This window comes from Eucalyptus grandis, chromosome 3 (genome assembly GCF_016545825.1).
Source record: "Eucalyptus grandis isolate ANBG69807.140 chromosome 3, ASM1654582v1, whole genome shotgun sequence".
Lineage (NCBI taxonomy): Eukaryota > Viridiplantae > Streptophyta > Magnoliopsida > Myrtales > Myrtaceae > Eucalyptus > Eucalyptus grandis.
Window position 1 is genome coordinate 31,370,806 of NC_052614.1, and position 72,089 is coordinate 31,442,894.

General features: G+C 39.7%; 2 protein-coding genes and 1 long non-coding RNA gene across 4 annotated transcripts; all 3 read left to right on the top strand.

Moving 5' to 3' along the window:
- Positions 1-6,525: 6,525 nt before the first annotated feature.
- LOC120291812 (glutamate receptor 2.7-like) lies at positions 6,526-12,143 on the top strand. Its single transcript, XM_039309554.1, has 5 exons — positions 6,526-6,838; positions 9,066-10,405; positions 10,496-10,808; positions 10,902-11,305; positions 11,444-12,143. The coding sequence occupies exons 1-5, from the start codon at positions 6,526-6,528 to the stop codon at positions 11,852-11,854; spliced, it is 2,781 nt and encodes a 926-aa protein (XP_039165488.1). The 3' UTR covers positions 11,855-12,143.
- A 2,265-nt stretch (positions 12,144-14,408) lies between these two features.
- Positions 14,409-15,350, top strand: LOC120291121. Of its 2 annotated transcripts, XR_005548964.1 has the most exons (4): positions 14,409-14,516; positions 14,623-14,762; positions 14,860-15,138; positions 15,222-15,350. It is a non-coding gene; the product is annotated as an uncharacterized LOC120291121 (long non-coding RNA). The 2 variants fall into 2 exon arrangements; XR_005548963.1 differs by having other exon boundaries at positions 14,473-14,762.
- Positions 15,351-31,508: 16,158 nt separating this feature from the next.
- Positions 31,509-38,291, top strand: LOC104439415 (glutamate receptor 2.1). Its single transcript, XM_039308854.1, has 5 exons — positions 31,509-31,882; positions 35,174-36,513; positions 36,625-36,937; positions 37,031-37,434; positions 37,545-38,291. The coding sequence occupies exons 1-5, from the start codon at positions 31,570-31,572 to the stop codon at positions 38,094-38,096; spliced, it is 2,922 nt and encodes a 973-aa protein (XP_039164788.1). The 5' UTR covers positions 31,509-31,569; the 3' UTR covers positions 38,097-38,291.
- The last annotated feature ends 33,798 nt before the right edge of the window (positions 38,292-72,089 follow it).

Consider the following 72,089-nt stretch of genomic DNA (forward strand, 5'->3'; position numbering starts at 1 on the left):
AGATAATGTCTTATATTGTATGGCCATCCTGGAGCATAGAAAGGTGAAGCTAGTGAAGTGTAAATTCTGAGTCACAGTATTATGCTGATGGGAAAGATTTGAAGGAGAATCGACAGAGCTAGAGAAGGCAATGTGACATGGTCAAAAATGCAATTATTATTAAAGCGGTTTGGTCCGGAGAGTTCATTATCAAGTTCGAAACTGTGCATTTGAACGAATGAAAAGAGATGAACGACAAGCCATCTCAGAGTATTCCTCATGTCAATCATCGAGATTTTGCTCGTGAGCCTCACAGATAGGGTAGCCAATAAATTGATTAAAAAGCTGAAACTTACGAATTTCCTTTTTAAAATCTGGAGGATTTTGGACTTGACAAAGAATTTCTCGAGAAAAATGCTTTCAATTTTTCTGCTGATGGAGTTGATAAATTCGATCATAAAGTATTATAAAGATGCAGGGTGAATAGTGTTAAGGACTACGATTTTTTTTATTGCCTCATCTTAATTTATTTTAGATGTTGTGTTAGGATATTAGGTGATTTGTTTCCATTTTATTAGTTTTCATTAGTAGGTTAGATTTTTGTTATTAGTTATTTGTTTCCTATCTAAAAGTTAGCATTTCATTTGGGTTTTGTTAGATATAAATAGAGATTATGGTCTCTTGTAATTTTGTTTTCCTCTTTTTATTAACTGATTAAGTGAGATAATCTATTCTGTTATTGCGCAAGTTTTTGTGTTTGTGAGTCACAACTCGTGTTTGTGAATTTAGTATTTTTCTAGATTCGCGTTATCAACCAGTTTTGTTGCTTTAGTATAGGATGCAAACTCGGTTCAAATACATATTTATTAATGAAACAAACTTAATGTATTGAGAAATTCTATAACGATCTCATAAGCAATTTTTCACTTACCAATCTCATATGACTGGCTAAAATGGTTATTTATTTTTGGCTGGAGACGACTAATCAAAGAAAAGGAAGAAAAGACGACAAATAGGACAATAAGAAGCCTCCAATGTGCCACTATCTCCTTGACTTGTCTTATTGAAATGAACACTGGAAAGACATTTAGTATCAATCTTCCCATGTGGTCGAACTTGCGAGTTGGAGAGAATATTGTATTTATCAATCAAAAGTGTCATTTTCTAATCTCGTGACTAGCAATACATATCGACTTTTCTTTATGATCGTGCTCTTTCCTAGAATTTGCGTATAAAGGAGAGAGAGAACAAGCTCTAATTCCTATTTGATATGACCCTCTAGGTAAATGCAAGCATTAAAAGCCCATGGCATTTGGATATATAGTAAAAATAATTCCAACTGAAATTTTCATTGCTTGTAATTAGTATATTCAACTATTCTTGGAAATTTCCCGGTAATCTCTAGCAGGCATGCACTGCCAATATGACATTGCTTGACTTGTATATGCTTCTAGACTTGGAAAGATTCAACTCGCTGTAGATATTGGCAGCTGATCAAGATCAGGACCGCCATTCTGTAGAATTCCAATGCTTTTAATAGGGCAGTGCCTGTCAATTCCACGGTCAATTTTTTTTCGGTCAATTCCACGATCAATTGAGGACTGAGAACATTCATCTTGTATATACTCCAATGAAGAAAAATCAAACCATAACTTATTTCTTTGATCCATTATTTTGTCTTTTTTTGGGTCTAAGAGGTCAATTCAACTAACTAGCATGAAAAGCTGTGCAGAAAATCGAGAGTAAATTTTTCAAACTTTTTTCTTCATAGACAACGATGATTTAGAGTTTCAAAAGCATGTAATTAGCATATAAGCATATTCAGTTTGATTTTGGGAGAATTTCACGAAGTTTGGAAGTCCTGTTGAGAGCATAATTTGTTCAAAAAGTCAAGTTATCCTTTATCCTTAACAAAAGACTTTATAGATGATCATAATATAAAATTGACATAGAAGATACCTAGTATATAGTCCAAAGATGTAGATAGATCAATCCACAATGTCTTTCTCTAATTCGGTATTTTTATCCTGACAATTTCTCTCCCCATCAATTTTAAATATGCTATGCGTGACATGTGATGTTTGAATAATACATATGCTTATCATATGTAGTAATTGAATATAACAAGTGCGTATGACATGTATAAATGACACATGGGATAACCGAATACGACATGTGTGACATCCCGATTTTTCCAATCCTATTTTCAATAAATTGAGACGGGCATTTCGTTGGCACGCATATAGTTCTTTTCCTTGAGTTGGCCACTCATTAGGAAACTAGTCTATCGGGTGAAGCTGTTAAGAGTTTCTAATGCATCAGACTCGAGAATTTGATCAGGAAGCGATCTTTCGACCGAGCTAGTCTGCAAGGGTCATTACGGCACAATTAAAATCGATTAGAGATCGAAAATAGGCCGACTCGACAGAGGCATGTGATCAGGTGTGGGTGATTCCACCAGATCGCACAATTCTTGTCGATCGATACTGGACCGACTTTTCTATCGATTGGGTACCCTGTGTTCGTATTTGAAACCTTGAGATTACCCCCGACAACCGAAAGTCGCCAATGTTTCAAAGATGTACATTGTGGCTTGAGATGATCAACCACAGGTCAAATGCGTGAATTTCTAAAGGCTACCCGGTAGGTTGGGCCATGCTGGTATCGTGCCAAAGTGAAATTAACCGTGGAATTGAGATTGAATTCAGAAATTGGAGGTTTGGGTGTGTCACCAATCACTTTAGGATTATTAACTCATCTTTGGAAGATTTTTCATGCAATCAGAGTTTTTGGCAAATTAAATCCGAGAATGGCTATTTTAGCTCGAGAAATTAGTAGGCCGCATTTGGTCGCGCTTTTGGGACTTAAGTTGGTTCTATGGACAAGTGAAGATGTGAATTAAAGTGTGGTGACATTAGATTAATTTATGGACTTTAGTTTGAACTCAATTGGAAGAGAATTGATGGAAATTGAAGCAATTGGATGTGCAAGGATTTGGACCCCGGCGGAAAATGAAATTGAACCTATTGGACTAAAGTTGTGGAAGGTTTAGAGTTAGTGGATGATGACATCACCTATGATGTCATGGATGAGGCAAGATGGAATAGGGTGGTGACAAGTGGAAGGTGGGGATGAGGTCTTGGAAAGGTGGGATGTCACTTCCCCCTTGTCCCCATCATCTTCAACCTTTTGAACTTGGAGGAGAGAGAGAGAGGGAGGGAGAAAAACCAGCGGAAGCCCCCCCCATTTCCGTCCGCTCCTTCGCCGCTCGACCGTCGCCGCCGCCTCGCCCGCCGTTCGCCGGAGCTCGCGTCGCCGTCGCCGCTCGCCCGCGCGCGACCGCACGCCCTCCCGCGCCGAACCTCTCGCCTCCGTCTCCGCCGCGAGTCCTACTTCGTCGTCGCCCCAACCAGCCGCTGTTCGTCGTCGCCGAAGCCACCGTCGCCGCCGCCCGTCGCCGTGAGCTCCCATCCCGAGCCTAGCCGCCTCCGCCGGTCTTTCTCCGCCGTTCCTCCGCCCGATCCGCCGCCGTGCAGCCCTCCATCGGCCTCAACCAGCAGTTGCAGAAAATGGGTATGGCAGCGGGCGTTTGGCCCGTTTTGGCCGCCTTCCCGAGCCCGGATGCTCGGCCCGCTTTGAGGAAAGTCGTTCTCCTCGGCGTCCCCGTCGTTTTGGTCCGCTTGGTTCGCTAATCCGGTGAGTTTAGCTCACTAAACCTCGCTTAGAGGGTTAATTATGCTTTAGGTGTGCCTAGCTTAAGTTGATTAAGCTTAGGTGGTTAATTTAGTTGATTTAATTATGATTTAGATTAAGATGTTTGGTTAATCTAAAGTATGTTTAATTAAATGCTAAGAGAGTTTATTTAAAGTTAAGCATTGATGTGACAAAATGATTTTAGTTTTGAATTATTTAAGTGCTCCGAAATTCTGGAAAATATTATATTATATTATAATCCGAAATTATTAATATATTATTATTTTAAAAAAATCAGAAAAATTATTTTTGACCCCGGTTGCTCAGAATTTCGTGCCGGTCGCTACGGTACATTCGGATTTTGAAATTGATGATTGGATATTATAAATTGAGTTTGGATTTCGAAAACTATGGATATTATTATTTAATCATTTTCGGAATAAATTTAATTATTTATTAAATTCTGAAAATTTTCATTGGGACCTTATTTGCTCAGAATTTCGTGCCGATCGTTGCTGTGCATTTAGAATTTGAGATTGATGATTGGTTGTGATGAATTGAGTGTGATTGTGATTTATAGGGATTCTTTATGAAATCCTAAGTGTAGAAACTAATGGGAGATTGGCTGTGAAATACCACCTATTAGAGGTCGTGCCCAGAGAGGCCATGATAAACCACCTTGGAAAGGTCGTGCCCGATGAGGCCGTGAAAAACCACCTACAAGAGGTTGTGCCCGATGAGGCCGTGAAATACCACCTATTAGAGGTCGTGCCCAGAGAGGCCGTGATAAACCACCTGTGAAAGGTCGTGCCCAGAGAGGCCGTGATAAACCACCTGTGAAAGGTCGTGCCCAGAGAGGCCGTAATAAACCACCTGTGAAAGGTCGTGCCCAGAGAGGCGGTGATAAACCACCTTGGAAAGGTCGTGCCCGATGAGGCCGTGAAAAACCACCTACAAGAGGTCGTGCCCAGTGGGGCCGTGAATTGCCACCTGTTAAAGGTCACGCCGAGTGGGGCCGTGATGCCACTGATTTAAATTTGCCGAGTAGGGCCGTAGTTGTGAGCAATGATTGATTTGCTAGAATGACCTGTAATCGGCCGAGTCGATTGATCGCTGAGACGATCCAAGTGGTTGAATTGTTTTGATAATGTGATTGAGCCATGGTTGTTTGGTTATCATAATTGTACGTGGTTGAATTATATAAATTGTGCTAACCTGCAGATGAAGGCTGAGGCGAGGTAAGTCTTCTGTGTGATGTGGCTATGCCACCCGGGGCGTATTTTCTTTCTAATAGGGGTTTAGGGGGTTGAACTTGCTGAGACGTTGTCTCAGTGGTTATTGAATAACCATTTCAGGTCCCCGTGGACGGAGCGGCCGGATAGCTTTGGTTGGCCTTGAGGAGTTGCAGAGGTGAAGTCATAAGATTGGAGAACGTGTCCGACCTGTAGGTCGTAGGACAATTCCTTTTTTTTAAGAGCCGATCTTTTGTAGACTTTTGGCCGTAGACCTCTGTTTGTAATTCTGTTGAATTATGGAAGTGTTATGTTGTGGTTTTGCTTCCTGCTTTTCTATCCCGTATTTTATTGTCAGGGGATTTGTTTCGCTTCCGCATGCGTAATAAAATAAATGGGTCGGCGACATATCCTGGGATGTCGCATTTTTGATCGACCGTAGTGGGATGTGCGCGCGCTCGAGGTTCGGGGCGTGACAACATGTACTATGATGTGGAACCCAACCGGCATCTAGGGTAACATGAAGATTGAATAAGAAAGTATGAATGACTGTGGAAGGGTGAGAGATTCTGATGTGACACGTGCGAAGGACATGTGCAATGACATAGAATTTGAATAGAACATGAGCAAATGACGTGTGAATGATGTACAAATCAAATATGGCTTGAGAGAATCCATGCATAATGACATTTAAATCTAATTATTACATGTGCTAATGACATGCATTATGACACGAAAAATTGAACTATGACATTTTCAAGTGACGTGCATGATCACATGGAATTCAAATGCAAACTTGAGTGAATGACTTGAGTAATGACGTGAAACTTAACTAGGATATGCGCAACCGACATGTGTCCATTGCTTTATGGTTGATTGGAACAAAATCCTACTTATGATATAATTCCATTTAAGCACTAGGGTTTGTCTTAGTGGTCACCTTTTCCATATGAGAGAAGAGATGTAGATAGTTTGAATCCTCACTTTCTTAGGAGGGTTGAGGTGGGGACAATTTAATATCAGGTGTGGGTTTTAACTCTCATATCTTGCAAGGAGATAGGATAAAAATTTGAAAATGAGAGTTAGAGTAGGAGTAGAGTAGAATTGACAAAAAAGGAAAATATAACTCTAGTTACTTTATTATTGTTTAGTATGCCGGATGGGCGAGCCAATGTGGTGAAAAAAACTTCGAATGGAAGGTTGGTGGTCGTTGGTATAGGTGAGATAGAAAAAGTATTAAGAAAAATGAGACTAGAAAATCAATAATACGGAGGAAACAAATTATCCTAATTTTAGCATGATAACCAACTATGGAAACCTTTCAAACAGAGCTATCTGGACTTCTCCGTATAATAGAGGAAGGAGATAGATGTTTGGGCTTACTGAAGAATAGACAAGGCTATATGAACTTTCTACGAAAGACTATAGGAGTATGAAAGAAGTTAGAAAAAACCATGAACTATTAGTACTGCTGGAGGTCACGTGCATGCCCAGCAATCCTTGAATAGAAGCTTTCCATGCTTTGTCTTACTTTTTCAAAGCTCTTTTCGAAGCTCTTCTAAATACATCGTAGTCATTATAATATCGTCCAACCACCCACGCCCCACCACGCCCCATTTCAATGATTCCTCCAAGAATCTCGTTCGATGCTGAAAAGCTCCTATTTTTGGCTCTCTCCCTTTTCCCGATTGTCGTCACCTTGAGCAATGGCACTCACCCAGCAGTGGCGCAGGGAAGCAACAACAGCAATCCAACAACGATCGCGGTGAACGTTGGGGTGATCCTTGATCTGGAGACGCAGGTGGGTCAGATGGGATTGACCCGCATTAACATGTCTCTCTCTGATTTTTATAGTTCCAACCCTTCCTACAAGACTAGGCTCGTCCTCAACGTTAGAGACTCCAAACGAGATGAGGTTGCCACCGCTGCTGCAGGTTCTCTCTCTCTCTCTCTCTCTCTCTCTCTCTCTCTCTCTCTAACATACTGATTGGTCGCGATGCTTGACTAGAAATATACAATGGCACCAGCTTTTGGGTTAGCATTTTTGTACTTCTGTTGATCGTGTTGAAGATTGTTTTGGTTAGTCTTTTTTTTGTACCGAATTTTATGGGGCTAAATCTCTGCTCGAACTTCGAAGGGGTTGGTCTTGTGTTAATACACATATTGCGGAAGAGCATAAACTATTATATGCATCTGTTTGTGTGATGCAAGAAGAAACCAATTATTGTTCTCAACGACATATTTGGAAATCAAATGGAAATTTCAGCTTCTATATATTTGAAAAGTGAAAAGAATCCCCAGCTAAGTTTTCAAAGACACAACGACATTTGAGTGTTCCATTCAAAGCAATATGCATTCTCGTAGCAGTGATTGTTCAAGCAACAATTTCCAAAGCTCCATGAAGGAACGACCAAGCTTAAGTTTACCAAAAAAGAAAGAGACCAAGATTTTTCCTCATCCTCACGAACTCTTTGTCACCAATCTGTACTCACTCTCTTAGCTGCCTTGTTTATGATTTTCTTTCCCCCTTTCAAATTTAATGACTGCAATATATTAGAAGGGCTTTTTATTATCGTGAAAATGAAGTCCTTATCATCTTATGAGAGGATCAAAGATGACATGAAGTTGAACTTAAAGATTCAACAGAGAAAAGTCCACCTTCTCTATCATCTCATATTGCCCCAAAATAAACAGATGTACATAAATTTGTGGATACAAAGTTTCATCTTGATAAAGTCGTGCGAACAGGATTCTTGTTTATAATCTTGGATGGGGAAATATTGGACTACTATTGCTTGCTCTATTCTTGAAGAGTATAAAACTCTCCTGTGACTCTCGCCCGCGTAAGTGTAGTAAAAATTTATAAAATTATGTCTACATGTATATGATAAGTGAACCCTATTAGAAATCATCTCACTAAAGACACATGCTATATAGCTACAGTTTCGGAAAAAGAGCCTAACATTATTGTGCTTTTCGGGTTAGAAATATAATTGTTTTTGCGGAGATGGTTGATAAAGAAAATTAAAAATTTATCTTTGGGAAAAAATGTACATAGAACATATCTCTACATAATTATACTATTTTTTTCCAGTTGAGCCATGCATAACGATTTGGTATCGAGTTGAATCAGCGATTAATTATTTCCGGGAAATGGTGTTTTGATGGTCAAATAAAACAACTCAGGTTTGAAGTTCAACCAAATAATTGTCAATAAATGAAAGGAGTTTAATATGGATGTTGAGAGGCTTGACATATATCATATACATCACAAAGGTCTGTCCTCATAAAATTCATAGACTTGGGGCTTGGATTCCAGAGTGGAATTTTCAAATGGCATGAGATAAAGAGGTCAACTTAACGATGAAAAAGAATCAGCTCGATCGTCCTGGGCCATTTTATCCTCCTGTTTTGTTCTTGACATTACTTCTTTCGAAAGAATTAGTTTATGCTTGGTTTGCAATATCATATGCCAAACGACATCTAAGGCGGCAACCGAATGCCTGCACTATGCTTAATAAATTAAATCTTTCAACAACCTCATGAGGTGGTTTCAGTTGGTAAAAAATGGAGGCGCGGCCTTGATTCCCTCCACGTAGTACAATTAATTTCATGAATCTGCAGTTTGCTTAATTAAAGTGCACTTTCTTGACATTAATAACTTTTGCATTTTCACACAACTGTTCATCATGTCTGAAATTACGTTAGATCCAAATGGGAAGGTTCGACTATGTTTCATGAGTATAATTTCATATATACTTGAAAATAAGAGGTTTCACTTACCCGTGTTGGAGCAATTTACATTGTATCATCTCAAGGACATGTTGAATTAGGAGTCTAGTCATAATGAAAAAAACTCCAGTGATACATTCAACTTCATAAACATTTTATTAACACGGGTCAATATCACTATAATGAACGGAGAAAATGGAGAGGTTTTAATTATTAGTATATACATACTGTTTAAATAATATCAAGTACGAGTTCTTTCCCAACTTCAACTTCCTATGTTTCCTTTTTCTTAAACATTTCTATTTTTTATGATATTGCATCAAGTTTTAGTTGAGTTCTGATCAATACTATGCCTTTTCCACTAAGAATTTATATTATTATCTGACTTATTATTATTGTTTCACCGTATTTTCTGGTTCACCCGTGCAGCACTTGATCTGATAAAGAATAAGCAAGTCCAAGCTATAATAGGCCCTCAAGGTTCAGCGCAAGCAGACTTCCTCATTCACCTCGGAGACAAATCTCATGTGCCCGTCGTCTCTTTTTCTGCCACTACTCCTCCCCGTAGTTCTCTTCGGAGTCCATACTTCCTTCGAGCCGCGCAAATTGACTCGTCCCAAGTGAATGCCATAAGCGCAGTCATTCAAGCTTTTGGCTGGAAAGAAGCGGTCCTCATATACGTGGACAACGAGTTCGGAGCAGGTATTATACCCTCTCTTACCGAAGCTTTGGAAGAAGTCAACACGCGAGTGCCCTATAGGAGCCCCATTTCTCCTTCAGCGACGGACGATCAAATTCTGCGGGAACTCTACAAATTAATGACGATGCAAACAAGGGTCTTCATTATGCACGTGTTACCTAGCTTTGGTTCTCGGCTATTTGCCAAAGCAAAAGAGGTGGGAATGATGAACGAAGGTTATGTGTGGATCTTGACTAGGGGAATTACTGACCTATTGAGTTCTGTGGATTCATCTGTTGTCGCAAGTTCGATGCAAGGAGTATTGGGCATTACGACTTATGTCCCGGACACGCCAAACCTGGACAACTTCATGGCCCGATGGAAGACGAAATTCCCACAAGACCATCAATCTGTCCTTAATCCTACATTGAACATTTTCGGATACTGGGCTTATGACGCTACTTGGGCTCTGGCAATGGCTATCGAGGAAATGGGTACGACAAATTTTGCCTTCCAGATATTGAATGCTTCAACAGATGGAACAGATCTCGGCACTATTGGGGTCTCTCAAAATGGTCAGGGACTTCTCCAAGAACTAGCCAATTCAAAATTCATGGGCCTCGCCGGAAATTTTAGCCTCGTCGATGGGCAATTAGAGTTGTCGGTGTTCCAGATTGTTAATATCAATGGCAATGCAGCAAGAGGGATTGGGTTTTGGACGCTAGAAAATGGGCTGCTGAGAGATTTGAATTCATTGAATACAAGCAAATATTCCACTTCTAAGAGTAATCTCAAAGCGGTAATGTGGTCAGGAAATTCAACCTCTATTCCTAAGGGTTGGGAGATTCCCATGAAAGGGAAGAGGTTGAAAATCTTAGTTCCCGTGAAGAACGGTTTCAATCAATTCGTGATGGTGACTCGAGATCCTATCACGAATACATTCCAAGTCACTGGATTCTGTATTGACGTCTTTCAAGCCGTGATAGAAAAATTGCCTTATGCTGTGGCTTACGACCTTATTCCGTTTGCCTTGCCTAACGGAAGTAGCGCTGGCAATTACAATGACATGATCGATCAAGTTTTTTACCAGGTGAGATAACTTATTGCATTAGATGTTGAAACTTAGTGTGCTATAAAGGGGTTGACAAAGAAAACGTTTCCCTTTCTTTTATTGGAACAGAATTATGATGCAGTGGTGGGTGATACGACGATAATTGCGAATAGATCATTATATGTGGACTTCACCTTACCATACTCCGAATCGGGGGGTGTGATGGTCGTGCCGTACAAGGACAACAAGCGCAAGAATGCTTGGGTTTTCTTGAAGCCACTTACTTGGGACCTTTGGCTAACCACCATATGCTTCTTTGTATTTATAGCATTGGTCGTGTGGATTCTCGAACATCGGATTAACGAAGATTTCAGGGGTCCGGCCAAGCATCAAGTTGGAACGAGCTTCTGGTTTTCCTTTTCAACTATGATCTTCGCACAAAGTACTTGTCCTCACTTTTATAGATCAATTGAATATTACAATTTACATATCATTGTCGGAGAATTTACAGGCTTACCCTTAATTTGGATTGTAGGGGAGAGAGTACTTAGCAACCTAGCGAGATTTGTTGTGATCGTGTGGGTTTTCGTGGTACTTACACTAACGCAAAGTTATACGGCAAGTTTGAGCTCTCTTTTGGTGGTGAAAAATCTTCAACCAACTGTGACTGATATAGATCAACTCCTAAAGAGTGGAGAAAATGTGGGATACAAACAAGGCTCTTTTGTTTTAGGAATGCTAAAGCAAATGAAGTTCGATGATTCCAGACTTATATCGTATCGCTCTCCTGAAGAATGCAATGCGCTTCTTTCCAATGGAAGTACAAAGGGCGGGATCGCAGCAGCATTCGACCAAGTCCCCTACATGAAACTGGTTCTTTCTCAATATTGCAACAAATATAAAATGATCCCAGCATTTAAAACTGCTGGATTTGGCTTCGTAAGTTTTTTTCCTATATTTTAGCCAAAAAATAAAACCCTCAAAACTTTTTTATTTTTGGTCGAAGCCCCTCAAACTTTTCAATTACTTAGATTAATCGTTATTTCTTTGATTAAAAATGCTTCTTTTGGTTTATAGGTTTTCCCCAAAGGGTCTCCACTAGTACCGGATATTTCACAAGCAATCCTCAATTTAACTGAAGGGCGTAAAATGACGGAAATCGAAAACATGTGGCTTACACCAAAAACCAACTGCCCGAATTCAATTTCCTCGGCTTCTTCCAACAGCTTAGGTCTTGACAGTTTCTGGGGCCTATTCTTGACCGTTGGAGTTGCTGCAGTTTTAGCTCTCCTCATTTTCATGGTCATGTTCATCAAAAGGAATTGGCATGAAGTAACAAGTTCTTCAGGTTCATTTTGGGGTAAAATTGTTGTACTGGGAAGAAGATTTTACCAAAGAGACCTCAATTCCCATACTTTTAGGAAAGACACATTTAGAGATAGCAGTATGGATGATGGTAGCATTGAGGTTGCAGCAGTTGAAACTTGAAAAAAAAATTCCTTCCCCCAAAAGTCCATCCAGCGACTCCAATTAAATCAACAAAGTTTTAACCAATGAGCAGGGCACACTATCTGCAGAACAAGGACTTTCTGATTGTGTAGACAAAGGATGGCCAGAGATAGTGATAAACGTCGAGATCTGCCAAGGTCAATTGAGAGAGATACATACCTCTAGAACCTTAGATACTAAATTTATAATCCTTGAGTAGTTGAAGTTTGTACATTAAGATGACAATATATTCCCCCTCATTCCCTTCTCACGTAAGGTCTGCCATTAATACTGCTTATTGTCTAATCAAAGAATATAAACCCAGGGTGGATACGAAGGTATTAGCTTCTCTTGTAATGTAATCGGTTATGATAGTGTTTATTGTTATTTTGATTATGTTCCGCAAAGTATCTGAACTTAGTAATAAAACATGATTTCTCAAACTAATATCTATCTGTATAGTATGAGCCTAGTAGAATAGGTTTGAATGGTCATTAGTCAATGGTCCGGCTTTCTTGAAAATCCGAACTGATAGGTGCGAATCCGAATCCGAATCCAAGCCTAACCCGACCCGAACTGAAAACCTGATTCGGTTCAGTTCATTTGGTTTTCCTGTTTTTGCCTTGCCCTTGTCAAACCGGGTCGCTATAAGGCCTTCCCCCTATTTGGTGTATAGTTTGGTTCATTTCTGGTCCCTTTGCCATCCTAGAAGTTTCTTAGGAGCCACTCCTTGTTCAAGCTCTCTAACTCCAACGACCAATCTCTGCCCTCGTCGGACCGGGTCATTCCAGTCCATACCGCAACCACAGCGAAAAGGACCAAAATAGATATGGCAAACCAAACTATCACGAACAAATATGTAGATTGACATCCAGACCAACGATTTACCACCATCACCTTGAACTTCTCTCGCTGGTAATTACCATTGACAGTCACAAGAACACGTCAAAAAAAGAGCAATAATAAAGAACAATAAGGACGTGGGTTTAGATTTAGTCTCGGTAACAAAGAAATCTGACTGAAATCAAACTCGACACATGATGGAATTTCTCTAGCGTAACCCAAATTTATACTCAGAGCAACAAAAAAACCGAAGACACGGATGCACGAACTTGGTTTGGGATTTTCGTCAAACATATAGTGAGAATAGATGGAAGGTGCTGACCACTTTTTAGGCCTTGAACCCAGACCTAGACCCAAACAAGGAAATGCTCGACATCAAATAAATCAACTTAGTTGGACACAAAACACTCGAGAACCAAAGAAAGTGAGCTCGGCTCATCCGTAAAACAGAATGGAGCAGAGCAAAAGGATCCGCAGGGGTGAGCGTGTAATCTCGGAGGTCCCTACCTGGCTCGAAGATGGTGGCTAGAGGGCGAGTTCGAGACAAATCAAACTATTGCTAGCCGCTTCGCAAGGTGTCCGAGCCGAGATCCTTAGGTAGAGAGGCTCGAGCCAAACAACCAACGAGACTCACTGGAAATGCCGGGAAGCAGGAGAGAGAAAATTGTGAAGAGGGAGGATACCGGCAGGAGGTCATTAAGGCGCCGACAGGAAAACCAAGACGTGTTTTCTCTTCTTCTTCTTTTCCCCTTTGCGCGAGAGAGCTCTTCTTTGTGAACGCCCAGACCTCTCTTTTTTATATTAAATAAGAAAAAGCTCTCTTTTGTCCTCTTATAGCCGCCAGCCCCGGTCTCCAAATATGGCAAAAGGTTAAGTCATTTCTTCCCTAAGATTTTGCGATACGGTGACGTTTGGGCGAATGAGGAGGTGCCATGTGGCATAAGAATTTCAGGTGTAAAGAGAGATAGGGGTGAGCGTAGTTCCCGGATAGAACCGAGAACCGGAGAACCGAACCGCAGGTTTCGGTTCCGGTTCCCGGAACCGGCAGAACCAGAACCAGTCAAAGTTATTAAAAAAAATAATAATCCTATAACACATTATTTCTCTTTTTCCCCCACGTGATTCCCCCCTCTTCCCCTTTCTTTTTCTCTCTCTCTTTCTTTTCTCCACTTTTTCCTCTCACGTCACTTCCTGGCCCCCCCCAACTTTTTTTCTTTTCTTCTCTCTCCTCTTTCCCCCTCTCTCGGCCGAAACCCCCCCCTTCTTCTCTTCTTCTTCTTCTTCTTCTTCTTCTTCCTTTCCTCTTGCTCGCTGTTGCTTCACCCACCACCACATTGCCGCCTCACGCTCTACTCACCACCACCACCTCTTGGCCACCGAACCACCACCACCACCCCGCCGCCCCACGCTCGTCCGACAAGCCGTCTCGCCGTTGAGCCCAACGAGTTGTCGCGCCGTTCGCGCCGCCCCTCACCGCCGTGAGCCACCGCCGCTGTACCCAAGCCACTGTCACCATCTCTTGCCACCGCTCTCTCGGCCGTCCAGGCCGTCATTGCTCAGAACCGCCACCGCCTCCGCCAAAACCGATCTCTTCCCCCCTTGGCCGTGGGTTGAGCCGCGACCGCTGCCGTCTTCGTCGCGCCGTCCGTGCCGCCGTTGGTGCCATGAGACTCGTGTCTTCTTCGCCGTCGCGCCGCCGCGTGCTCACGCCGCCCAACCTCCCTCGACACCCTCGAAGTTCTTGGGGTTCATGTGGAATCCCCCGTCCCGGGTCATGGAGCTTGCTGCTATCATGGCCATTGCACTTACGAATGGAGGGGTTGGTGAATTTTTCTTCTACTGTTCTGTCTCTCTTTCTGTTTTAGGGTAAAATTTGAGTTTTTGTGAAAGATGGTATCCATTTGTTTCTGATTCTTCCTTTGCAGGGCAAGCCTCCAGATTGGCAAGATTTCATAGGCATAGTCACTGTTTATAAACTCCACTATTAGCTTTATCGAGGAGAACAATGCCGGTAATGCTACGGTTTGAAGAGCTCGCTAAATCGATTCTAACCACTGAAGTCGAGGTTATCTAATGAACTCAGAGCATGTGCATTGCTTTTTTGGCTTCGATAGTTAGTTTTAAAATGGCTTATTTTGCTTTATGTTGCGTTCTTTTTATAGGAAACAAAGTGATAATCATAATATAGAAGAAGCCAAGAAATTGACCCATTAACCTTATGCTTCAGTTTCTGGGCATCCCTTAACCGAGTCGTTACTATACTTTGGATCAATTGGCTAGTGCTGTGCTGGCGCACTTCATCTTGAAGGAGAAACTACACAAGCTAGGGATGTTGGGCTGTGTGATGTGCATTGTCGGTTTTGTCATAATTGTCATCCACGCACCGCAAGAAAGTCCCATTACTTCTGTTCAAGAAATATGGATTATGGCGACTCAAACAGGTCAGTCTTCAGGCCTGGTTTATGTGTTCTTTATACGATCGCTGATTTGCTGATAACTGACTGCATTTACATATCTTTTTCAGCTTTTCTGCTTTACGTCGACTTGGTAATCATGTTGGTGTTCATCCTGGTTTCCATTTTTCACCTAGATGTGGGCACACGGATGTGCTAGTTTACACCGGCATCCGCTCATTAATGGGCTCTCTCTCGGTAAATCAACTGCTTCTGCATCTTTTGGGATTTTTCTTCCTTCCAACCTACTTTAGTGTATTTACGCCAACCAAATTGTTGGAAGCTCCACTTAAACACAAGAGTTGACCTTGCATCGTTAGCTTTAGGTAGATCATTGATTCGGGGTGCGGGAGGCTCATCACCAGGGGACAAATTGTATTCTTTTCTGATTCATTTTGTCCTGTCAAAACAAAGTTAATGAGTTACAATAATTGTTGTGGGGACATGTCTAAATTACTTCTGCATATGGGTATTTTTTCTTTCTCGTTTTCATAAGTTGTATGATCTATCTGCAGGTGATGAGTGTGAAAGCCCATGGGACTTCTTTGAAGTTGACTTTTGAGGGGAAGAATCAGTTGATCTATTCCGGAGACTTGGTTCTTTATGTTGGTGGTGGCTACATTTGTAGTTACCCAAATGAATTATCTCAACAAGGTCCGTCCCAAGATGTTATCCAACTTTAATTAGCTAACTTGCTTAATGCTGAATTTGTAAATTTCATTTGTCATTGCCTCACAACAATCGATAATATTGAATGACACCAAATTTCCTCTTTTACAATAACTTTTACTTTTCCCATATGTTGAGATTACATAATATTGGGAGAAAAGGAAGTCATTGAATATATGCATCTTTCTTAACTAGATTTTCACCTGTAAACTTGAAAATCTATGTTCCTGTGGCCTTTTGGCAAGGTTACTGCCCTCCTTCTTCATTGCTGGATGTGATCTGTCCTTTTCATTTACCTATGTGGTAATTCTTTATGTTGGGATTGGAGAGTCAAATCTCTTGCTTCAGAAACTATTTACAGTTGTTTTTTTTATTGCAAAAGGTTTCTTTGGGTTCTGTTTACTTGTGGATGATATAGTGCTTGATGAGAGCTTATCTTAAGAGCTTTTCTTAGTCTACTTGGTTTCTCTTTGGTTTGTCTATTTCCTTTTTGTTATAGTTCAAATCTGAAAATGAAAAAAAAAAGAAAAAAAGAACACATTGGAACTGGAACCGACCACGGAACCCGTGACAGGGTAGGTTCCAGTTCTTGGTTCTCGACGGGTAGGTTCCGAGGTTCCAAAAATGAGGAACCTGTGCCCGAGGGTAGGTTCCAGGTTCCGGTTGGAACTGTAAGGAACCGGGAACCGCTCACCCCTAGAGAGAGATGCACAGTCTAGAGTCGAATTGGGCTGAGCTCTATTTGGCCAAGCAAATCCCAATCAAATAGGATCTCCTCGAATCTTTGCGATCTTTCACAATTAATCTTTCACAATTAATGAAATTTCCAGAGATATCATCGGGAAAATTAAGATATTGACAATGCTTGTGTGATATATTTTGTAAGTTTTTTGAAGAAAAGAATCTGTTTTTCTTATTTCTCATAGAGTGATTACAATGAGTATAAATACATGAACAGAGAATCTAAATTAGGTAAGAAACCTATTTAGGTAACGATCCTAAGTTGCCTCTAATCTCTATCAATATCTAAAAACAAATCACATAATATTACGTAATATATTCACGTAATATAATCAGGGAGAAATTCTAGAAGATTTCCTAATACATTCCAACACTCCCCCTCAAGCTGGCTTGAAGATGTCTTCCATAGACAGCTTGTTCACTAGATGAATGAATTGCCTTCTATGTAATCCCTTGGTCAGAATGTCAGCAACCTGATCATCACTTGAAATATACGGCATACAAATTAGTCCGCTATCAAGTTTTTCTTTGATGAAGTGTTTATCAACTTCCACATGCTTTGTCCGTTCATGTAACACGGGATTATGAGCAATTGCAATTGCTGCCTTATTGTCGCAATATACTTTCATTGGTATGGAACTTGGAATTTGTAGTTCATCTACCATACCTTTAATCCACATAACTTCGCATACACCATGTGCTACTGACCGAAATTCAGCTTCAGCACTGCTTCTTGCCACCACACTCTGTTTTTTACTCTTCCAGGTGACTAAATTACCACCAACAAATGTGCAGTAGCCTGAAGTAGATCTCCTATCCATATTGCTTCCAGCCCAATCTGCATCTGTGAACACCTCAATTTCCAGATGTCCATGTTTTTCAAACATTAGACCCTTACCAGGACTTCTCTTCAAGTAGTGTAGAATTCTATATACTGCTTCAAAATGCCTTGGCCCTGGTGAGTGCATGAACTGGCTCACCATACTTACAGCAAACGATATATCAGGTCGAGTATGAGATAAGTAAATAAGTCGACCAACAAGCCTTTGATACCTTTCTCGGTCTATTACTTCTTCAGCCTTGGCAAGTTCAAGCTTCATATTTGGTTCCACGGGGTCTCGCCGCTTTACATCCTAATAGACCTGTCTCTTTGAGCAGATCAAGAACATATTTGCGTTGATTTATAAAAATGCCCTTTTTTGATCTCGCAAATTCTATTCCAAGAAAATATTTCAAGACACCCAAATCCTTAACTTCAAATTCCTCGGCCAACTTACCTCGCAAGCTTTCTAACTCAACTTTGTCATCACCAGTCAATATTATATCATCAACATAGACGATTAGAATTGCACGCTTACCTTCCTTTGAGTGTTTATAGAATAGAGTGTGATCTCCTTGACTTTGGTGATAGCCAAACCTTTTAACCACCTTCCCGAATCGTTCAAACCACGCTCTTGGAGATTGTTTAAGTCCATACAGCGACTTTTTTAATCTACAAACTTTGCCTTCACTTTCTGCAAAACCTGGTGGTAAACTCATAAATACTTCTTCCTCCAAGTCACCATTCAAGAATGCATTCTTCACGTCTAACTGATGTAAGGGCCAATCAAATGCAGCGGCCAAAGATAGTAAAATTCGAATAGAATTTATCTTGGCAACTGGGGCAAAAGTCTCCTGATAGTCCACTCCATAAGTTTGAGTGAACCCCTTTGCCACCAGCCTTGCTTTATATCGCTCAACACTCCCATCGGGTTTACATTTTACAGTAAATACCCATTTACAGCCAACAATCTTTTTTCCTTCTGGTGCATCAACCAACTTCCATGTGCCATTCTTCTTAAGTGCAAGCATTTCATCCTCAACAGCCATCTTCCACTTTGGATCCTTCAAAGCTTCATGGATATTTCTAGGAATAGATATGTGAGACAGATTTGACACAAATGCTCTATGATGATGAGACAACTTTTGGAATGACACATGTTTTGATATAGGATGCTGAGTACATGATCTAACTCCTTTTCTAAGAGCTATAGGCATATCAAGATTAGAAGCATTAGTATCAGAATTTAAGACAGGAATGGAGGGAAAATTAGTACTACTAGGATCACCTGACGACGAAGGCAAGAGATCATCTCTCGGGGCTGCAGACAGATGAGGCTCCAAGACAAAGTTCTGATCTGCAACATTTGAAGAGTTTTCCTTCTAGTATAAACCTGAAGCTCGGGCTTGTTGATCACATTGTGATCTTGAACTTTTTCTCCCCCTATCCTTGACACATCAAGATTTGGCAAAGGTGTTTTCAAACTCGAAGATTTAAACAAAGGAGTAGGAAGGACAGGAGAATTAATCTCTTCACTAACTTCGCCATTCTCCCCCTGAAGAGATTTGTTAGAAAAAAAAACGGTTGTGACTCAAGAAAAGTTACATCCATAGTGATATGAGTTTTACCAGTATGTGGATTGTAACACTTGTAACCTCTTTGATTAGGTGCATACCCTATAAACACACACTTTTCATCCCGAGGATCTAATTTAGATCGACACTGAATTGGGAGATGGACAAATGTAGTGCAACCAAACACCCTTAGAGGAATATCAGAAAAAATACGAGCTGTGGGGTACACTTTTTTGAAACAATTTAAGGGAGTAGTGTAGTTTAATACCCGAGTAGGCAACCTATTAATTAGATAAGACGCTGTTAGCACAGCTTCCCCCCATAAGTATTTAGGTACATGCATTGAAAAACAGAGAGCACGTGATACTTCAAGGAGATGGCGATTTTTGCGTTCAGCAATGCCATTCTGTTGAGGTGTAGTTCGGCAAGTCGACTGGTGAAGGATGCCTTTTTCTGTCAAAAAACTCTCCAAAAATTGGTTATAATATTCAGTACCATTATCAGTACGAAGAATACTAATAGTAGTACGGAATTGAGTCATAACCATTTGATAAAAATTTTTGAACAATGACTCAACTTCAGACTTGGCGCTCATTAAGTATGTCCAACATAAACGGGTATGATCATCTATAAAGGTAACAAACCATCGTTTTCTGGTTTTTGTTGGCATGGGTGAAGGACCCCAAACATCACTATGGATTAAGTAAAAGGGAGATGATGCACGATACTGTTTTGGATTATAATGAGTACGATGACTTTTAGAAAAAAGACAATTGTCACAATGTAGTGAAGAAACATCCACATCTTTGAACAAATGAGAAAACAAATGTTTCAAATATCCAAAGCTAGGATGGCCTAATCTATGGTGCCAAACCATTATTTGTTCTTGAACAGGGGAAGAACTGAAAGTTCCATACGCCTGAGCTTTTTTATTAGAAACAAACTCTTCAAAATAGTAGAGACCATCCCTCATCTTAGCATTGCCAATCGTCTTCCCGAGATCTGATCCCAAACTCACAATGGGAAGCAAAAAAGACAACACGGCAATTAGACTCTTTAGAAAGTTTACTAACAGACAAGAGGCTGCAGGCTAACTTAGGAACATGCAGTACATTATGAAGTTTAATAGACTCAGAAAGTGGAACTAATCCTTTGCCTGCAATAGATGAAAAACTCCCATCGGCAATCCGAATTTTTTGGTTGCTAGGACAAGGAATATAGGATTTGAACAAATATGGAATATTAGTCATATGATCGGATGCCCCTGAATCAATGATCCAAGGTACAGATTGTGAACAACAAGAGAGGGCATTTAGATTTCTACCTTGGTGGGCAATCGAAACAGTAGGATTACCCGATACGGATCCAACCTGAAGTAGCTGCAGAAGATGGTTTAGTTGTTCTTTGTTGAAAGAGAATGCAGTGGCCTCATTAGCTGTAGGAGACATACGCTGAGAAGACTTATTATCACGGCTGAATGAAGTTGGTCTCCTTGCTTCACTAGTTGTAGAAGCTGGACGGCCATGAATCCTCCAACATGTCTCCCGTGTATGACGGGGTTTGTTGCAGAAATCACACCAAATACGAGGTTTCCCATCTGATCTTCGCAAGTTAATGGGGATCTTGCTTACATTTGCCTCGGAAACTATTGTTGTAGGAACATGGCCCTTCTTGTCTTCAAATATAGTCAATGCTGAACCTTCCAATGATCCATCCTTTCCGCCGGTAGCTGACTTGCCCAGCATTATTCCCCGTCTACTTTCTTCTCTCCGAACCTCTGAGAAGACCTCTCCAATAGGTGGAAGAGGTTGCTTCGCAAGTATTCTGCCACGTACTTCATCAAACTCATCTCTAAGCCCTGCTAGGAAAGCGTAAATACGTTCTGCTTCTACAATTTTCCTGTATCGATTACCATCTTCAATACACGTCCACTCATGATCATTGAATACATCCAACTCCTGCCACAAACGTTTCAAAGAGTGAAAGTATTTTGTGACAGTTTCCTCTCCTTGTCGCATCTTCCCCAGCTTCAAGGTTAACTCGTAGATTTGAGATTGATTACCCAAATCTGAATACATCTCACACACCGCATCCCAGAGTTCCTTTGCGGTATAATAGCCCAGATAATTTGTACCGATATCTTCTTCCATGGAGTTGGTCAGCCACGTCATAACCGATGAATTCTCTGCATCCCAGACAGCCCAAGTGGGGTCATCTGTCGCTGGTTCTGCATTATCTCCAGTCAGATAGCCAATTTTTCCTCTACCCCGTATATACATTCGAACGGATTGAGACCACCGGAAAAAATTATCACCATTCAGCTTTATGGAAGTGATCTGAATGGGATGAGGTTCGGTGGACTTTGTAAGAAGTGATGGAGGGTTAGACTGGGTGGTTGATGATTCGTCCGACATAGTGATCGAACGGAAAAAAAAAAAAATTACTCGAGGTGAATAGATGAAGGACCTTTGGGCTCTGATACCATGAAGAAAAGAATCTGTTTTTCTTATTTCTCATAGAGTGATTACAATGAGTATAAATACATGAACAGAGAATCTAAATTAGGTAAGAAACCTATTTAGGTAACGATCCTAAGTTGCCTCTAATCTCTATCAATATCTAAAAACAAATCACATAATATTACGTAATATATTCACGTAATATAATCAGGGAGAAATTCTAGAAGATTTCCTAATACATTCCAACATTTTTCCTTATACCTTCTTTTCTTGTTGCCAGGATCAAAAAGCACGCAATGATGGGGGAACATTTTCGCCCTTCTATCAGCAGTGGCTTGCTCATAGGTGAATGTCTGCCTCGAAATCATGATTTCATAGTACTGCCTTAATTCTCTTTTCATTGTCTTTAACTGCCTGGGTTTAGTGCAGTGTGCAGAAACAGAACTGAAGCAAACTTATTCCGCTAGTCTTCTGCAATAAAAACATTGAGCTGGGTTTATTTTGACAGTTAATTGGCACGAAATTTGAGATAAAGCTGCGGTTTTGGCTCGCTCACCTTAGTAATTGATAAGGTTTGGCATTCGATTTCGAGCCTAAAAAATTTAGAGCCCACCCTTCCGGTTTTGGCTCTTCAAACATCTTTCCTGGATGAGTATGTATTTTAGTTGAGGGGTCTCCCCAATGCATCACATTTTCGTACTGCTTCCATAATAGAAACTTTTAGCTTCCCACCATCAACATCCGTTGGTGGAGCCTTGGTTTTAAATGGCTTTGTGGGGAGTGTTATTTTGGATTACTTTTGGTATGTCTCGCTCATTCTTGTTTCATGAAAGGTGGTAAACTTACCACAGCTGAAATATGGTTTAGATAAAGTTCAGTATGCTTCTTGTGTAGGAGATGGATAAACGACGTTTTACTAATAATTCAGAAGTTCTAATAGACTTCACTAAATTCCAATCGGCGGTCACACATTTTCTTGTCCTCAACATTAGCTACTGCTTAGTGCTTTCTACCCATAAATGGCCCCATTCTTTCGTGAGGTATGTCGAAAATTGTTGAAACAGGGCCCTATCGATCATTTGGACAACTCCACGATTGCCACACTTGGCATGTCCGTGACCATCCCCCTCGCAATGGTGGCAGACATGCTTGTTCGCGGCCATCGTTACTCTGCAATTTACATTGTGGGATGCGTCCAGGCACGTGTATGTTCCTTGCCCACATGTCACCTTTGATACAATCCGAAGTTATAAGCTGAACTTTTGCTTTTTCAATTGTATGATGTCGGTGCAAGCATGTTTGACGAAGCCCGTTTCGGACATTCTCACTGGCTTTTTCGTGTCAGATTTTTGCAGGATTCATCGTAGCCAATTTCTCAGATATGTTTGTGAAGAAACCAGAATCATGACACTTCGAGGGTGTTCAGACGAAAACTTTCGACTCATGGTGCAACTACTTACATGAGATCTTCCTCATAGTAAATGGCCCTGAAGTGTGTAATACACTGGCAAATCTCTAAGCAGTTTTCCGAACGCTGTTGTCACAGTGAGTAATGAGTTTATGCGCAACATGATAAAGAGGAAGACGGCAATTACAATTTTACCTGAAAAAACTTTACATTCCGAAATTACCGGTCTTTTCTTTAATTTTCCTGATAACAGTTGAATATTCCAAATAGCTGAAGATATCTGCAGATCGAAGAAATATAGAGAGCCAATGAAGTGTCGGTGACATGAGTAGATAAAGCGACTAAACAAACTTAATTTATTATAATAATGTAATGTAAGTTTGATAACCATTAGGATCCTTTTAACATGGAAGGGGAGTGGGGGGTTTGAATGGATCTTCTCAGGGGTTGGGGTGGGGATGAATTAGTTTCAGGTATAGGTTTCGACTCCCACACTCTGTAAAAAGGCAAGGCAAAAGTCTGAAAGCGAGAATTAGCATAGGAGTATAGTAGGACCACCCAAAAAAAAATGTAAGTTTGATTCTAATGGTTGTTAGCTTACTTCTGGCATTTCACCGTTTTGGTGCTATATGGAAGGTGCGAAGTGTAATGGATGTCAAGGATGCAGAATATAACAACTCAAATCAGATTTTCTGCTTTTGAACTTTTGAACTTTTTTTCCTTTTTTTTCTTCTGCTTTCAGTGCCTTGGATATAATTTTTATTTAATGCCGTGAACCTTTTAAGTATATGTGAATCTTAGAATACACTACTCTTTTTATGAAATTTTTCATATTTTTTAAAACTCTTTTTTATGGGAAAGTGAGTAGCTTTCATTATTGCGTGAAATGACAGTGTAACTTTCACTACAATGCACAATAAAATGGCAGTGCTGTTATAATTTTACGTATCATCTCTTTCTTTCTTTCAAATGGAGAACGGATAGTCACAAAAGTCACTACATCATACAATCACCGACTTGAGCTAACAAAGAAAATGACAGTCATTGTTATTCCTCAACCTAAGCAACTACTTGTAAAGCGTACACTTAATGATTCCTTCTTCTTCCGAACAATTTAAATGCGACCTAAGTCAACCGTGCTCATCTTGGGAACAGCACTTTGGCGCCAAACCTAACATGTCCACCGGGCACATCATAGATCACCTCAAATGTCCTAGGTTGTATGTTGCCGTAGACGCCGATGTCGGTGTCAGCGCCATTAGGCGTGAATGCTAAGCAAACGACACGCTCACCACGTAAAACATCCAACATGCCCACATGCCAATGCTAGGCAAACTTTGGAGATATCAGAGACTATGTAGAAATTGAATTTTTTTTTTTTAAAGGGAAGGGAATTTGAAGATTCTAGTGATGCAAAATGATAAAATTGAGCATGTAGATAGTTGGAATCACATGACAGTATTACTCATATGGCGAGAAATGTGAAGTATTTATGGATCACAAAAGCTTAAAGTACATTTTTAATCTAGAAGAATTGAACATGAGATGGAAGAGACGGTTGAAGCTTGTGAAAGATTATGATTTGTTTGTCCATTAATACAAGCAAGGCAAACATAGTAGCAAATGCCTTAAATCATTAGTCTTCTAGACGTGACTTTACTCACTACTTGGAAGTCTATTATTGAGGATATCAGCAAGTTGGACTTGAAAGTATTGGTTCATCATATTGGTGTTTCATCGACATAATCAAGTCTAAATAAAATGAAGAATCGCATATAAAGGAAAATCAAAGAAGGTGGAGAAGTTGGGAGACAAGTATATTCTTGACGTTTCGTGGTTTGTTGCGTGTTCCCAATGTTTCAAAGTTCAAAAAGGAGATATTGCAAGAAACTCATAGCATCATATTATAAATTCATTCAAAGGTCACTGAAATGTATTTTGTTTAAGAGAATACTTTTGGTGGATTACAAGAAGAATGATAATGTAATATTTGTCAATTAGTATCCAGTTTGTTGGAATATGGAAATTGAGCATTAGAAACTAGGTGAATAGTTGCATCCCCTCGAAATACTTAAATGGATGTGAGAGGATATCACCATAGATTTTATTGTTTGTCTACCAAGGATGCCAAGCAGTAAGAATACTCTATATGGGTGACTGTTGATTGACTAACTAAATCCCAAACTTTTTATCATGTTGATTTGGCCTTTCACTTGAAAAAATGACGACCTAGTGAGCATTGTTTTTTACAAAGATCCTAGATTTGTATCCAACTTTTAGAAAAGTTTACAAGAAGCGTTGGGTACTAAACGTAATTTCAGTATAACTTTTCACCCATAAACAAATGGACAGTCAAAGAGAACAATCCAAAAGTTAGAGGATGTGTCGAGACCCTATGTTAATGACTTTGATGGTCCTTGGGGTGAACATCTACATTTCGTAGGATTTTTTTTTTTTTTTTTATATAACAACCTCTATCATTTCAGCATTGAGATGATACATTTTGAAGCTTTGTATAGCTGAAAGTGTAGAACTCCTATTTCTTAGGATGTTGTGGGTGAGAAAAGACTAATCGACCTAGAATTCATTTAGCAATTGGAAGAGAAAAGTCAGGTTAGTTCCCGAATGTTTCAAAATAGCACAAAACCATCAAAAAATAAAAGTTATGTAGACCATAAAATGCACAAGGTAGAATTTAGTATAGACCTTAAAACCATTCGTTTTAATCGTACATTCCGATTTATATTACGGATTCATATATGCGCTGTGTCCGGTATAAAGTTTCTATGAATTACTGAATACATTTGTTAGTCAGATTTCATTTCTACCAAGTTTGAATCTCCCAGAATTTTGGTTGTCGTTTGTCTTGTGCTTTGCCATATTCCTGTGAATCTTCGTTGTATTTGTGGTTTGACTGCGAGCGTGAGCCCCGTGTGAATAGTGGTGGAGATGAACGGCTGTCCGGTGGCTGGAAGTCGCTTGCTATGACGATCCGGCGATGGTCGTACCAGTACGATGAGTAGAGTCTCTTCATGGTCTGGTGTGGTGAGCCCCGGCCATGGGCGTGTGTGTGGACTCTCTCTTCTCAGTTTGTACCGAGCAAAGAGTAAGAAGATGGCTTGGAGAAAAGAAGAGAGGGCATGGCCTCAATTGGTCTAATAAGATTCGGGTTATTTAGGCTGATGGATTCGGACTTGCTCGATCTAGTTAGTACGGGCTGGGCTTAGTATAGTTAGATTCAGATTGGGCTTGTTTATTAGAAAGTTGGCTTCGTTTCTAATTAAGGTAGGGGCCTTTTTGTCCTCAGCCCGACCTATAGGCTTGTTGCAGCCCATGATCGAACCGAGCCCCGAGGCCCAGCTCGTCCCTATTTTCGAATTAAAGAAAATACCAAAATATTAAAAAATTAAAATAAAATTAACTGAAAATTCCAAAAATATACATTTTTTAATTTAGAAAATCATAAAAACTTATAAAAATGCAAAAAATTCTATATATATATAGAAAATTCTGAAAATCCCAAAAAATAAAATAAAAATTATAAATTACAAATTCCTCAAAATAGCTTAAAAGTAGTCTTTTCAGGTAGCCTTCTCTTAAAATGTGTGAAAATCTTTGAATAAGCCCTTACGTCTTTACCATAGGATTCCAATTGTCCTTAAAAATGAATGCTTTCAATTCCGCACTTTCAATATGTTGACTATGGTTTCCCTTTAGCTTAGTTAAAGATGACATACCCCTATTTGGTAATGTTAGATCATTGCTCTCCCAATGCAGTTTATTTAACGTTATCTTGATTGCTGATTGTTATTTTAATAATTATACACTTGCATGATTACATAACATATTAGTGGATAGGTGTAAAATCAATTTAGATTGCTTGACAAAAATAGTCTTGAAATGAATAAGATTAGGTATTGAAATAGCACTGATGGAATAACTAGTGTAACCAAATTCCCGACTCTAGATTCTTTGATTGCATATGAAGTAAAATATACACTTAATTTCTAACTGACCTCAATAGACTAGTGGTGACTCCTCATTAGAAAGTTTTTTATGAAAAACCCAGCATTGCACGAGGTATGGGATTAGAAGAGCCAGAACCCAATCATGGGTTAGAGGCCCGTCTTTTAGGCAATATCCTTAATCCTATTCTCCTCCCTATCGAGAGTTAGGTTGCGACAACCATTCAATATATGGTTCTAAATTTATATAATTTCATACATAGATGCTTTTGAAGGTTAGTAAAAGTTTTATTGCCTATATATTGATATTGGTGTCCCATTAGCATCAACGGAACAATATAGATACTCAACAAATATGTAGCATAAAAATTTATTTGTTGGGTTAGTATGTATGACATATATAGTGTTCATTTATCCTAAATCTGAAGAGAAAGAGGGTTTATGTAGGGTGAGGAATTAGGATTTGATTACGACTGTCGAGAATTTTGAATAGAAGAACTCAAGGAAGAAGGGTCAAGACACAAAATAATAAGTACCGACAAACCCCGAAGAGTTCATAGTCCAAGAGGACATTTGCATCTCAATAAGCAAGAGAGCGGATCCCAAGCCGGGTATTTTTCTCGGTTTATGTAATTAACCCCGCCGGAGAAGCCAATTAGGATATGCAGAGAAGTAATTCCTAGCGAATTTCCTTAATCCTGTCCGTATGCAAAAGTTATTCGACGATGGTGCTCACATTTCTCTCTTTTTTATTTTGGACGAAGAATCTTAACAATTATTTAACCCCCGGATTGTTTATACCACCATTCTTTGGCTGCTATTTCCATATTGTTTTAAACAACTGATGATGGAACTTGGTTCAAGTGACGGAAACAACTCAGATTTAAGACTAAGAAAAGTAGGGTCTCCGATATGATGTATATGCGATGCATCATGTAGTGATTTCTTATGAATTTGTCTATTCTAATATGGAGGTCTGTCTTGATCAAGAGACTGCTTGGGATGGAGTTAATCTAGTATCCAAAGAAGAGATACTCGATGATTCTCAACTAAAATAAGAAGTACGTGCCAACTTGAAAAAGCATAAATTGATGTAAGATTGATTTATTGTTGGTTAATACCATAAACTTCTTGGTTTTTCACTCTAACAACAAGAGCAGACTTGCGTAAATTTGATCATCATGTACCCGAAGACCTGCCCTGTAGGGTGAAAACCTTAGTTTTACAAAACAAATCCTTATATTATCGTATTGAGTAGAAAACCTCATATTTAAAAATAAAAGACGAGAGGGAAGAAATATTCGTAAAGTGAAGAAAAGGTATGTACATAACTAAATTTGATCACCTATCTTTATACCTTAGAAAGTTGAGTGGCTCATTCCATGTGTACAAAAGCATCACATCATAGCTTCTTGTGAGGGGTTATATCATATATATTAATGTTGACTTTCCACGAAGTGTTTGATATTATGTGACCCATAATGACTTAGAAGTCAATTCGCTCTACTCAAAATGATTTTTTCTTCATGATCCATGATCATTAATCTTTCTCCACGCAATGTGGAGACATCAAATGATTTGTGACGCACCTTCCAAACTCGTCCATGGAATTCTAACCCAAGTTACTGACTACTTGGGGTGAAGGTTCGTCGAATGAGCCAATTATGCGAGTCATGTCATGGACAAATCGTAATAATAATTGCCAACAATTTATTGGGAAATTTGTATCCTTCATGGCGCTCATCGACGAAATTGAGTTCAAACTTGTTCACGCGGTTACTCCAGTCCACACGGAGTCCTTTTTGTTTCATTGTCCATGTACTTGAGCAATCCAATTTTTTGCAACGGAGCAATGGAATTAAATTGAGATCGTCCATTGATTTTCATCTCGGCTACTACCGACTAAGTAGGACAAAAATTCCTCGAAAAAGGCCAATTATACAAGTCATGTAGGAGTCAAAAGTAACAATAAATGTGAACAATTTCTCAGAAAATTTGTATCTTTGACGGAACTTAATGAGGAAATAGCCGAGTCCACACGAAATCTTTTTCATTTCACTGTCCATTTACTTGTGTTGTAGGATTTTTCACTATGGAATAGTAAAACACAAAATATAGAGAGTCTACTAAACAAATATAGTGAGATATCTCCCAGTTAATAAACAAATGAAAACATAGCATTTATCTGTATTATAGGCCTGATTCACAACAAAGTTTAAACTAATTCATAAGTGCTTATTTTATGTGTTTGTCCAATTCAGTATTATAGTACATACTAGTGAAATGTCCATGTACAGGTATAAGATTACAAAATCATATATTATTAACATCTAAATTTTAGCGACCCCATTTAGTCATTCATTGTATGAGAAAATCAGGATTTGACCAAATTCTTTTTTAAAAAATTGTTAATTTGCATTTGCATATTATTAGCATTTTTCATTCAATAACATTTGGCCCACATAAATGGCATTCTAATTAGACAGGTGCTAAATGGGTTTAAAAATAAGCAGGTTCTGAGCTTAATAAAAAGTTATCTTGACCAAGCCCGTGGAAGCATGGCTTGGCGAAGCCCATTGATGACCTATGGTGACCGAAATTTACATGTGATGCGCACATGGGAGGTACCAAATTAGGAAAATAAAATCCTAATTCCTCGCCCTACATAAACCCTCTTTCCTAGAATTTTCTTCCCGATATGCAATCAGGCAAATTGTCTGATATTTTCTTCCCGAAATTAAGCACGCTCTTTCCTAGAATTTTCTTATTCGAAAGAGAGGATGCAAGTAATGGAACTCATCTTTTAACTGCTCGCCTGCTTTCCCTGTACATCGACAAGAAATTCAAAACCCAAACTGGACTTAAACTGATGACTTTAGTTAGCAATTTCCCTGCATTTTCGTCTATATATCATGGAAGTTTATTAAGTTTAGGTGGTTTATAATTGGCCACAACACTTTGGGTCATATGCTTATTTTATGGCAACATCTAACTATACTTTCAGCAAGTCTCATTGGACGAAATCATCAGTGGGGTTGGAAAGCGGGGAAGGAAGGTAAAAGAGATTTTTCCCAGTACAATAATTTAGAAACAAAACTAACAAAATTAATGCAAATACGACTGCCAATGGCTTTTTGGATCGTTCGGCAAACGGGTTCAGGACAACAATCCGCAAAATGTGTGAGAAAAACGATCATAACTTTTGATCTAGAAATAGTTACGAGTCCCATAATCCCAATCTGAAAAGCTTGTTCTGAGCACTGTACCTATATCAAATTGAGTACACATTTTGCAATCGCTTCGGCCCTCAAAATTAATTGTTTAGGCATGTCTCAGAGCACTTTTCTATTTCGTGTCATATCTCCACATTATTTTAGGCTTCTTCTTTTTTCCGAATTCTTTACTGCTTAAGCTTATATTTGGGATTTCTAGGTCGTGTATTAGACTCATATTTTATAGAATACAGAAAAAGAGAATATTCTCTATAGTTGGACCGGTGAGTGCGTGCAACTAAGTGCGTGTTTGCCGATCGTTAGATTTCATGTTTAACTATAAGTTTGTTGCGTCAGTCGGTATTAGAGTCGGCAAGACTGCTGGAGAGTCATGTTCAAGCAATCGTCTTGCTTGACGATGATTAGGGGACAAGGAACTTGTGCGTGGCTTTTTGGAGGTTCGAAACAATTGCTGTCCAGTCTACCCTAGTAAACTCTATTTGAATGGGGTAGGAGAAATTTTCATGGTGATTACGACCACTACTAAGTTTGTGGAGGTTGTGGGGACCACAATGGCTACGATGTCTACGATTGCTATAGAGGTCCTGAAGACTATGACCGACAGGATTGTTGGTGGGGCAGAGTTTATCATGAAAATCAAATTTATATGAGGTGTAAAGGGCCTGATGAATTCGAGTGCAAAGTAAAAGTCGATTATTTTGAAGGTTCTGTTGAGGAGTTATGGATTGGCCTGAAGAGATAGATAATGTTTTATATTGTATGGACATCCTGGAGCATAGAAAGGTGAAGCTAGTGAAGTATAAATTCTGAGAGACAGTATTATGATGATGGGAAAAATTTGGAGGAGGATTGACAGAGCTAGAGAAGGGAATGCGACATGGTAAAAAATGCAATTATTATTAAAGCGGTTTGGTCTAGAGACTTCATTATCATGTTCGAAACGGCGCAATATGGCAAAAGACCATGTTTGAACAATTAAAAAGGATGAACGACAAGCCATCTCAGAGTATTCCTCATGTTAATCATCGAGAAATTGCTTGTGAGCCTCACAGATAGGGTAGCCAACAAATTGATTAAAAAGATGAAACTTTCGAATATCCTTTTTAAATGCTAGAGGATTTTGAGCTTGAGAAAGAATTTTTCGAGAAAAATGCTTTGAATTTTTCTGATGACCAGAACCAACTATGGAAACCTTTCAAACAGAGCTATCTGGACTTCTCCGCATAACAGAGGAAGGAGATAGATGTTTGGACTTACTGAAGAATAGACACGGCTATATGAACTTTCTACGAAAGACAATAGGAGTATGAAAGAAGTTAGAAAAAACCATGAACTATTAGTACTGCTGGAGGTCACGTCCTTGCCCAGCAATCCTTGAATAGAAGCTTTCCATGCTTTGTCTTACTTTTTCAAAGCTCTTTTCAAAGCTCTTCTCCACTATAAATACATCGTAGTCATTATAATATCGCCCAACCACCCACGCCCCACAACCACGCTCTTCTTTTCTCCCTATCACACACACACATTTGCCTTTTCGCAAAACCTTTTCAATGATTCCTCCAAGAATCTCGTTCGATGCTGAAAAGCTCCTATTTGTGGCTCTCTCCCTTTTCCCGATTGTCGTCACTTTCAGCAATGGCGCTCACCCAGCAGTGGTGCAGGGCAGCAATAACAGCAATCCAACAACGATCGCGGTGAACGTTGGGGTGATCCTTGATCTGGAGACGCAGGTGGGTCAGATGGGATTGACCTGCATTAACATGTCTCTCTCTGATTTTTATAGCTCGAACCCTTCCTACAAGACTAGACTCGTCCTCAACGTTAGAGACTCCAAACGAGATGAGGTTGCCACCGCCGCTGCAGGTTCTCTCTCTCTCTCTCTCTCTCTCTCTCTCTCTCTAACATACTGATTGGTCGCGATGCTTGACTAGAAATATACAATGGCACCAGCTTTTGGGTTAGCATTTTTGTACTTATGTTGATCGTGTTGAAGATTGTTTTGGTTAGTCTTTTCTTTGTACCGAATTTTATGGGGCTAAATCTCTGCTCGAACTTCGAAGGGGTTTGGTCTTGTGTTAGTACACATATTGCGGAAGAGCATAAACTATTTTATGCATCTGTTTGTGTGATGCAAGAAGAAACCAATTATTGTTCTCGACGACATATTTGGCAATCAAATGAAAATTTCAGCTTCTATATATTTGAAAAGTGAAAAGAATCCCCAGCTAAGTTTTCAAAGACACAACAACATTTGAGTGTTCCATTGAAAGCAATATGCATTCTCGTAGCAGAGATTGTTCAAGCAACAATTTCCAAAGCTCCATGAAGGAACGACCAAGCTTAAGTTTACCAAAAAAGAAAGAGACCAAGAATTTTCCTCATCCTCACTAACTGTTCGTCACCAATCTGTACTCACTCTCTTAGCTGCCTTGTTTATGATTTTCTTTCCCCCTTTCAAATTTAATGACTGCAATTTATTAAAAGGGCTTTTTATCATAAAATGAAGTCCTTATCATCTTATGAGAGGATCAAAGATGACATGAAATTGATCTTAAAGATTCAACAGAGAAAAGTCCACCTTCTCTATCATCTCATATTGCGCCAAAATAAACAGATGTACATAAATTTGTGGATACAAAGTTTCATATCGATAAAGACGTGCGAACATGATTCTTTTTTATGATGTTGGATGGGGAAATATTGGACTACCATTGCTTGCTCTATTCTTGAAGAGTATAAAGCTCTCCAGTAGATGATAGATACTTTTAGAAATCGTCTCGCAAAAGACACATACTTTACAGCTACATTTTGGAAAAAGAGCCTAAAGTTATTGTGCTTTTCAGGTTAGAAGGATAATCATTTCTAGGGAGATGGTTGATAAAGAAAATTTAACATTCTTCTTGGGGAAAATATGTACATAGAACGTATATAAATAATTATAATTTTTTTTTTTTCTAGTTGAGCCATGTATGATGGTCTGGGGGAAAGGTACCAAAAAAGTCATAAATCTATTATATTGGTACCAATTCAGTCCTAAACTTTTCAATTTGACCAATTTAGTCCTAAACCTTTTAATATTGGTACCAATTCAGTCTATCTGGCCAATTTTGACCGGTCGGCGCTAATGTGGCAATTTTTATGATATTTTTATTATTTTTTCGAAGTTTTTATTATTTTTTTCTTTTTTTCTTTTTCCTTATCTTTTCCGGCAGTGGCCGGCAAGCCTCCGATGAGGCTTGCCAGCCATTGGGCGAGGGCCGCGAAGCCCTCGCCTGTTGCCGGCGAGGGTCGTGGCCCTTGCTCGGATTTGGGTGAGGTTAGCGTTGGCCTCGCCCTAGCCTCACTGAGCAAAGGCGGCCTCGCCCTGGCCTTCGCCCGCGGCAAGGCTAGCCTCACCCAGATCTAGGCGAAGCCGCCTCGCCAGCGGCCCTAGGAGAGGCCGAGTGAGGGCCACGACACTCGCAGATAGTGAGGCTCGCCGGCCACCGCCGTAAAAAAAAGGAAAAAGAAAAAAAATTAATAAAAAATTCGAAAATATAATTAAAAAATCATAAAAATTTCCATGTCAACATCCGACCACCGGCCGACGTCCATGTCATCACCGACCGACCAAAATTGGCTGAATGGACTGAATTAGTACAAATATTAAAAGGTTTAGGACTAAATTGGTCCAATTGAAAAGTTTATGACTAAATTGATACAAATGCAATAGATTTAGAACTTTTTTGGTACTTCTCTCGACGATCTAATATAAAGTTGAGTCGGCAATAAATTATTTCTAGGAAAATTGTGTTTCAATGGTCAAATAAAACAACTTTGGTTTGAAGTTCAACCAAATAATTGTCAACCAATGAAAGGAGTTTAATATGGATGTTGAGAGGCTTGACATATAATATACATCACAAAGGTCTGTCCTCATAAAATCCAGAGACTTGGAATATGGGGCTCGGATTTTAGAGTGGAATTTTCAAATGGCATGAGATAAAGAGGTCAACTTAACGATTAAAAAGAATAAACTTGATCATGCATGGCCAATTTATCCTCCTGTTTGGTTCTTAATGTTACTATTTTTGAAAAAATTAGTTTCTGCTGGGTTTGCAATATCATATGCCAAACAACATCAAAGGCGACAACCAAATGCCTACACTATGGTTAATAAATTAAATCTTTCAACAACCTCATGGGTTGGTTTCAGTTGGTAAAAAATGGCAAGGGTGATCGGTTCTTAGTTTGGTCGGGTTCCACCTAGAAACTGAGAATAGGACTAGGAGGACCGGCTCCCAATTTTTGGGACTGGGGACCAAACTAGACAATCTTGGGACCAAGAATCCAACCAGTCCAGTCCAATGGAATGGTGATTTGGCCATTTTTTTTTTTTTTTTAAGAGTCGGTCCAGCCCTATTCACCCTTGGAACTAGAAACTAGACCGAAAATCACTAATTCCTTTTTTATGGAATCAAGAATCGGAATGACGCCCTTGGGAATCGGACCCAACCAACTAGTTCGGTCCAATAACGGACGGTTCTTGATTCGGTCGATGCGATATGCTCACCCCTGAAAAATGGAGGTGCGACCTCAATTCCCTCCACATAGTACAAATAATTTCATGGATCTGCAATTTACTTAATTAAAGTGTGCTTTCTCGACATTGATAAATTTTACATTTGCACACAATTATTCATCATGTCTGAAATTACGTTAAGATCCAAATGGGAAGGTTCAACTATGTTTCGTGAGTATAATTTCATACATACTTGATAATGAGAGGTTTCGCTTACCCGTGCTGGAGGAATTTATATTATATCATCTTAAGGAAATGTTGAATTAGGAGTCTTGTCATAGCGAAAAAAACTTCAGTGATTCATTCGACTTCATAAACATTTATTAACATGGGTTAATGTCACTATAATAAACGGAGAAAATGGGGAAGTTTTAATTATTAGTAGGCACAAACTGTTTACATAATATCAAGTACGAATTCTTTCCCAACTTCAAATTCCTATGTTTCCTTTTTCTTAAACATTTCCATTTTTATGATATTGCATCAAGTTTTAATTGACTTCTGATCAATGCAATGCCTTTTCCAATAAGAATTTATATTATTATCTGACTTATTATTATTTTTTCACCGTCTTTTTCGGTTTACCTGTGCAGCACTTGATCTGATAAAGAACAAGCAAGTCCAAGCCATACTAGGCCCTCAAGGTTCAGCGCAAGCAGACTTCCTCATCCACCTTGGAAACAAATCTCATGTACCAATCATCTCTTTTTCTGCTACTAGTCCTTCCCTCAGTTCCATCCGGAGTCCATACTTCATTCGAGCTGCGCAAAATGACTCGTCCCAAGTGAATGCCATAAGCGCAATCGTGCAAGCTTTTGGCTGGAGAGAAGCGGTCCTCATATACGTGCACAACGAGTTCGGAGAAGGTATCATACCTTCTCTAAGGGATGCTTTGGAAGAGGTCAACACGCGAGTGCCCTATCGGAGCCTCATTCCTCCTACAGCCACAGACGATCAAATTCTGCAGGAACTATACAAATTAATGTCGATGCAAACGAGGGTGTTCATTGTGCACATGTTACCTACGCTTGGTTCTCGGCTATTTGCCAAAGTAAAAGAGGTGGGAATGATGAATGAAGGTTATGTGTGGATCTTGACTAATGGAATCACTAACCTATTGAGTTCTGTGGATTCATCTATTGTCACAAGTTCGATGCAAGGAGTACTGGGCATCAGGACTTATGTCCCAGGCACGCCAAATCTAGACAACTTCATGGTTCGATGGACGACGAAATTCCAACAGGACAATCCATCCATCCTTAATCCTACATTGAACATTTTCGGATACTGGGCTTATGATGCTACTCAGGCATTGGCAATGGCAGTCGAGGAAATGGGTGTGCTCAATTTTACCTTCAACATATTGAATGCTTCAACAGATGCAACGGACCTCAACACTATCGGGGTCTCTCGGAATGGACAGAAACTTCTGCAAGAACTAGGCGATACGACATTTGCAGGCCTCACTGGAAATTTTAGCCTCATCAATGGGCAGCTAGAGTCATCAACGTTCCAGATTGTTAATATCAATGGAAATGCAGCAAGACGCATTGGGTTTTGGACTCAAGAAAATGGGTTGCTAAGAGATTTGAATTCAATCAACACAAGCAAATATTCCACTTTGAAGAGTGATCTCTTATCTATTATATGGCCAGGAGATTCGACTTCTGTTCCTAAGGGATGGGAGATTCCCATTAATGGGAAGAGGTTGAAAATCTTAGTTCCTGTGAAGTATGGCTTCGAGCAATTCGTAATGGTGATTCGAGATCCTAGCACGAACACATCCCAAGTCACCGGATATTGTATCAGCATCTTTCAAGCTGTGGTAGAAAAATTGCCTTATGCTTTACCTTATGAACTTATTCCGTTTGCCTTCGCTAATGGAACTAGCGCTGGCAGTTACGAGGACATGGTTGATCAAGTAATTTACCAGGTGAGATATCTCATTGTAAGTGCTTGATTTCGTTGGGTTACATGTTGAAACTTATTATGCTATCGTGTGACTGACAAAGAAAACATTTCCCTTCCTTTTTTGTTGGAACAGAAATATGATGCGTTGGTGGGCGATACGACGATCATTGCAAACAGATCATTGTACGTGGACTTCACCTTACCATACACTGAATCAGGAGTTGTGATGCTTGTGCCATACAAGGACAACAAGAGCAAGAATGCTTGGATTTTCTTGAAGCCACTCACTTGGGAACTTTGGCTGACAACCGGATGCTTCTTTGTGTTTATAGCATTGGTCGTGTGGATTCTCGAGCATCAAATTAACGAAGATTTCAGGGGTCCAGCAACACATCAATTTGGCACAAGCTTCTGGTTTTCTTTTTCAACCCTGGTTTTTGCACAAAGTAATAACCCTTTATCTTAATAGATCAGTCGAACATCACAATTTATATATTGTTCTTGGAGAATTTATGTGCTTACCTTAATTTGGATTGCAGGAGAGAGTGTATTAAGCAACCTAGCGAGATTTGTTGTGATCGTGTGGGTTTTTGTGGTACTTATACTTACACAAAGTTATACGGCAAGCTTGAGCTCTCTTTTGGTGGTGCAAAATCTTCAACCAACTGTAACTGATGTAAATCAGCTCCTAAAGAGTGGAGAAAAAGTGGGATACCCGCGTGGCTCTTTTGTACATGATATGCTAAAGGAAATGAAGTTCACTGATTCCAAACTTGTCCCCTATCATTCAGTGGAAGAATGCGATGCGCTTCTTTCAAATGGAAGTGCAAAGGGTGGGATCGCAGCAGCATTTGATGAAGTCCCCTACATTAAACTCATTCTTTCTCAATATTGCAACAAATATACCACGATCCCAACATTTAAAACTGCTGGATTTGGCTTCGTAGGTCTCGATTCTAGAAAAAAAGAAATCCCCAGAATTTTCAATTGCTAGGATTAATCGTTATGTCTTTGATTGAAAAATCTGATGTCCCGCTTCTTTTGGTATTACAGGTTTTCCCAAAAGGGTCTCCACTAGTAGGGGATATCTCAGGAGCAATCCTTAATGTAACTGAAGGGCCTAAAATGAAGGAAATCGAAAACTCGTGGCTTGGATCGACAACCAACTGCTTGGATTCGACTGCCTCAGTTTCTTCCAATAGCTTGGGTCTTGACAGTTTCTGGGGCCTATTCTTGATTGCTGGAGCAGTTGCAACTTTAGCTCTCCTCATTTTCGTAGTCATGTTCGTCAAAAGAAATTGGCATATCGCAGCAAGTTCTTCAGGAACATTGTGGGGGAAATTTGTTGCATTGGGACGAAGATTTTACCAAAGAGACTTTAATTACCACACTTTTAGAAAAGGCAGATCTAGAGATAGAAGCACGGTTGAGGGTGCCAAAGAGAATAAACCTGTTGAAACTATAGAAAACATGAACTCCCCCCCGAGTCTGTCAAGCAACTCCAGCCAAATCGACGACGTTAATGAGCACGGCACACCATCTGCAGCACAACTTCCTATTCATGTAGAAGAAGGCTGCCCGGAGACGACGAGCTTACCAGTGTAAATTAGGAGAGGTATATGCCTCAAGAACCTTAGATACTAAACTTTAATCCTCAACTAGTTGAACTCTGTACTTTTAGATGACGATATCTTCCCCCTCATTTTCTTCTCATGTAAGGCCTGCCATTGATACTGCTTATTGCCTAGTCACAGACAATGTAAATGAAAGATAGATGCTTTTCAAAGCATTTTCCGGGGACATCATATGCACATATTAACTTCTCTCATCCTATATGTATTGCCAACGAAGAGAAGTGTTCATTGATATTTTGATAGCCATTGAAGCCTAATCAACTAGACTTCTTAAATCCCATCGGTTTGCTACTGATGAAAGCAAATATATCAACATCAGGATATAATTTTTTTCAAATCATGAACCTTTTTCTTGGTTTAAATAAATGAACTTTTGAAAGATGAACATCTCATATGATTTGTACATAAACATTGACTCTTAGAAACATGCACGGACATTTCATTGGTATATACTATAATCTTAAATTAGACAGACAAAGAAAATACCAAAATATTAAAAAAAAAAAAAAAAAACTGAAAATTCCAAATTTTTTTTTTTTTTTAGAAAAACATAAATTTTTATAAAAATGCAAAAAGTCTAAAAAATATATAAAAAATTCTGAAAATCCAAAAAAAAAAAAAAAAAAAAATCGAAAAAATTAGAATTCCTCAAAATAGCTTAAAAGTAGTCTTTTTGGGTAGCCTTCTCTTAAAATGTGTGAAAATCTTTTAATAAGCCCGTACATCTTTACCATAGGATTCCGATTGTCCTTAAAAATGAATGCTTTTAATTCCACACTTTCAGTATGTTGACTATGGTTTCCCTTTAGCTTAGTTAAAGATGACATACCCCTATTTAGTAATATTAGATCATTGCCTCTCCCAATGTAGTTTATTTAACATTATCATGCTTACTGATTGTTATTTTAATAATTGTGCACCCACATGATTATATCACATATTAGTGGATAGGTGTAAAATCGATCTAGATTGCTTGACAAAAATTTTCTTGAAATGAACAAGATTAGGTACTGAAATTGCACCGATGGATTAATTAATGTAACCAAATTCCTAACCCTAGATTCTTTGGTTCCATAGGAAGTAAAGTATACACTTAATTTCTAACCGACCCTAATAGACTAGTGGTGACTCCTCATTATAAATTTTTTATGAAAACCCCAGCATCGCACAAGGTATGTGATTGGAAGAGCCAATACCCAATCATGGGTTATAGGCCCGTCTTTTAGAACAATATCCTTAAACCTATTCTCCTCCCTACCAAGAGGTAGGTTGTGACAACCATTCAATAGATGGTTCTAAATTTATGTAATTTCATACATAGATGCTTTTGAAGGTTAGTCGAAGTTTTATTGCCTATATATTGATATTGATGTCCCATTAGCATCAACAGAACAATATAGATACTCAACATGTAGCATAAAATTTTATTTGTCGGGTTAGTATGTATGACATATATAGTGTTCATTTATCTTAAATCTTAAGAGAAAGAGGGTGTATATAGGGTGAGGAATTAGGATTTTATTTTCCTAATTTGGTACCTCCCATGTGCGCATCACATGTAAATTTCGGTCACCATAGGTCATCAGTGGGCTTCGCCAAGCCATGCTTCAATGGGCTTGGTCAAAAAACTTTTTATTAAGCTCGGAACCTGCTTATTTTCAACCCATTTAGCACCTGTCTAATTAGAATGCGTAGTTATGTAGGCCAAAGGTTATCGAATGAAAAATGCTAATAATATGCAAATGCAAATTAACAATTTTTTTAAAAGGAATTTGGGTCAAATCCTAATTTTCTCATACAATGAATGAGTAAATGGGGTCTAAAATTTAGGTGTTAATAAGATATGATTTTGTAATCTTAGACCTGTACACAAACATTTCACTAGTATGTACTATAATAATAAATTGGGCAAACACATAAAATAAGCACTTACGAATTAGTTTAAACTTTGTTGTTGTCGCGACTTTCCTGAGGGTGAATTACTCAAAGAAGGCTAATGGATTATTAACTCCTAAGACTAGGCACGGGCCCTCTGCGACTTGATACTAAGAAATTAACCCATTTAAACATGTAATTATACTCAATTTGGAGCCACCACTAACCAATTGGGATTGATTAGAAACTTAAGTAAAATATGGGAGAATACTTTACTTTTACGAACCAGAGGTCCGAGGATATGGTTATGCTTAGATTAATCTAACACCCTTTCGATACCTTTTCATTTTAATTTCAAAAATATTTTGTAGGCAGTCTTGATTAATTTTAACCTAAGTCCTAAACATGATTTCTAAATGACATGGCACCTACTATTAATTATATGCAATCTTAATTTAAATTTAATATGCATGAGTTTTACTTCAATGACATGTGAGATGCAATTTATATGACATAACTTGAACCCTCACAATATGCGTGCAATCTAATTTACATAATCCTAAATATGCATGTGCTAGATGACGTGGTAATTTTATATGCCTGTTCTTTTTATGATTTTTCTTTTTAAAATAATGCAACCTTGATAAATTATATTTTTTATATATACGCAACCTACCCTAAATAACAATGGCATGAAATGGGATTAATTATGAATTAACCCTATTGACTGGCATTGCCCCTTTTTTATTAGAAAAGCTACGGGAATGCTAAAACATTAAACTATGACTCACTAAGTAAAGGCAACATATGGCGTACATATTATGAAATCAATATGACCTAAATAACATTTTTTTTTTGTTCTTTTTTGTTTTATTAAAGGAAAATTAGTCTAATCTTTAAAAAAAAAAAATCAAGGTGCGTCGCTTTAAACATGAAATGTGTATGGACCTAAGTTCTAAATATGACATGATGTGTGATATGTGACATATACGTAACGATTAAGTACCAAATGACGCATCCAAATATATGTCTTATTGATAATTCACTAGTTCAACTCAATGACATATTATCTTAATGCAAATCAATTACACGAAGCAATCCACAAATTTTCCGTGAAAAGTCGAAATAATAAAAAAATTTCTGTGAAAAGTCGAAATAATCAAAAGTCTAACCCAACGTCTCTCGGCTCAATATTTTTTATTATTATGACTTAATATGACAAATTTTCTAATCGGATAATGATAAATAAATCAGAACAAATCAAGTCAAAATCACAAACTATGAAAAAGAATATTTGATCTGAATTTAGTCTAAAGAAAGTACCTAGTCAAGGGCACGGCCGAGTGTGAACGACGGGAGAGAACCAGTATAAGAGCAGCCACGTCAAACTCACAGCAACATTGGTTCGTCCAGTAACAAAAGTGATAAAAACCGGTCAACGAAACCACCGAGTTGACACAAAATTGGACGGTAACCCTAGGGCAACAGGAACCAGCAAATGATCTCCGGAAAACAGTGGTGGTGAGCAGTGGCTACTAAACTGGACAGCCAACAACAATGGGCAACAGCGGCAAAACTGGACAGCAAATTGACCACCAACAGCAGCGGTGAAAGACAACGAACTGCGGTGGTGAATGGTGACAAACGACAGCAAAACAGCAGTGACAAAAGACGGCGAACAGGAGTGATGCAGTGACGATGAACAGTGACGAACAGCAAAACACAGCAACGCAACAGTGAACGAGTACGTCCTTGCACGGGCTTCACTAGGTGTGAACGCCGGGACAAGGAGGCACGGTCTCAGACTCTCAGCAGGATGAAATCGCGCAGCAATGGCAATAGGGCCTTCGTGTCTCTCTCTAAAAAAAAACCCCTCCCACTCTTCACAGCAGAGAACCCCTTCCATTAGACCACGCTCTCTCGGTATCTCTCCCTCTCCAATGGCCGCCCTCATGAAACCTCAAAAGCAGATTGCCAATTTCTCCCTTCCGTGAACGAAGCCTCGCACTCTCTATTTTTTTTTTTTTTTGGTAAAATCTTGCACTCTCTATTTATAGAGGAAAAATCCAAGTTTGTTTTGCAAGTGAAGATTTTCCAATATGATTGCATATATTCACTCAACCGCCCAAGATCATCTTTCGAAAAGAGAGGATGCGCTCAACAAGAAAATGACTCCAAAATCTAAAATCTTTAAGATAATTCACACAACCGTTGACAATCATATTTTGAAACAAGGGATACCCTCAACAAGAAAAATGCTCCATTATCCAAGATCTTTCTAAATCTCCCTCCACAACCAAATGTTTTATTTTATATGTTATTTATTATCCTCTATTTTTTATTTTCTAAAAGATAAGTATGATCCCAAATGTCAATATTACCTAAATGCAATGCTATGAAATGCTTAATGTAATTTTTATATGATGAACAAATAAGTAGCATGATCAAAATTAGGTGTCGATAGTTGTGAATCAGGCCTATAATACAGATAAATGCTATGCTTTCATTTGTTTATTAATTGGGAGATATCTCACTATATTTGTTTAGTAGACTCTCTCTATTTTGTGTTTTACTACTCCATTAGTGAAAAATCCTACAACACAAGTAAATGGACAGTGAAATGAAAAAGATTTCGTGTGGGCTCGGCTATTTCCTCATTAAGTTCCGTCAAAGATACAAATTTTCTGAGAAATTGTTCGCATTTGTTGTTACTTTTGACTCCTACATGACTTGTATAATTGGCCTGTTCGAGGAATTTTTGTCCTAGTTAGTCGGTAGTAGCTGAGATGAAAATTAATGGACGATCCCAATTTGATTCCATTGCACCGTTGCGAAAAATTGTATTGCTCAAGTACATGGACAATGAAATGAAAAGGACTCCATGTGGACTGGAGTAACTGCATGAACAAGTTTGAACTCAATTTCGTCGATGAGCGCCATGAAGGATACAAATTTCCCAATAAATTGTTTGCAATTATTATTACGGTTTGTCTGTGACATGACTCGCATAATTGGCCCATTCGACGAACCTTCACCCCAAGTAGTCAGTAACTTGGGTTAGAATTCCATGGACGAGCTTGGAAGGTACGTCACGAATCATTTGGTGTCTCCACATTGTGTGGAGACAGATTAATAGTCATGGATCATGAAGAAAAAATCATTTTGAGTAGAGCGAATTGACTTCTAAGTCATTCTGGATCACATAATATCAAACACTTCATGGAAAGTCAACATTAATATATATGATATAACCCCTCACAAGAAGCTACGATGTGATGCTTTTGTACGCATGGAATGAGCCAACAGATAGAGAGAATCCACACTCCCATCATCATCCATCGCATTTAATTTAAATACGACCATGTCAAGAGGGAATGGTCATTGAGTTGAATCGAATATGAATTGATATGCAATAATAATAATAGTAATAGCATAATAGTAATAATAGTAATAATTGTACTAGTAGTAGTAATAATAATAATAATAATAATAATAATAATAATAATAATAATAATAATAATAATAATAATAATAATAATAATAATAATAATAATAATAATAATAATAATAATAATAATAATAATAATAATAATAATAATAATATTAATAATAATAATAATAATAATAATAATAATAAAAGAACAACAACGACAACAACAACAAAATTACTTATTTTGTACTTGATTTAGTAAGTTTATTACGTTGTTAATCCATAAATACACACGGGTGTTATTCTTAATGATTCTTAATTAATTGCACTCTCGACTTTCTATGGTATAAAGGTAGGTGATCAAATTTAGTTATGTACATACTTTTTCTTCACTTTACGAATATTTCTTCCCTCTCTTGTCTTTTATTTTTAAATATGAGGTTTTCTACTCAATACGATAATATAAGGATTTGTAAAACTAAGTTTGTAAAACTAAGGTTTTCATCTTACAGGGCAAGTCATTGGGTACGTGATGATCAAATTTATGCAAGTTTGTTTTGGTTGTTAGAGCAAAGTGCCTTCGTGAGTGGAAAACAAATTTATGATAACATTTTAATCGTCCAAGAGATGCTACATCAACTGAGAACAAGAAAAAGAAAGAGAAAGTTCCAGGCAGTGCTTAAACTTGATATGCAAAAAGCTTATGATTGAGTTGAATGGGATTTTTTGGAAGCGTGTATGCTAGAAATGGGCTTTCACTGTCAATGGGTGAAGTGGATTATACAATGTGTCACAATGGTATCTTTTAGTGTCATGATAAATGGAGAGCCTCTACCCTATTTTCAACCATCAAGAGGAATCCAACAAGGTGACCCCCTTTTCCCCCTACTTGTTCATCCTGGTTGGAAATGTGTTATCTTATTTGATGAAAAAAGCAACGGAGGATGGAAGTATAAAGGGGATTAAGTTGAATAGTTCTTGCCCCCACATTGTCTCACCTCTTATTTGTAGATGACTCAATCTTTTTCCTTAATGGAACAACTAGGGAATGTCAAAATGTTACAGCTATTTTGAATCGGTATTGCTTTGCTTCAGGGCAATCAATCAATTTAAACAAGTCAAGGATATATTTCAGCATAAATTGTCCATAGAGTTTGAGGCAGAATATGGCCTATGAGCTTAGAGTTCCAGAACTAGAGAAGACTGGGAAGTACTTGGGGATTCCTTTAGATTGGGGGCATCAAAGAAACAAATGTTTGCTTGGATACTAGCTAGAGTAAATATGAAACTAGAAGGTTGGAAGGAAAATCTTATGTCAAAAGCTGGAAAAGAAATACTCATTAAAATAGTGGTGCAAGCATTACCACAATATGCTATGTCTATTTTTAGAATCCTCGTCTCCATTTGCAGGGCAATTAAAAAGAAAATTGCATCCTTTTGGTGGAATTCATTGGAGGAATTTGGTTTTAGGGATCTAAGGACTTTTAATGGGGCTATGTTAGGAAAACAAGCATGGCGAATTACTCAAAATCCATCCTCATTGTGGTCTCGAGTATTTAAAGGGCTTTACTTCCCGAATTGTGACTTCTGGCATGCTAGGAAAGGGAATCGACCATCTTCGGGGTGGCAAAGTGTACTATTGGGGAGAGCATTTATCCATCCTTCAATAATGTGGTCTGTAGGTAATGGGGAAAAGATACAAATTAGAGAAGATAAATGGTTACATAGAGGAGTCATTGGTGGTCCAACCAACATTGGAGAGCCTAAGAGGGTAGTTGAGTTGATTGTCTAGGAGGAGTCAAAGTGGAATGAATAGGTAGTGAAGCAATTATTTGATGAACATTCTGTCAATGAAATTCTTGCTATCCCATTGAGTTCACACAACACTGAAGACAAACTAGTTTAGTCAAATGCCAAATCTGGATCCTACACAGTAAAGAGTGGCTATAACTAGAATAGAGACCTTTTGAAGACACCAAACCCAAGTCAAGCCTCCTCCTCATATCAACCCCCAGAGCTTTGTGGACTAAAATTTGGAAGACTAACACACAACCAAAATTCGATTCTTCCTATGGGCAATATGTCAAAATGCTTTACCAAAAAAGGAAAATATCTTCAGGATGAGTATTATACCAGACCCGAAGTGTGATTTATGCCAGCAACATCCCGAGACAGTTGGGCATATCTTTCTTCTTTGCCTATGGATGAAACAAGTCTGGTCCGATCCTTCGCTGCAAATCAAAATTCCCACTCAAGGTCTTCCAAGAATTGAAGAATGGCTCTTGAACTTTAGCGTCACATCTGTACCATTTGAGCATCTTGCAACTATCCTTTGGCTTATTTGGAAATCAAGGAACAATTTTGTATTTTGAAGACTAAAACCAAATCCACAACAGTTGGTGAACTCAGCTTTTGTAGCGCATAATAAAGCAAGAGGAAGCAAATCTGGAAATAGGAAAGCTAGTGAAGGTCAAAACTTACCTTAGATTTGGCGAAACCTGAAACATGGAGTATTGAAGATCAATATCGACGCTTCCTTTACTGAAGGTTCAACAATAGGAGCGGTTGTTGGTGTGTTGTGAGATAGCCTCGAAAGAGTTATAGATGGATTTGTCAAAATAGTGAGGGTCAACTCTGTAGCTCAAGCTAAGGTTAGTGCTCTTGTAGAAACGCTAGTTTTATTCTTTGATCATGCTACGGATTGCCTTCAACTACAGTTCGATTGTTTAGACATGGTAAGAGCTCTCACAAGTGCTGATCATTTCAAGTGGGATATATGTGTGCTTATCTTGAAAGCTCAAGATCTTTTGAAAAACTTTTCCAATTTGAAGCTAGCCTATTGTAATAGAAAATCCAACAAAGTGGCAGGCTGGGTAGCTAAGCCCCAAAGGAAAAGTTCCCTGCCTCAGAATTGGACCCTCTATCCCCCTCCCGATCTTTGGAGTCTACTTTGTTTTGATGCTATGTCATTGTACTCACATGCTAAGACTTAAGGATGGAATGTATATTGGTATTCTGACCAAAAAAAAAAAAAAGTTGGCACGTACTTCTTATTGTAGTTGAGAATCATCGAGTATCTCTTCTTTGGATACTAGATTAACTCCATACCAAGCAGTCTCTTTATCAAGACAGACCTCTATATTAGAATTGGAAAATTCATAAGTAATCACTACATGATGCATCGCATATACATCATCTCGGAGACCCTATTTTTCTTAGTCTTAAATCCGAGTTGTTTCCACCACTTGAACCAAGTTCCATCATCAGTTGTTTAAAACAATATGGAAATAGCAGCCAAAGAATGGTGGTGTAAACAATCCGGGGGTTAAATAATTGTTAAGATTCTTCGTCCAAAAAAAAAAAAAACAACACTAAAAACAGAGAAATGTGAACGCCATCGTCGAATAACTTTTGCATACGGATAGGATTAAGGAAATTCGCTAGGAATTACTTCTCTACATATCCTAATTGGCTTCTCTGGCGGGGTTAATTACATAAACCAAGAAAAATACCCGGCTTGGGCTCCGCTCTCTTGCCTTTTGAGATGCAAATGTCCTCTCGGACTATAAACTCCTCGGGGTTTGTCGGTACTTATTATTTTGTGTCTTGACCCTTCTTCCTTGAGTTCTCCTATTCAAAATTCTCGACAGTCGTAATCAAATAAAAAGTCACTGAGGGGGTTTGTTCGTAAAATGTTACAAAATAAGCTCGAGGATACAGTTTATCTAGCTCAATCTCAAAGATTCAAAGTGAAATAGAATGTAATTAATGTTTTGACTTCTCTTATCATATATATGTTATAGGCAAAATAGTCCAAAAAATCCTAAGGAAAAAAGTTACTAAAACCTCAAACTTTACCAACTGCGACATATTTATCCCAAATTTTTTTATGTGACATCAAAAACCCCAAACTATGTCTATTATGACACATTCACTCCAAACTTTTTTTTGTGTCAACGAAAAACCCAAACTTATACTTGTGTGACACCAAAAACCGTAAACTTTTATTTTGTAACATAAAAAAACCAAACTTATATTGACGTGTCACATTTATCAAAAAATTTGGTGTCATGGAGAAAAGTTTGGGGTTTTCACAAAAGAGAAGTTTGGGATTTTCGGTATCACAAAACAAAAGTTTGAGATAAATGTGTTATATTGCATAAGTTTGGAGTAAATGTGTCACATAAGTAAAAATTTGGGATTTTTGGTATCACAAAAAAAAAAGTTTGGGGTAAATGTGTCACAATAAACATAGTTTAAGACTTTTCGTAGCTTTTACCCAAATCCTAAGCCTATCACTCTTTTACCAATTCAGTCTTAAATCTTTCAATTTTGTCAATTTTATCTTAAATATTTTCACTTCTTATTAATTGAGTCCATCCAGCCAATTTTGGCTAAAAATTGCTGATGTGGATTGCTGGCACTAATGTGGCAATTTTTTATAATATTTTAATTTTTTTATCTCTCTCTCTCTCTCTCTCTCTCTCTCTCTCTCAACTTTTTTTTTGCTTTTTTTTTAGCTAGGGCTGGCCAAGGTTGCTAGCCGACCCTCGTCGGCCATAGTGAAGGTCGACAACCCTTATTGGCCACAGGCAAGGGCGTCAAGCCCCTCGCTAGCTTTGGGTGAAGGTCTTGACGCTAGGCGAGGGCTTGGTGACCCTCGTTGGCCCCAGGCGAGGGCAATGACCTCGCTTGGGGCTCTTGCCTAGCCAGATTTGGCAAGGGTGTTGCAGCCCTCACCCAGGATTGGTAAGGGTCAACCGGCCCTCACTTGTGGCTATCAAGCATTGGTGGCCCTCGCCTATGGCTAGTGAGAGTCGGTTGGCAACCCTCACTAGCCAAACTTTAAACCCTGGAAAAAAAAAGTGAAAAGTAAAAAAAAAAAGAAAAAACTTACAAAATTCAAAAAAATTATTAAAATATCATTGAAATATTGTTAAAAACATGTCACGTCAGTGCTAGCCACCCATGTTAGTAAATTCTGGCAAAAAGTGGCCAGATAGACTCAATTGGCATGAGTGAAAATGTTTATTACTATATTGGCAAAATTGAAAAGTTTATGATTGAATTGGAAAAAGTGCAATAGATAACTTTTTGGATAATTTTCCCCGTGTTCTATTTTTCTTTGTTCACCAAGTCTAGAAATAGCCACATCATCCCTTAATTCCTCCTTTTCTTCCACGATATTCTTTATTCAAGTAAACTAAGCTCCACGAACTATGCATAACCTACACAATGAGATTGTTTCAAAATATTGATTTCTTAATGGTGTCAAAATCCAATATGCAATCAGGCAAATTGTCTGATATTTTCTTCCCGAAATTAAGCACGCTCTTTCCTAGAATTTTCTTGTTCGAAAGAGAGGATGCAAGTAATGAACTCATCTTTTAACTGCTCACTTGCTTTCCATGTACTTCGACAAGAAATTCAAAACCCAAACTGGACTTAAACTGATGACTTTAGCAATTTCCCTGCATTTTCATCTATATATCATGGAAGTTTATTAAGTTTAGGTGGTTTATAATTGGCGACAAAACTTTGGGTCGTATGCTTATTTTATGGCAACATCTAACTATACTTTCAGCGAATCTCAGTGGACGAAATCATCAGTGGGGTTGGAAAGCGGGGAAAGAAGGTAAAAGAGATCTTTTTCCCAATACAATAATTTAGAAACAAAACTAACAAAATTAATGCAAAAACGACTGCCAATGGCTTTTTGGATCGTTCGGCAAACGGGTTCAGGACGACAATCCGCATAATGTGTGAGAAAACGATCATAACTTTTGATCTAGAGAGAGTTACGAGTCCCATAATCTTAATCTGAAAAGCTTGTTCTGAGCACTGTACCTGTATCAAATTGAGTATACATTTTGCAATCGTTTCGGCTCTCAAAATTAATGGTTTAGGCATGTCTCAGAGCACTTCTCTATTTTGTGTCATATCTCCACATTATTTTAGGCTTTTGTTTTTTTTTTTTTCCAAATTCTTTACTGCTTAAGCTTATATTTGGGATTTCTAGGTCGTGTATTAGACATATTTCATCATATTTTATAGAATACATAAAAAGAGAATATATCTCTATAGTTGGACCGGTGAGTGCGTGCAACTAAGTGCGTGTTTGCCGATCGTTAGATTCCATGTTTAACTATAAGTTTGTTGCGTCAGTTGGTATTAGAGTCGGCAAGACTGCTGGAGAGCCATGTTCAAGCAACTGTCTTGCTAGACGATGATTAGGGGACAAGGAACATGTGCATGGCTTTTTGGAGGTTCGAAACAATTGCTGTCCTGTCTACCCTATTAAACTCTATTTGAATGGGGGTAGGAGAAATTTTCATGGTGATTACGACCACTACTAAGTTTGTGGAGGTTGTGGGGACTTCAATGGCTACGATGTCTGTGATTGCTATAGAGGTCCTGAAGAATATGACCGACAGGATTGTTGGTGGGGCAGAGTTTATCATGAAAATCAAATTTATATGAGGTGTAAAGGGCCTGATGAATTCGAGTGCAAAGTAAAAGTCGATTATTTTGAAGGTTCTGTTGAGGAGTTATGGATTGGCCTGAAGAGAGAGATAATTTTTTATTTTGTATGGACATCCTGGAGCATAGAAAGGTGAAGCTAGTGAAGTGTAAATTCTGAGAGACAGTATTATGATGATGGGAAAAATTTGAAGGAGGATTGACAGAGCTAGAGAAGGATATGCGACATGGTCGAAAATGCAATTAGTATTAAAGTGGTTTGGTCTAGAGACTTCATTATCATGTACGAAACGGTGCAATATGGCAAAAGACCATGTTTGAACAATTAAAAAAGATGAACGACAAGCCATCTCAGAGTATTCCTCATGTCAATCATCAAGAAATTGCTTGTGAGCCTCACAGATAGGGTAGCTAACAAATTGATTAAAAAGATAAAACTTTCGAATTTCCTTTTTAAAAGCCAAAGGATTTTGAGCTTGAGAAAGAATTTTTCGAGAAAAATGCTTTGAATTTTCTGATGATGGAGTTGATAAATTCGATCATAAAATTTTATAAAGATGCAGGGTTAATACATTTAAAGACTATGATTCTTTTTATTGCCTTATCTTAATTTATTTTAGATATTGTGTTAGGATATTAGGTGATTCGTTTCCATTTTATTAGTTTTCATTAGTAGGTTAGATTTTTCTTATTAGTTATTTGTTTCCTATCTTAAAGTTAGCATTTCATTTGGGTTTTGTTAGATATAAATAGAGATCAAAGTCTTTTGTAATTTGGTTTTCCTCCTTTCATGAACTGATTAAGTGAGATAATCTATTTGTTATTGTGCAAGTTTTTGCGTTTGCAGGTCGCAACTCATGTCATTGAATTTAGTATTTTTCTAGATTAGTGTTATCAACTGGTTTTGTTGCTTCGGTATAGGATGCAAACTCGGTTCAAATACATATTTATTAATGAAACAAACTTAATGTATTGAGAAATTCTATAACCATCTCATAAGCAAATTTTCACTTAACAATCTCATATCGCTGGTTGAAATGGTTATTTCTTTTTGGCTAGAGACGAGACTATTTCTACTTTTATGGCAAGGAGTGAGCTACTTATCCGGTGCTATTTTGAGTTACTTTGTTTGCTTGCGGCACTTATTTTGAATTTGAAGATGCGTCTTCTTCCTTCTCAGATGGCCCACATGTGCTTGAGGATGCATTATACGAATATCATGGGTGCTTTGTCTGCATATCCTTATCAGGTTACCGGCCCGCAAACCCCATTTCGGAGCCATAGTAGTGGGCTCATTGGTCCCACAGTGTCATGGCCCGAATCCCGAGTACAGAAACATCCCTCAGCAATTGATTAAAATGAGATGTCCCAGGACGCGTTGCCAAACCATTCTTTTTATCTTTCAATTAAATGCATGCGGAAACACCCAATCAACCATCAGAAATAGGGATAGTAAAAACACCACAACAATCTTTAACAAACTACGATTTATTTATTAACAGGTTAACCCGAAGAGTTCATATATACAAGCCTACCAAAAGTGGACTCCTGCACGACCTACCAATAAAAAGGGTCCAGGTTGAGGCTAACTTCCAAATGTACAACTACCACAAGCTCCTACAACCTCTACTCTAATACCCATACTCAGGCCCAGCCAAGAATTCGGGCAAGTCGCTAGGTGAACAGCTCCTCGCGCCCTTCCAGCTCAGTATTTGGATCTATTACGACACCATCCGAGAAGTCGATAAACATGGGGACGGTGTCCTGCTCAACCTCATTTTCTACTGGCGGCCCATCAAAACCGTGCATGGGACCCTCCCAACCCCCCTTCGGTTCCGTAATAAACCAAGCCTTAAAGCGGTGGGGTAGCATGTTCACAAAACCCTCATCAATCCACACCATCGTCACTACCAACTCACGACATTGGTTGGTCCCGAGGATAGGGTAGAGAGTAGTCTCTACCTCCATATCCCAGGGGACCCTGAATCGGACCGGGCGGATCTCCATTCTAAGGATTTGAAAATATTTAACCACAACGGGGTGAGCTAAAAATCTCAGCAAGTTAAAATCCCTAAGCCTCGATTAGGATGCGAATTCGCCTCAAGGGTGGCCTAAGCATGCACCACACATAAACTCACCTCATCTCAGCACGTCCTTGCACATTAGCACGTCTTGTACAATAATAATTGAGTAATGTGCATAAATAATAATCAGAATGGGAAAAGTACCAAAAAAGTCATAAACCTATTGCATTGGTACCAATTCAGTTCTAAACTTTTCAATTGGACTAATTTAGTCATAAACCTTTTAATATTGGTACCAATTCAGTCCATCCGGCCAATTTTTGCCAGCCGGCGTTGACATGGATGTCGGTTGGTAGCTGAACGCTGACATGGCAATTTTTATGATTTTTATTTTTATTTTTTTGAATTATTTATTTATTTTTATTAATTTTTTTCCTTTTTCTTTTTCTTTTCCAATGGTGGCTGCGAAGCCCTCGCCCAGCCTCTCCCAAGGCCACTAGCAAGGTGGCTTCGCTTGGATCTGGGCGAGGCCAGCCTTGCTGACGGCTGACAAGGCCGTGGCGGCCATCTCTAGGGCGGAGGCGAGGATCGAGGCCCTCGGCTAGGGCCGCGAGCGAGGCCGAGTGAGGGTTTCGTGGCCCTCACCGCCGCCCTAGTGATGGCCGCCATGGCCTCGCCAACAGCAGGCGAGGTCGCCTTCGCCTACGGTGAGGCTTGCCTCACCCAGATCTGGGCGAAACCGCCTCGCTAGCCACTGGCGAGGCCATGGTTACCATCGCCAGGGCGGAGGCGAGGGCCGTGAAACCCTCAATTGGCCTCGCCTGCGGCCCTGGGCGAGGCTGAGTGAGGGCCGCGACCCTTGCCTTTGCCCTGGCGATGGCCGCCATGGCCTCGCCAGCCACCGGCGAGGCTGGCCTCGCCCAGATCCGGGCGAAGCCACCTCGCCGACGGCCCTAGGAGAGGCCGGGCGAGGACCGCGACCCTTGCCAGCAGCAAGCGAGGGCTTTGTGACCCTCGCCCAATGGCCGGAAAAGAAAAGGAAAAAAAAGAAAAAAATTAATAAAAAAATCATAAAAATCACCTCGGCCCGCCAAAATTGGCGGATGGATGAATTGGTAGCAATATTAAAAGGTTTAGGACTAAATTGGTCCAATTGAAAAGTTTATGATTGAATTGGTACCAATGCAATAAGTTTAGGACTTTTTTGGTACTTTTCCCTAATCATAACACATACAAGAATTGTCACACACACTGTCGACACATGTGTTCCAATTATGACGACCTCTCGGGCCACGACTAACACAAGTGTTGGCGGTCTTTCAGCATAACTAGGTATCATTTTGCCCCGTCGGGCACGGCAACGTCTAAAACCCCTGCCTAGACGGCATTCCATAAAGGAGCATTGGTCTAGCCTCAACCGCAACTCGACTTTCGGACCCTTGCCGGGCATCTAATAAAATCGGGCATCGTCTCCAAACTCTCGTTGGGCAGCGGGTTCAATTACATGGCCACTCAAGCACATAATCAATCAAGTCCACTTTTATTGCCACAATTAACCAAGAATACAACACTTCCCTTTCAAATGGTAAGCTTGGGTAACTCCATTTTTTTTTCTCTAAAACTTTCCGAAATAAATTCGTATGTGATCACGTATTTGAAATTAACCAGTTAAACTTTACACACTTCTACTTTAAAATCTCCTTGTTTTATTGAGCACTTGGGTAATCCCATTTTTTTTCTTTAAAACTTTCCGAAATAAATTTGTACGTAGTCACGTACTTGAAATCAACCAGTCAAACTTTACACACTTCTACTTTAAAACCTCCTTATTTTATTGAGCACATAAAATTTGACGTCCAAACCCGACACCTCAATTTTTTTCCATTTAATTGCCCATAAAACCAAGTTTTGTATTAAAAATTGATAACTACCATAGAGCAATCAATTGCATAATAACACACGTACAAGCCATCAAAAGCATGCATAATTTCATCCAAGAAAACGAGCGTAAAATTCTATGTAACAACTAATCCATCACTAATTACGCTAATTATGATTAATTAAATAAATTGCGATTAATTAAACTAAACCAAATTAATTAATCTAACCATGATTAATTAACCTAATCGTAATTACTTAAACTAATCGCAATTAAAATTAATCTAAACCATTCTTAATCTAAATTAAACTAAACCTAGCAAAATTAAGACTCAAACACTATTAGTTCTAATCTAATCACCCCTCAGCGCAATTAACGACCTAATCAATGATTATGGAGTTAACTCATGGGTTTTTGACGGCAGCAGGGTCGCATTGACGACGGCGTGACAGCATTGAGGACGTGCCACTCAAGGATCGAACAAGGCTCAATGGCAGCGGTGGCGGTCCTTCCAAGCTCTCGGCCAAGGGGGGGCTTGGCTCAGGCTAGTTGGTGGAGGTGTTGGGCGAGGTTGCTGGTGGTGGGTGGCTCGGTGAAGTCGGGGATGGTAGTGGTGAGGTGGTGGCGTGAGGCGCTACTGGTGATGTTGCGGGCGTGTTGGGTTTTGGCAGGTGGTGGCTGGACGCTGAAACTGGTGGTGGCTACTGGAGTTGGGACGCTGGCGAAGGAGTGGTGATGTGGTTGAGCGGTGAAGAAAACGTTGGGGTGGGGACGTGAGGTGCAGGTGGTGGATTGAAGTTGGCGGTGTTAGAATGATGTGGTGATGGAGGCAAGATGGTGAGATGGTGAGATGGTGGAGCTGGCGTGAGGTGGTGAGCTGAACGTGGTGGTGGTGGGATGATGTGATGCTGGCGGTGTGGGTGGGGGGTGACGAGAAGATGGAGTTGCGGTGGGATGATGGGTAAAATGAAGATGAAGGTGGAGACGGGAAGGTGCTGGGATGAGTGAATGGTGATGGGGTTGTGTGAGGACAAAGGAAATGGAGAAGAGGGCTAGTTGGCTGCAGCAGGAAGGAGGGGAATGCACGCATGGGGGAGAGAGAGAGAGAGGGGGCCAATCAAAAACCTTAGCAAAATATCTAATTCATCATCACATGGCCTCCAAAGTCTTCTATACCCATCTTCTTTCCCCCAATCACAATTTACCTCTAATTTCCTACAATTAAACCCTTTTGGGGTAGAAAAATCCAATTTCTCATCCCATCCGAATTTCATTTCCTTTTTCTTTTTGTCCGAAATTCATTTTTCTGCAAATTTTGGACTCGTAGAAAATTCGCCGAAAGATGAGACGACGTCCAATAAATAAATCATGACACGCTCAAACGCTCGATTTTCAAAACCGAATTAAATTTCGTGGTTAAAATCGATCGAACGCGACTTTAGCACGACCTAATCTATCGGGTAGCTTTTAGGGGTTTTAGTGCATTTGACCCGTGGTCGATAATTTTCGATCCACGTTTGTGCATCTTCGAATTGTAAACTACCCTCGATTGTCATGTAATCATGAGGTTCAATTACGTGTCATGAATATAATATCGATAGAAAATTGGTTTATTGCCGTTCGACGCAAATATCGTAATCATGCGAAACCACCCTCAATTCAACTACGTACTTCCATCGAATTGACTTATATCCGTTCGCTAATCAATTTATAACGGTGTCATATTGACCCTTGCTGATTATTATGGCTGAATGGTCGGTTTCTGATTGAATTCTCTAGTCTGTTGCATTTATATTCCTTAATTGCCTCACCTAATAGATTAGTTAACTCGTGAGTGATCAGTTCCGAGTAAAATAATCATAAGCGCGTCGATGAAATAACCATTTCATATATTCAAAATAGGGGCCAAATTTTGGGATGTCACAATTTTTCCTCTCTTATAAAAATTTCATTCTCGAAATTTAAACGACTACAATCCTTCCATGAAAAGATGAGAGTATTGATGTCTCATCGACTCTTTGCTTTCCCACGTGACTCCCTCTATTCCGTGATGTTGCCAAACCACTTTAACCAAGGGAATCGTCTTGCTGCATAGTACTTGCTCTTTTCGATCCACTATCCGAACCAATCTCTCCATGTACGACACCCTCTCGTCCACATCTATTTCTTCAAAATTCAGCATGTGGGTTGGATTAGGTTCGTACTTCCTCAACATTGATACGTGGAAGACGTCATGCACTTGAACAAGTCTCGGTGGCAACGCGAGACGATACGCCAAAGTCCCGATTCGCTTTAAAATTTCAAAGGGACCGACGTACCTTGGGCTTAGCTTCCCTTTCTTGCTAAAGCGTGCAGTACCTCTTATTGGTGACACTTTGAGGAATACGTGTTCACCTACTCGGAACTCCAGTGGTCTACGCTGCTTATCTACATAGCTCTTCGGACGGCTCTAAGCGGTCTTGAGTCTATCTCGAATGATTTTGATGGCATTGATTGACTACTGAACTAACTCAAGGCTAGTAATCTTACGCTCTCTAACTTCATCCCAATAGATAAGAGTTTAGTAGGCCTTGCCATACAACACTTCAAATGGTGCCATCTTGATACTCTGCTGATAGCTGTTGTTGTAGATGAACTCAACTAGATGAAGCTGTTTCTCCCAACTTCCTTTGAAGTCCAATACACAAGCTCGCAACATATCCTTGAGCATTTGAATAGTCCTCTCAGACTGATCATTCGTCTGTGGATGATAGGCCGTGCTGTACTGCAGTTTTGTTCCCAAGGTAGTTTGCAAACTTTTCTAAAAAGCTGCCGTAAACTTCGGGTCTCGATTTGACGTAATCGTCACCGGCACTCCATGGAGACGAACTTTCTGTCGTACGTACAATTCAACATACCTATCCAATGTGAAATCCTTTTGCACGGCGATGAAATCAGCCAACTTCATCAACCTGTCGACTACGGCCCATATGGAATCATTACCTCATAGACTCCTTGGCAATTCCATCACAAAATCCATTGTGATATGTTTCCATTTCTACTAGGAAATCTCGAGAGGTTGCAAAAGTTCTCCAGGCTTGTAATGTTGTGCTTTCACTTGTTGGCACGTCAGACACTTGGCAACATGTCTGGCGATATTTACTTTCATACCGATATACCAATAGTGTTGACGTAGTTTTGATACATTTTTGTGCTGCCCGAATGAATGCTGTAACTGCTACGATGGGCTTCGAAGAAGATTTCCTTCTTAAGCTCCTCATCATTGGGTACACACAATCGTCCACGAAACTTTAGTATTCCATCCTCTGTGACATGAAAGTTAGCTTTCCTCTTTTCCGCATCCTCATGCAGAACTTTTTTGGATTTCAGGGTTTATCAACTGCAATGTCTTAATCTACATCTGCACTTTCGGTTCAATTCTAAGGGTAGCTATGTGACTTGAAAGCTAGCCTACCTCAAATTTGAAATCAAAATCTCGAACTCCTTCAAGTAGGATCCATTCTTGAACCATCATCTGTGCAATCGACGACTTCCGACTTAACGCATTCGCAACCTTATTGGCCTTTCCAGGATGATACAAGATGTCGCCAGTTGTAGTCCTTGAGAAGCTTCATCCAACAACATTGCCTCATGTTCAACTCCTTCTAAGAGAATAAATACTTCAAGCTTTGATGGTCCGTAAAGATCTGGAACTTTTCTCCGCATAAGTAATACCTCCAAATCTTCAGGGCAAAGATGATCGCTGCTAGTTTCAAGTCATGCGTCGGATAATTCAACTCATGAAGCCTCAGTTGACGAGATGTGTATGCAACAACTCTCCCATGTTACATTAAAACGCAACTTAGCCCTCTGAACAACACATCGCTATAAATCTCATATCCCCCAAGACTAGACGGAATCATCAACACGGGTGTGGTAGTCAGCTTATGCTTAAGCTCTTAGAAACTATACTTGCACTTATCCGTCCATTCGAACTTCTCTTCCTTCTTCAACAATCAAGTCAGAGGCATGGCGATTGCAGAAAATCTTTCCACAAATCATCTATAATAGCCTGCCAATTCCAAGAAACTTTGAATCTCTGTCACCGTTGTTGGTCTCAGCCAGTTTATGACAACTTCAATCTTGGTTGGGTCCACAAAAATCCTTTCGCCAGAAATTACGTGACCTAAGAAAGCTACACGAGTTAGCCAAAATTCACACTTACTAAACTTGGCATACAGCTCGTGTTCTCGCAAGGTTTGAAGCACCGTCCTTAAGTGTCGTTCATGCTCCTCTGGACTTCTTGAATACACCAAGATGCCATCGATAAACACAATCACGAACCGGTCTAGATACTCCTTGAATACTCGATTCATCAAATCCATGAAAGCAACTAGGGCATTGGTCAGACCGAACGGCATTACGGTGAATTCATAATGGTCATAATAGGTACGAAAAGCTGTCTTCGGTATATCTTCCTTCTTAATCCTCAACTGATGGTAACCTATCCTTAGGTCAATCTTGGAAAATATCGATGCTCCCTGCAACTGATCAAACAAATCATAAATTCTTGACAATGGATACTTGTTCTTGATCGTTACTTGATTGAGTTGCCGATAGTCGATGTAAAGGCGCAACGAACCATCCTTCTTCCTTACAAACAAAACTGGCACTCCCCAAGGCGATGCACTAGGACATATAAAGCCTTTGTCCAACAACTCCTGCATCTGTACCTTTAGTTCCTTTAACTCTAATAGTGCCATGCGGTAAGGAGCCTTATAAATTGGCTCCGTCCCAAGGGCTAACTCAATCACGAACTCGATCTCCCTTTTTTAGGGCAAACCGGGCAATTCCTTAGGAAACACGTCAGAAAAATCTTGCACCACGGCGTTGTCCTCAATTCTTGGCTCCTCAACTAACGTATTAATTACGGTTGCCAAATAACCTTGGCAACCCACCTCTAACAATTGGGTTGACTCAAGCAATGAGATTAAGGTAATCGAGTGTCCTCCTCCACTTCTAATAAACTCGAAACTTTTATTCGTTAATGGGTTAAACTGAATCGCTTTACGATAACAGTCTACTGTAACTCGTTGCTTGGTGAGACAATCCATACCAATAATTACATCAAAATCAAACATGGCCAGCACATTCAAATCTATAATTTCCTCTCGCTCACCGATCACTAACTTGGAACCAAGTCACCTTATTACCGACAACACTTTATCCTTTAATGGGGTGGATATACTAATGACTGCTCCCAACGATTCTAAACTTAATCCTACTAACTTAATGAATTGCTTAGCAATAAATAAATAGGTAGCTCTAGGATCAAATAAAGCATAAGCAGCATAGTCATTTAGTGAGACCGTACCTGTAACCACGTTCTGTGAATCCTCTATCTCACTTCGAGTGACAGCATACACCATTCCTTGCATCGGAGGCTTGCTCAAAATTCCCTATTGTGCGCTCTGCGACACACTCCCTCCTGATTGCCCTATGTATGGCAATGGCGTTTGTGCTCCCATGGGCCTGCGCAAACAATTCTTCACCTAGTGGCCGTGCCAGCCACATCCGTAGCACGCTTCGGTTCTAGCAAGACATGTGATTGGTCCATATTTCCTTCCACTGAATTGGCACACACCATTTGTATTGGGTGTTGGCTTTCCAATTCCACCCTTCTGGTTGGGAGGAAGGTAATATTTTCCTCCCATCATCGGCCTTTTTCCCAAACCAATTGATATCCTTGTTGGGCACAAATTGCGACCCGGATGTTGCGGCCCATTCATTCAGGTTCCTCTCTATCAGTTGGGCCTTCTCATACAGCTCATCATAGTCATCGAGATTCAGCGATACTAGCGGGTCCTTGATCTCTAGTCTCAGACCATCTCTAAACCTCCTCGCCCTGTCCACCGGGTCCTCAATGAACCCCAATGCATACTTGGACAATTCAACGAACTTTGCCTCGTATTGGTCCATTGACATCTGACTCTGATGAAGGCGTTGGAACTCTTCTACTCCCTCGTGCAGTCCGAAAAATACTTCCTGTAGAAGACCTCAACTAAGGTATCCCACTTTAGGACCGTACCTTTGGGAAATACTCTCCCTTTGGTGGCTTCCCACCACGTACTCGCGTTACCTTGTAGCTGGTAGACTACTAGGATTACCTTGTCTTCATCAGAGCACCTCAGTAGTGCGAAGACTTTTTCTAATTCTTGAATCAAGAAGGTTGTAGCTTCCGGATCACTCGATCCAGTGAACCTTGGTGGCTTCAGTTTCAGGAACTGCTCCACTAGTTTATGCATCAGCCGCTCACCATTCCCATTTCCTAGTGGGACTTCAGCAAGTGCGATGGCAACAGCAACAATGGCATTGGCAGTAACAGTGGCGGCGGCGACAGCAGCAGCTTGGTTTTGAGCCTATTGACCGATCATATTTCCTAAAGTGTCTAGCACCTACATGATCCCATCCAACCTAGGATTGCCTGGTGCTCCTCTTCTTGTACCAGCCTGAGGCGATACTCTTCTTCCAGTACTAATCTCAACTGATGCTCTCCCTCTAATATCCGCTCGTCTTGGTGCCCTCCCTCTAGCATTTGTCATAGCTACTACGGCCCTTCTCTGAGGGGCTCTCTGCTTAGGGTCGCTTATCTGGTAGAATCTTTATAGAACTTGCTTATTGATTCCCACAAGGAATCAGAAATCTGAGCAACCCGCACAAAACAATCAATCAATCACAAGCATAGGCGTAAGGAAAATGTCTTTCCTAACTAACTATCCCAAGACCCATTGCACCTTATCACTCCAATTCTGAACTAGGCTCTGACACCACTTAAACGATCAATCAATCACGCCCTGAACCTCAAGTACGCGAACATGTCTCAGGGCTCGATTAAAAATGCGATGTACCAGGACACATCGTCGACCCTTTTTTTTATTTTTTTATTTTTTGATTAAATGCATATGGAAGCGAATTAAATAACACCCAGTCAACCATAAAAAATAGGGATAGTAAAAACACCACAACAATCTTTCACAAACTACGATTTATTTATTAACAGGCTCACCCGAAGAGTTCATATATACAAGCCTACCAAAAGTGATCTCCTGCACGTCCTACCAACAAAAAGGGTCTAGGTCGGGGCTAACTTCCAAATGTACAACTACCACAAGCTCCTACAACCTCCGCTCTAATACCCATACCTGCACCCAGCCAAGAATTCGGGCAAGTCGCTAGGTGAGCAGGGCTCCCCAAGCCCTTCCGACTCAGTATCTAGATCTATTATGACACCATCCGGGATGTTGATATCCATTGAGTTATTGTCCTACTCAACCTCATTTCCTACTGGTGGCCCATCAAAACCGTGCGTGGGACCCTCCTGACCCCCATTTGGTTCCGTAATAAACCAAGCCTTGAAGCAGTGGGGCACCAGGTTCACAAAACCCTCGTCGACCCACACCATCGTCACTACCAACTCAGGGCATTGGTTGGTCCCAGGGATCGGGTAGAGGGTAGTCTCTACCTCCATATCTCAGGGGACCCCGAATCGAACTGGGCATATCTCCATTCTAAGGACCTGAAATATTTAACCACGACGAGGTGAGATAAAAATCTCAGCGAGTTGAAATCCTTAAGCCTTGATTAGGATGCAAATTCGTCTCGAGGGCGGCCTAAGCACACATAAACTCACCCCGCCTTGGCACATCCATGCACATTAGCACGTCTCGTACAATAACAACAAAGTAATGTGCATAAATAATAATCAGGACACATACAAGAATTGTCATGTGCACTATTGACACATGTGTCCCAATTATTATGACCCCATGGGCCACAGCTAACACAAGTATTGGTGGTCTTCTAGAATAACTGGGCATCATCCCACCCCGTCATGCACGGCAACATCTAGAACCCTGCCTAGACGGCATTCCATGAAGGAGTAGCGGTCCGTTCTCAATTGCGACTCGGCTTCTGGACCCCCGCCGGGCATCCGATAAAATCGGGCATTGTCCCCAAACTTCCATTGGTTGATGGGTTCAATTACATGACCACTCAAGCACATACTCAATCAAGTCTACTTTTATTGCCACAATTAGCCAAGAATACAACATTTCCCTTTCAAATGGTAAACTTGGGTAACCCCATTTTTTTTCTTTAAAACTTTCCGAAATAAATTCGTACATGGTCACGTATTTGAAATCAACTCGTCAAACTTTGCACACTTCTACTTTAAGACCTTATTTTATTAAGCACATAAAATTTGGCATCCAAACCTGACACATCATTTTTTTTTCCATTTAATTGCCCATAAAACCAAGTTTTGTATTAAAAATTGATAACTACCATAAAGCAATCAATTGCATAATAACACACGTACAAGCCATCAAAATCATGCATAATTTCATCCAAGAAACGAGCATAAAATTCTACATAACGACTAATCTGTCACTAATTACGCTAATTACGATTAATTAAATAAATTACGATTAAATAAAAATTATGATTAATTAAACTAAACCAAATTATTTAATCTAACCATGATTAATTAACTTAATCATAATTAATCAGACTAATCACAATTAAAATTAATCTAAACCATTCTTAATATAAATTAAACTAAACCAAGCTTAAGTAAGACTAAACACTATTAGTAATAATCTAAGCACCCCTAAGTGAAATTAACAGCCTAATCAATAATTAGGAAGTTAACTCACGGGTTTTTTTTACAGTGGCAAGCTTGTAGCGATGGCGACGCAATGGTGTCGAGGACATGCCACTTGGGGATCAAATGGGGCTCAACATCGGTGGTGGCAGTCCTTCCAAGATCTTGGCCAAGGGGGGCTTGGCTTAGCTTGGGGTTGGTTGGTGAACGTGGTTAGCGAGGCTGCTGGCGGTGGGTGGCTCGGTGAAGTTGGGGTTGGTAGTGGTGAGGTGATGGTGTGAGGCACTGGTGGTGGTGTTACAAGCATGTCGAGTTCTAACGGGTGGTGATTGGACACTGAAGCTAGCAATGGCTGCTGGAGTTGGGATGCTGGCGAAGGAGTGGTGATGTGGTTGAGTAGTGAAGAAAACGCTGGGGTGGAGGCATCATGTGTAGGTGGTGGATTGAAGTTGGCGGTGCTGGAATGGTGTGGTGATGGCGGCAAGGTGGTGAGATGGTGGAGCTGGTGTGAGGTGGTGTGCTAAACGTGGTGGTGGTGGGATGATGGGATGCCGGCGGTGTGGGGGGGGGGTGACGTGAAGATGGAGTTGCGGTGGGATGATGGGTGAAATGAAGATGAAGGTGGAGACGTGAGGGTGCTGGGATGAGTGAATGGTGATGGGGTGGTGTGAGGAAGAAAGGAAATGGAGAAGAGGGCTAGTCGGTTGCAGCAGGAGGGAGGAGAATGCACATGGTGTGACATTCTGATTTTCGACCCTGTCCCGATAATGTGAATTGGGCTTTTCATCGATGTGCTTATATTTTTTTTTTCTCTAAGCTGATCACTCGCGAGATAACTAATTTATCTAGTGAAGTCATTAAGGAATATAAACGTGACTGACTTGAGAATTTGAGCAAAAATCAACTGCTTGACCATGTTAATCTGCAAGAATCAATACGGCATCGTTAATCGAAAGACCAGAGATAGATCGATTCAACAGAGGCATATAATTAAATTAATCACACCTGATTGCAAAATTCATGTCGAACGGCACTAAACCGATTTTTCTGTTGATTCTGTACCTTGTACCCGTAATTGAAACATTGAGATTTTTACGACAACCGAGAGTCATCAATGTGTCGAAGATGCACAATGTAGATCGAAAATAATTGACAATAGGTAAAATGCATTAAAAATTTCTAAAAGCTACACAGTAGATTAGGTCACGTTAAAATCGCATCCAGTTGAAATTAATCACGAAATTGAATCCGGTTTCAAAAATTGAAAGTTCTAGTGTGTCACAATTTATTTTTAGGACATCGAATCATCCTTTGAAGAATTTTCGACAAGCCGTAGATTTTTTACAAAAAAAAAAATTCAACAATATTGATTCAAGAATTCGATGCCCATCTTTGGGTGGATTTTTTACCTTCAAGTTGGATTGTTTGGTGATGGAAAATTATGGAAAGTGGTGTGGGCTTCCTCCTCAGCATTTTGGCCATCAATTGGAGGTTAATTGGTGTGAAATTGAGTTGAATTGAAGATGGAATTGGTGAAATTCGTAGGCTAGGGGGGGGGTTGTAACATTTGGACTCCCTCCTTGGCTTGTTGGAGAAGATTGGGAGGGGAATTGGCTATGGATTAAGGCCGAAGACTTTAGGGTTTATTACTCAAGTGTTTAGGATATTTTGGACTTTTGAGGCCTTTTGTTCCCTCCTTCCCCAGCAACAGCTTCTTCTTCTCCTTCCTTAGCTTCTTCATCTCTTGCACTAGTAGAAACCTCAATTTCTAGAGCTTCCAAGCCACCTTCAACCCCTTACCGAACCAGCAGTAGCCTGCAAGCCACCACCTGGCCCCTCACCGCTCATCTAAGATACCCGAGCGCCGGCTTGCCTCCGCTTGCGATCCTGTCCTACACGTCCGCCATGTCTCGTGCCAACTTGACGCCAATCTCGCCGCCCCTGCCGTTCCATCGAGCCGCTAGCCCGTCGCCACCCTGCTTGTCTCACCGTGTCTAGCTCCCTCCGTCGGATTAGCCAACCCCAAGCTAGCTCGTTCCAGCCACCGTAGCCCTTCGGTCCAACCCAACACAAATGCAAACCTCAGCTGTGGGCTGAGGCTTAGTGCTTGCTTAGCCATTTTCAGGCCCTTCCAAGCCTCCTTTGGTGTCGCCGTAGACTCGAGTCTTGCTCGTCTCCGCGTTGCCATCACTGTGAACTGGTTTATTCGCTAATCTAGTGAGTTAACCTCCAAAAACTTAATTAAGGGGTTAATTATGCTTAGGGAAGGATTGGATTGGGTTAAGCGAGATTAGTGTAATTAGTTAGCTTGTTAAGTTAAATTAGATTATTTAGTTAGGCCAATTAGGTGGTTAGTTGATTTAATTAGTTAGTTTAATAGGTTATGTACATCTAGCCTAGGTAGATTGATTTAATTAGTCTAATTAGGTGGTTATATTAGTGTATATAGCTTAATTAGTGATCTAAAATATTTATTTTGCAATTTAATTAATTAAATGCAATTTATTTAATTATTTATTAATTAGTGAAAATTATACCATGATAGCCAATTGTTAGAAGTTCGTGCTAATCGCCGTGGTGCAGTTGGTTTGTGCAAGTGCTAATTTATGCAATTGAATGATGAGTGATGATTTTTGATTTATTATTTAAAAAATATGGGATTTTGGTATTTAATTCAAAAAATACCATGTGTCGGTATATAAAATAGTGGGATTTTTAAAAGAGAGGATATCACATTTTATGGTTTAATCTGATCGTGTACCCACGCACAATTATTTTACCAGGTGTTTTTAATATAAAGAAAATAGGCGAATCACATTATTTAAATTGAGACATTGAAGTGCAAAGCACGATGTCCCTTGTCGAGAATAGATGTGCATGTGATCATTTTGAGAACCTATCATGAGCTTTTACGCCGAATGATGCTCCTTCGGAAATGTCCACATCAACGGATGCCAGTCACAGTGGAGGCTGAGCTGATGCTCCTTCGGGAATGCCGTCTAGATGTAGACATTACTGTGCTCGATGGGGAGAGACGACGCCCGGCTATGCGAGATGACCGTTGACTGTTGAGTCGACCATGACCATTGAGTCATAACTAATTGGAACGCTTGATTGAGTTATTTGATTGCACTTGATTATGGGAAAAAATTGTGTGGCACGGAATGAGACGTGTCATAACAATTTTGCCTTATAATCGGAACCCTTGTGATTGATTGATATGTGGAAAGTGAAGCATTTCAATTATCTATACATTTACTATATGCATATGTTATATGAACAATACTAATGTGCAGGAAGGTGCTGAGGCAAGGTAAGTCTCATTTGATATGTGCTTAGACTGCCTCTAGGTGTATTACCTTTCTAATAAGGGTTTAGGGTGTAGACTCGCTGAGATATTGTCTCACCCCGTTGTGGTTTACAATTTTCAAGTCCCTAGATAGAGGTACGACATGTACGATATGGGGTCCTGTAGGTGATGGATTTTGACCCTGACCCGAGAGCTAGTTGAGTCAGTGGTATAGGTCGATGAGGGCCTACCTCAGTTGGTACCTCACCAATTCATAGCATGGTTCATCGGCTTTCCTCAAAAGGGTTAAGAGGGTCCCCTGCTGGGTTTCGACGGGTTGGGACCGAGGAAGGGAAACAGCTCACCCGATGGATCTTGACACTCCTGATGGTGTCGTGGTGGACCTGGAGCCCATGGTTGTAGAGCTAGGAGTTTAGATAGCTTAGTGGCTCTTTTTGAGTTAGACTCTTTTGTATATGACTTGGTTTGTTCATAAAAGTGTGTTTGTGTAATTTGGTTGTCCTGCTTTTCTATCCCATGTTTATTTGTTGTCCGAAGATTGTTTAATTTGCTTCTGCCGGTATTTAAAATGAATGGGTTGGCAACAATCATGGAAATGTTGTAGTTTTATTAACCACCGAGGGATGTGCACACGCTCAAGGTTCGAGGTGTGACAACACATGGGAGAGGGAGAGAGAGAGAGAAAAAGCAAGGGCCAATTAAAAACCTTAGCAAAATATCTAATTCATCATCACATAGCCTCCAAAGTCTTCTATGCCCATCTTCTTTCCCCAATCACAATTTACCTCTAATTTCCCACAATTAAACCCTTTTGGGGTAGAAAAACGCAATTCTCATCCCATCCGAATTTCATTTTTCCGCAAAATTTCAAAATTGTCGAAAATTCGCCGAAAGATGAGACAACATTCAATAAATAAATTGTGACACACTTGATTGTTCAATTCCCGAAACCGAATTAAATTTCGTGGTTAAAATTGATCGAACGTGACTTTAGCACGACCTAATATATCGGGTAGCTTTTAGGGGTTTTAGTGCGTTTGACCCATGGTCGATAATTTTTTATCCACGTTTGTGCATCTTCGAATTGTAGATGACCCTCAGTTGTCATGTAATCGAGAGGGTTCAATTACATGTCCTAAATATAATATCGATAAAAAATCGGTTTATTGCCGTTCGATGCAAATATCGTAATCATTTCATATATTCAAACGGAACCACATGCAATTCAACTTTATTGGGGCGCATACTTGAAAAGTCTCCATCTTCCCATGAAACTTAACTTCATATCCGTTTGCTAATCGATTTATAATGGTTCCTATTTGTATGACCCTCTAGGTAAAATGACTTAAAAAGCCCATTTTCGCCAATTATTAATGACCAAGCGATTGATTTCTGATCTTCTAGAAAAGATTCTCTGTAGTATGTCACATTTATATTCCTTGCCATTCAATTCGGCCTCACCTAATAGATTAGTTAACAATTCAACTAATTAGCATGAGTGATCAATTTTTATTTAACCTTCATAGAATAAAATAACCATATTCATTTTGATTTTGGGAGAATTTCACATCGATGAAATAACCATTTCATATATTCGAAACAGGAGCCAAATTTCGGGATGTCACACACGGCTTCTCATATTGTAAGAATGACATGTGCAATGACATAGAATTCGAATAGAACATGAGCAAACGACATGTGTTAATGATGTACAAATCAAACATAGCTTGAGCGAATCCATGCATAATGACATTTAAATCAAATTGTTACATGCGCTAATGACATGCATTATGACACAAAAATTGAACTATGACATGTTCAAGTGACATGCATGATCACATGGAATTCAAATGCAACTTGAGTTAATGACTTGTGTAATGACATAAAACTTAACTAGGATATGTGCAACCGACGTGTCCATTGCTTTATGGTTGATCGGAACAAAATCTTACTAAACCATTAGGATTTGCCCCAGTGGTCACTCTTCCCATATGGGAAGGGAGATGTAGGGGCTTTGAATCCTCACGTACTTAGGGGGGTTGGGGTGAGGATGTTATAGTATAAGGTGTGGATTTTGACTCTCATGTCTTACAAGGGCGCATGACAAAAGTCTAAAAGTGAGAGTTAGCGTAGGAGTAAAGTATAACTAACAAATATATATATATATATATATATATATATATATATATATATATATAACTCCAGTTACTTTATTATTGTTTAGTATACCGACGTGGTAAAAAGCTTTGACTAGAAAGCTGTTGGTCATTGGTAGAGGTGAGAAAGAAAAAGTATTAAGAGAAAGGAGGCTAGAAAATCAATAATATGGAGGAAACATATTATCCTAATTTTAGCATGACCGGAATCAACTATGAAAACCTTTCAAACAAGGCTATTTGGACTAGGGGTGAGCGGTTTCCGGTTTTGGTTCGGTTCCATCTAGAACCTGGAACCTATCTTTGGGTACAAGTTCCTTATTTTTTGGAACCTGGAACCTATCCGTCAGAACCAACAACTTGGAACCTACTATGTTGCAGGTTCCAGGGCCGGTTCTAAGTTCCAACAGATTCTTTTTTCTTTTTTTTTGTTCATTTTCAGTTAGGCTCACAGGATTAGAACGGCTCGATAACATGCATGATCAAGCACTGTTCAGAAAACTCTAGGTTGATACCCGCAAGGTTATGAATTAATTGAAGCTTCATTCATGAAGCAGCACATAAAATAGGGAATAGCATATGCACGAAATCAATTGTCGATTGTTTTTTCCTGTCTTCTTATCACTTATCTCCTTGGTACAACTTGACATCTTGGCATATTTGTACATGGCGATCTCAGAAAACCAAATAGATCCAGCAAAATAAAACCACACCCCAATTCAACCCAACCACATCCAAACAAACAAACAACCGATGCTCAACGAATGGGCTATTCCCAACAATCACAAGCGATGCCGAACGAAAGAGGGTCATCGAAATTTGCAAGAAAAATCAAATCTTTGCGCTCTTGGCTTACTCATCTCATTGGGAGTCAAGAACTGGCAGCGACCCATGGACTTACCCTTGAACTTTCCCCTCCCCATGGCTCAGAGACGTGCTTCCCCACTTGCATAACACGATTCGGGCACGAAAGAGAAGATCGACCAAGATCTGTAAGGAGACGATCGGCTTCGTTCTTGATGCGATTGGGTGGTTATCGTTTCGCGAGGAGCGAGAATCTTCCGTGGAAGAGCCAAAGAGAGATGGAGCTGAATCGATTCCTTCTTCCCCCTTTTCACCTCCCCCACTATCTCCGAATCGGAACCCGAGGAAAAACCAAATACACTTGTTTTCCATAGTCCTTGTATAAAAAATAAGAGAATAAATCCGTAGTCAATAAGTCAAGGGCGAGCATGCGGTGACAGCGGTGCGACAACAACGAAGACACGAGTATCACAGCACCAATGGTGGCATGGACGGTGCAGCAAAGACAACGGTGGTCGCAGGTCAACCCACGGCCAAGGGGGAAAGAGCTCGGTTCTAGCGAAGGCGGGGTGGCGGTTCGAAGCAACAACGGCTTGGACAATCGAGCGACGGCAACAAGAGGTGGTGACGATAGCTTAAGGACGATGGCGGTGGCTCATGGTGGCGAGGGGCAACGTGGACGGCACGACAGCTTGTCGGGCTCAACGGCAAGATGGCTTGTCAGACGAACGATGGGTGGTGGTGGTTCGGTGGCCAAGAGGTGGTGGTGAGTAGGGCATGGGGCGGCGGTGTGGTGGTGGGTGAAGAAGCAGCCAGCAAGAGGAAGAAAGAAGAAGAAGAAGAAGAAGAAGAGAAGAAGGGGGTTTCGGCCGAGAGAGGGGGAAAGAAAAGAGAAAGAGCGAGAGAAGAAAAGAAAAAGTTGAGGGGGATAGGAAGTGACGTGAGGAGGAAAAAGGGGGAAAAGAAAGAGAGAGAGAGAGAGAGAAAGAAAAGGGAAGGGGGAAGAATTGGCAAAAGAGGGAAGTGATGTGCATTGGGTTTTTTTTTTAAAACTATGACCGGTTCCTGTTCCGGTTCCTATAGGAACCGGAACTGGAACTGAGAACCGAAACCGGCCTCTTTAGAACTGGGAATTGAACCGGACCCTTCGGTGCGGTTCTCCGGTTCCTGGTTCTACCCGAGAACCGTGCTCACCCCCTATTCTGGACTTCTCCGCAAAATAGAAGGAGATAGATGTTTGGGCTTACTGAAGAATAGACAAAGCTATGTAAACTTTATGAACTATTAGTACTATTGAAGGTCACTGTGGTTTTGTGCAGTGTCGTAAGGCATGCTAGCTCTGCCGTGGTCATTTTACCCACCTTCACTCATCTCAAGCGCGGATGGCTATTATACTAACTTATCCAACAATAGCCGGAGCATGCAAGCACAACCTGACGTGAAGTCTACTTTCTCCACCGTGAGGCCTCCTAATTCCATATATAGTGTTCATTTATCCTAGATCTTAATAGAAAGAGGGTTTATGTTGGGTGAGGAATTAGGATCTTATTTTACTAGTTTGGTACCTCCCGTGTGCGCATCACACGTAAATTTCGGTCACCATAGGTCATCAATGGGCTTCGCCAAACCATGCTCCCACGGGCTTGGTCAAGATAATTTTTTATTAAGCTCAAAACTTGCCTATTTTTAACCCATTTAGCACTAGTCTAATTAGAATGCAATTTATGTGGGCCAAATGTTATTGAATGAAAAAAAAATGATAATAATATGCAGATGCAAATTAACACTTTTTTTTTAAAGGAATTTGGGTCAGGTTGACACGTACTTCGCCAAACCATGCTCTCACGGGGTCGCTACAATTTAGATATTAACAAGATATGATTTTGTAATCTTAGACTTGTACACGGACATTTCACTAGTATAAACTATTATACTGAATTGGACAAACACATAAAATAAGCGCTTATGAATTTATTTAAACTTTGTTGTGAAGAATAAAGCCCATAATACAGAGAAATGCTATGTTTTCATTTGTTTATTTATTGGGAGATAGTCTCACTATATTTGTTCAGTAGGCTCTCTCTATTTGGTGTCATACTACTCCATAGTGAAAAATCCTACAGCTCAAGTAAATGGACAGTGATATGAAAATGATTTCACGTGAACTCGGCTATTTCCTCATTAAGCTTCATTTAAGATACAAATTTTTTGAGAAATAGTTCACATTTGTTGTTACTTTTGACTCCTTCATGATTCGTATGATTGGCCCGTTCGAGGAATTTTTGTCCTAGCTAGTCGATAGTAGTTGGAATGGAAATCGATGAATGATCTCAAATTAATTTTCCACTGCTCCGTTGCAAAAAAAAATTATTTCTCAAGTACATGGATAGTGAAATGAAAAGGACTCCGTGTGGACTAGAGTAACCGTATGAAAAGGTCCGAACTCAATTTTGTCGATGAGCGCCATGAAGGATACAAATTTTCCTAGAAATTGTTATGATATGTTGTGACATGACTCGCATAATTGGCCCATTTGATGAACTTTCATCCCGAGTTGCCTATAACTTAGAATTCCATGGACGAGCGTGGAAGGTACGTCATGAATCATTTGATATCTCCACATTGTGTGGAGAAAGATTAATGGTCATGGATCATGAAGAAAAAGTCATTATGGGTCACATAATATCAAACACTTCGTGGAAAGTCAAGATTAATAAATATGATATAACCCCTCACAAGAAGTTATGATGTGATGCTTTTGTACGCATGGAAGGAGCCAACAGAAAGAGAGACTCTACACTCCCATCATCATCCATCACATTTAATTTAAGTACTACCATGTCCAAAGGAAAAGTAAAGATAAGTATATTGAAAGTCCTAAAACTTATAATGAAAATATAATTTAATCTTAAATCTTTCAAAAAGAGTAATTAAGTCCTAAAATTCATTATAAAAATGTAATAAAGTCCTAAAATTTTTAAAAAGTGCAATTAAGTCATAAAACTTGTTAAATTGGTCAAATTAAGTACTTCAATTTATTATATTTTTGAAAATTTTAGAACTTAATTGCACTATCATGACAAGTTTTATAACTTGATTGTATTTTTTGAAAGTTTAAAACTTGATTACATTTTTATGATAAGTTTTAAGATTTAGTTGAACTTTTTAAAAGTTTTATAACTCAATTGTAACTTTCGTGACAAATTTACAACTTCTAGTACACCTATCCCTAGAGAATATTTCAACTTACCGATTTATTTCTTGTGGTCTTGCACGAGCTTTCGCATGTTAGATTAACTCCATCCCAAGTGGTCAAGTCCTCCATGTTGGACATACAAAATTCATCAAAAATGACTGGATGATGC

Coding starts and splice junctions, on each gene's coding strand:
- LOC120291812 (XM_039309554.1), top strand. CDS start 6,526: ATGATTCCTCCAAGAATCTCGTTCGATGCTGAAAAGCTCCTATTTTTG. Junction 10,406..10,495: donor TCGATCAAGTTTTTTACCAG/GTGAGATAACTT, acceptor TTATTGGAACAG/AATTATGATGCAGTGGTGGG. Junction 11,306..11,443: donor AAACTGCTGGATTTGGCTTC/GTAAGTTTTTTT, acceptor TTTGGTTTATAG/GTTTTCCCCAAAGGGTCTCC.
- LOC104439415 (XM_039308854.1), top strand. CDS start 31,570: ATGATTCCTCCAAGAATCTCGTTCGATGCTGAAAAGCTCCTATTTGTG. Junction 31,883..35,173: donor GGTTGCCACCGCCGCTGCAG/GTTCTCTCTCTC, acceptor TTACCTGTGCAG/CACTTGATCTGATAAAGAAC. Junction 36,938..37,030: donor AACCCTGGTTTTTGCACAAA/GTAATAACCCTT, acceptor TTTGGATTGCAG/GAGAGAGTGTATTAAGCAAC.